Here is a 65928-nt window from a genome sequence, read left to right as displayed (position 1 = left end):
GCATGTTTGGTCCATCCTGTCTTTTCATTGTTTCAACAAGATAAAATCTTCATCATGTTGTCTTTAACGGCTAATGTCAAAAGAAGCGGTAGGTTTACCCTCCAAAGATTTCAAGACGATCCTTTAAAATGTCTGTTTTGAGTAGTTTTCCTTTCTCTGATTTCTTTTCTCAAGAATGCGATATCCTTTAATAAATTGAATATCCAGTGAATTTTTGATGATAGAAGATCTTTTCATTCTTCCGTGATGTCTAAACGCCAATATTTTAATTTTTCCACCTAAGTAATATGTTCGAAAATCTTCTGGGGTTTGGAATTAAGGCCGTTGTCTGTCAAAACTTGATTTTTCTCGCGTATCTCATCTAGCAATCTGATTTAGTCCTTTCTGAGAATTTTGTTGTCATGTTTGTACAATTCATAAATAAAAATGTGTAAAGTTTAGTTAAGCGAGTTTTTTTTTAATTCCAAACAAGTATGACACCCAATTGGTTTACCTCCCTTGGATACACTTGTGAGTTTGGTTATCATTGTTCTCTTCTCCCCTATTTCTGGCATAACACGCTTGTTTACTGCTAGTAATTCACATGCTAGACTAGTGAGATTTGATCCATGTACAATCCTTGTCGAATTGATTCATTCATATTTTATTCTTACTTTATGCGGACTTTTCTTGTGTAATGTTTGAATTACAAGTTTTTTACTTCATTTACTAAAAACGTGGAGTGAACTATATGGTTCTATTTTTCTTTAGCTTCCAAAACCTTGGAACGACATATTTCTTGTAGCATCCGAGGTCGCCAAAAGATTCTCATAGCAACATATTAGTTGTTCCCGAATGAAAACAGAGAGATTAGACTAATGTGGATTTTATTATATGTCATAATGCCGTCCCATGTCTTTTTTAGTTAGTCATTCATTAGGTGTCAACTTTCGAACATAGGTTAAGTTCTTTACTTCTGTCTTTGTATTCCAGATATGTGTTAATTTCCTCTTTTTTCTCTTTTGCATGTGAATTTATTCTTTGAGTCTGAATGGGCTCCTTCCTTCCACATTTTTGCAATGGGCCATTGAGGCCCGCCAGTTTAGAACACTTTGAACACCCATTAGTATGATCGCAAGGAGTCGAAAAAAAAAAAGAAGGATTAAACCCATTTGAAGCGTCTACAAGACCCAAATATTTCATCTGTTATTTCGTCGTCTTTGTTTATTTATTTATTTATTTTCTCATTTATTCATTCAGGCCTCGAAGTCAAAGTTGTATTTACTACAGGTGGAGGCAAGACTCGAGCTAAAGGTTCAAAAACATAGAATTAGGACAGGTGAAAGGAGAAATGGGTTGAAAACCCAACTAGATTAGGACAGGTTTAGCGATTCGGGCTTCAAAGCCTAAATCACTACTTCTCCTCCCTTCCCCTTTCTTTTTGATTATTTGTTTTGCATGCCTCTTTGCGAACCTAGTCAAATCCCCTAATGAATTCGCTAAAAATTAACTTTTGCAAACTTTCAAAGTATTTCTAAAAGTCCAACCATTTTTCAATAAATCAAACTTTAGAAAGTTAATCAAAGATGTTTTCGAACAGTTTGAATAACTGCAAGTTAGCGGACGTTTTAGGTGTCTAACACCTTCTTAAAACGTTAATAGGAACCGCTTATCTAGAATCTCTAACTTAAAACGATTTTCCTGTTTTGAATCGTTTGAAGTACTTTATAAAGGTTTCTTAATTTCTTTTCAAAATTAAATGGCGACTCTTCTCAAAAAGTCAAAATTTCTCTGCAGAACAGTAATAACTTTTGCAACATGGAAGGGGATTACAGTTGGTCTAAGGTTTGTACTATTGTAGAAACTTATACACCAAGAGTACATTGCATAAGTGTTAAATGGATAGACCTTTTGCTAATATTGAATGGGATTAGAGTTGAATACTAATGGTAGTTTCATTAAGGTCATTGGCAAAGCAGGAGCTGGTGGTATTGTGCGGAAAAGAAATGGATAGATTATTATGCTCTTTGTTGCTCCTGTCCAGTTCTGTACTAACATCAGGTTGCTCTGGTATTTCATGATGCTGCTTTCAGTTATTGCACAATATTCTTGAAATGGACTCCTTACTTTTGGTTACATGATCTTGGGAAGTGTAATAATCCCTGAATCCTTTAAAGAGATGTTATGTATGGTTCAGGAAAGGAGCATCCAAGTGCAACTCTGTTACGGAGAAGAGAATCAAATAGTAGACATCTTAGCTACCTCTCTGGATAACAAGGAATTTTACTACAATGAGGTTGAACTTCCATGTGATGCGAGAGGTAATATTATAATAGACAGACTTCATGTGCCTTCATTCCGAATATAAGCGATAAAGATTGACAATTGAACACCTTGAATAAAATTGTTCTATGTTATGAGATGGAGACTTCCTTCAGTCCCGTCTAGCAAAAGTATAATTACTCAAGGTGATGTTTATAGACATCTTAGAGACCACTGCTTCAAGGTGATCATTAAGCTTAGCAGAAGATATCATCATCATTTTCCCTATAGTTCAAAGTTTGTTGTTTGAAAATTGGAAGCTTATTTTTGGTGCTACTACAAGTACTTTCTAGAGGTTTGGTTTATGTCTTCCTCCTTGTAATTATTTTTAACTTTCATAAAATATGAGTCAAGTCAAAATAAGATAAACGAATTAAAATAGGTGGAGTGATTAGAATTGCAGTATCTCATAATGCAACGCTATCAAAAATGAAAAGAGGGAGTTTCTCGGATGGTAAGCACTCCTCATTTCCAACCCCGAGGTTGTGAGAAGAAGTCACGAAGGGAGCAAAAAGGGTGGAAACTCCTAGTTTAAGGGAAAAAACGGCTATCAAAAATATTATTTTGCAATAAGCTAGTTATCAGAATTCATAGACTAAAAGTTAATATTCCAACAACATATTGTTAGAGAAAACAAACCTTAAAAAAACATTCAATAAGGACCATGTACAAAGGATGCATATCACATAGTTAGCAGCCAATTTAACTTTAACAGTATGACGTGGATTTTCAAAATGCTTTTTGTTACTCTCGTATTTGTCTTAAATCATTTCCCTCTATATCTGACATCATTCCAGGGCCACTACACTTTCACCAAAAGTGTCTCTCTGGTAGATATTTCTACTTCGTTCTTTCTTCTTTCCCAAGCAAACCTTTTGTTGCGAATTGAATATTTAAACCATTTCAAGATGAACTTCCTATTTTATTCATGCAGTCCCATAAAACTCCATGATAAGATATTTTTCATCAGGAATCTTCCAACTCTGTTGACCCTATCAAATGTAACTAAATCAACATTAAGTGGTTGAGATAGCAAAACAAATCAGAACTTTTAGTGAATACGGAATACACAATTCGCACCTTTCATCCCGTGTCAATACACATTGCTTCTGTAAATGGTGTTGCGATTCAGATTATTCATAAAGAAGGGACAGTGATGAAGATAGTACCAATTACTGGTGCACCCTCCAAGTCCTTGTCACTATGAAGCATTTGTTGACTTGTTGACGTGCACAAGCATCACAAGCATTAGCCATATGATTTTCTGAGAAGGTTGGCTGGCCGGACAAGTGTCATTGTACATCTTGAACCAATGCTTGATTTCATTGAAGATGAATATATGGAAGGCAATCTTCTATAAGAAGAGTCGATAGACTTTAGCGGGGGAAGTTAAGGGAAGGGTCTATTCAAACAAGCGGCTTAGATGTATTTGTAGGGTTTTTTTTTTTAAAAAGAAAAAAAGAAACTAATAGGAGAAGGATAATTTAATAATTTCACTTTAAAAATTAGGAAGTTCATGCTTTTAAGGTAGTATGGATTGATTGTATTAAATTTATGACATATTGGATTCGGAAGATAATTGAAAACTTAATGAACTTTCGATTCTGAACTTGATGTGTAATTAATATTAACATATTTGATTATTTTAAGAACTATTACTTATATAAATTTAGGCTATAATAATGTACACAGTTGTTTCATGATTCTTTATACTTGCAAAGAATAGTAACGTCGAGCTTAACAAATGCAATAAGTTTGACAGTACTAAATATGAAATATGGAACATGAAATGCAATATATACTAGAATAGCAAGACTCTCAAATCTCTTAATGTATCTCTAACACTTTCTTAAAAGTTAAAATGATGATATCCCACAAGATGTGATAGATCATGAGATATATAAAGTTTGAGCAAAAAAACACATCTCTTACTCTCACAATGTTGTTGAACAACATGGTTAATGATATATTGAGAGAATTTCAAAAGTATTACAATACTAAGGACATATCACATTAAAAAGAAAAATATGGTCATGTTGAAACACAATTTTTGTTGTTTGTGCTTAAAATTAATGTCTTTAGGCTTCCTGGTCGTTAAAGGGCACAAAATACACTTTTCACATATTTTTAAAAATTGTTAATAAATTATTGATATTGATTTTATCAATTTACTTTTATATTTTTACTTTTTATAATTTATTGATAATTTGCTGTATATTGAGATTTTTTTATCAAACAACATTTTTTACAATCATCTGCACACGTGCATGACATGACATCACATTTTTATAATATTTTTAAATTAATTATATTTTTTAATATTTTCAACATTCTTTACATTTTTCATAATTACAAATCAATTTCTACATTTTACAGTCCGCAAACGCTGAGTTGAATCAATCATTTTTGTGCAGTATAGTAATTTAATGTTTTGTCACATCTGACAAGGATCGCACAATAATATCTTGCCACATCCGACAAGTTATTGATAATTGTCACTATTTGAGAATTTTATAAAAATTTATTGTCATATTTAATTTTACATAATTATCATTAATTTTGTAAATTTTAAATTTTTTATCAATTTATTATTATTTTAATATTTTTTGCAAAGTCATCTACATACGTACATAGCATAGTACTGCAAATTGTTTTACTGCATAGTATAATTTTAATTATTTATAGCGTAATATATATTTTTCAAGATAATTATATTTTTTATTTATTATTTATATTTTTCTGTAATTATACATCGACATTCATTATTACGTACGACCTGTAAAGATAAGTCGAATTAATTATTTTAATACACAGAACAATAAATTTGACAAATCGAAATCTCTTCACCTTTTTTTTTTTTACTTTTTTGCACTACTATCCCAAATTTAAGAAATATGTTGGGTAAAAGTAAAATTAATATTTTTTTTTATATTATTATTTTTTCCTTTTAAAAGAGTAAAGGCCCAAAATCATACATTATCTTTGCTTTAGAAATAAAATAATACATATTCTTTCAACTAGAGCACTAATAGTCCTTTTATTTAGCAAAGTTGTGCATTTTTAATCATAACCCTTGCACCGTTAATTTGTTTAACAGCAGCCAATCACCTTTCTTAAAAAAAAAAAAAAAAGAGACCTCACCTTCATATAAGATTGGTTTCTTTCCCTCCAAAAGTATATGCCTCCATACATGATTGGTTTCTTTCCCTCCAAAAATATATACTCTGTTTCTCTGTCTTCCTTTTCTCTGAAAAACATCATTCTCCGCCCAACTTGAAATTTAAAATTTGAAACAACAAATCATATGAAGCCCGAATTGAATCTATAGAAGCACCAATTATCAGGATGTAATAATGTTCCTAAGACGCAACAGTGATAGACGATCGTCTCCTTTCTACGATGAGATTCTTTTATTTTTTCAAATTGATAATAAATTGTTCAGCATAGAGCACATATTGTTTCTCACCTTGATTTTGAGCAAATATAGCAGAATATTTCATTTGCTCATTTTGGTTAAATAATGTCTCAAAATTTGTTGATTTTCTTGGAATCTAGTTAGGGCAATTTAGTTTGCTAGTTTTCAATAAGATTAGCTTAATCATGTTAGTTCATTTGCAAGAAACAATAATTTTGAATTTTTTTTATCTGTAACAACACTTTCTGAAGTTCACGTTTTGTAATTTCAGATTTGTCAACCGAGTTTTCACTTATGACGGTGAAAATATATCATGGGGGAATTATGAAGCGTACACCAGACAAGCATTATGTTGGAGGAAACATGGATTACATTGATTATGTAAATGCGGCAGAACTAAATCTTGTTGAATTCAAGAAGATGGCAGAGTTGTGTGGTTATGCAAATGATTCGATAACCTTTTAGCATCAGTGTGGAAAATCTGGTAATAAATGGAAGTTGATCTCTATAGATTTTGAAGCATACGTAGTTAGCAAAATCATCCAAAAGGACAATTTGCTTGAGATATGCTTTGAACACTTGGATTCTTACTTTCAGATGGACAAAATGGATTCAGTAAATCAATCAAACATGCGAGAAAATGATAAACAACAAATTTTGAATGAAAATTCGTCGGGTGAAAATTTTAGTGACTCAGAAGCTGATTTATCAGATGATGCTACAATTGATACACATGGGAAGAGGAACCAAAGCATTCTAGAAGAGGGGGAGCTCCTTAGTGTTGAAATAAAGAGAAAGATAGCTGATATAGATGGAGATTCTGATTGTTGTAATTCTGAAGACACAGAGAGCTTACATAGTGATTCTGAAACTGAAAGTGTCACGCACCGAGACGAGGCCGTAGACGTGGAACGCACCCGATACTATTGCTAGTACGAGCGAACATTTTGGCGTATCAATGAGCATACAGATAACATAATGAATAAAGAAGAAACAGAATAGAATAAGATTTCTTAAAGGATTAAGTCATTCATCAATGTTCATTAATATCACTTAACATCTGAACATACAATAGTCATGACAAATAATACTAAAAATTACAAGATCTGTCTGGCAACTAAATCAGTCAGTGAAACCTCTAATAAGTACCAATACTAAAAGAAAAGAAAATATAATGAAGTCATCATATCTAGTCCAACCTCCTGATAGGAAAGAGGCTCACCAATAGCAGAAGATAGAGATCCTAATGAGGCACCTGACCACGGACATGAGATCCAGAACCTACATCATGAAACGCTGTAGCGCCAAAGGCGGTCAATACGTGGAATGTATTTGTATGCAAAACCATTTCAAGAAGGTAGTACATCAAGAGATTAGAAATGACAATAAAATTCAAACGTAAAAGAGGACAACTGGAAAGGAACAGGAATATAAACTAAATTTATAATAGACCAAATAAGGTAGATTTAATTGCTTTGATTATTTGTGGGAGAAAGTAGTGAACCATCATAAACCACCATGTGAGCGCATGGAGTCTGATCTCGGCCTGATCAGCTAAGCCGTCCTATACCTTGCCGGGCATAGGACGTGACATGACATAATTTGCTAGCAAGTATCCATAGTTAGCCCCTTTTCGGGACACATAAAAAAAAGAGTCATCCACTTGCGAAATAAACTCTATCCTAAGTCTGCAAATATAGTTTCAGGCATGTTTTATTTAGACCTATGCCTTCACATTCAGCTAACCAACTCCCTTATACTTATAATGTTATCTTACTGAGTCATGTTCATAGATTAGCCATATTAGGCTCATATTCATAGTTTAGCCACTTTAAGGCTCATGCCTAAGAATTAACCAACTTGGGTTCATATTTGATATTAAGCCACCTTAAACTCATAATCAAGTATTATCATCATTAGGACTCATAGGAGGTAGAATCATAATTCATTAAGTCAAATTAATTCATCAGTGAATGATTTTCGTAACTTTATCAGGAGTGAGCCTTTGGAATGTACATGTTGTTTTTAGCATAGCTTATGAGTTTGGAGATCATATCTTAAGGTAATAAATACATTCATGAATTAATTCGTAGAGCTAGAAGTCATACGGATCGAAATAAATAATATGTTCTTCGAAAGGATAGCTAGAGACTGGAAGTTTTAATTAGACAAAGAAAATGCCTATACGTGCTGTGTGAGATCAAATTATAGGGTGTAAAACGAGTTACAGTGTGCTATGCTAGGTTAGATTATGAGGATTGATTCAAAGGCTAGTAGTATAGTTTAGCTGTCACGACCCGAACCGGGGCCCTGGCCGTGACGAGCATTCCGAACCATGAAGGCCCAAAATATCCCTATTTGTCTGATAATTATGCACATAACTCATATGATAAAAGAAATGCGGAAGATAAATAATATTACGAAAACATGGTCAAGAATCATATGAAATCATTTCCAGTAGACCCAAAACTAATAAATGATAAATGAAACTACCAGATATCATGCCTTCCGAAATATAGAAGGCTCACCAAGTGACTATGCAGATCTGTCTGAGGAATTTACTAATTTTCTGAACCCCTAGACTATGCCTCCGAACTGGGAGGGAAGGGGGTTAGTACAAACGTACTGGTACGCAGAGATATCAAAACAAAACATAATATTTTTACAAAATATAGTTGAGAGTCATTATAAAGCAGTTTCATATCAAATCATTTGAAAACACGTGGGCGTAGTGTAATTTTTTTCAACAACAATGTATTACAGCTGAGCTAGGTGGAATACCCTACATATCACATTTACTCCAACTGTCAAACATCGATTGCTGCCGAGATTAGAGTATAAGTGAAGGAAAGACACACAAGATCACACAGCAGGATGTCTCGACCCAATGGTAGTGCACAAAATCACAAAGCAGGGCTCCTAACCATAGTCCCAACTTAGGAATGACATAAAGTTAGTTATGCAAGATCACAAAGAAGGATACCAAATTCTCATGTCGACAAACACGATTTCCAGTGATGAGCCCTTACACTCAAACGCCTTCTTCGGGCATCCACCTATCTCATGTAAAATCAATGCATTCAAATTTCATGTGATTCAATCACATATCATATTCTGTAGGGTATCGTCATACCCGACTTGCAAGCCATCAATATCACATCATTCTTCTCATTCAACTATGGTATTCAACATGTTTCAACACAAATAGCCCTCTCATTTTCAAGTCAAAATCATATTCATTCTCAAAACATTTCATGTCATGCTTTTCAAGATGTTTTTAAAATATTTAAATCATATGAACATTTAAAACAAATTCACATCAAGAGAGGGATTCCATATAATTCATGCTCTCAAATTAACACCTTTTCGAAACACATGCATAGACATATATAATATGTCAAATCATTTCGGAAATAGGCTTAAAGACCAAATCAATACTATAGAAACGTTCAAAACATGATTATATTCGTAGTTTCAAAACCCCCATTGTAAAACATGAATTTAAAGGCTCATGAGATTTTAGGATAACCCCACGTACCTCTATATGCGAAGATGATAGGCGTTTCTTGAAGCCTACGTTCTGGGGATTCCAAATATGCAATTAGTTTCAAGAACCCACAGTTGAATCTTGAGTTGCTTGGGTTTTTATTTTGAAACCCTAGGGAGAGTTCTTGAGCAATTTTGATGAATGAAGGTATATTTTTGGTATTTGGGAACTGAATTTCGTTTTCATGGCTAAACAAGGGTGGAAAAAGGACCATTTTGCCCCAAAAATGGAGTGTTTAAGTCACTTGAGTAGTAATGTATGCGGTGCACACCTTATCGCATAATATAGGTTGTGCAGCGCACTCTTTATCGCACACATTAGGCTGTGCGTCGCACACCTATGGCATAAGTTAGGGTGCACGTCGCACACCTTATGCTGCACGACATACTCCACTTTGTAAAGCCATAACTTCTTCCTAGGGTGTCGGATTTTTATGAAATTGGTATCGTTAGAAAGATAATTCGAAGGCCTTTCATTTGATATATAGTATGAACTCTAATTCAATATATACAAATATTAATGACCAATTTAAGTTGACCCAAGTTTTGACGCTTACTAAAACTCAATCGATGGAAAAGCTTTCAACTCGTCCTTGAGTTCGGGGACCTCTATGATCTCAATTCATGCTCAACTAGATTTATACACCACATAGTTGATTAAAACACTATATTCACAATAGATTTATGGTTTTTGGAATGTGTACAAGTAGAAATGATAATTTACGTTCAAGTCTGAAAGTATGGGGTGTTACATTAGCTTTGCTTGATTCTGTTTCGAGATAGCCAGGTGTTAATTGGCTATGGATTTGTAACTCTTGCAGCAACTTGTACAATAAATATAATTCACATAATATCGAGTATCCATAGAAAAGATTAATGGACCAAGATGTTTTTTTTTTAAAAAAAAAAAAAAAAAAACTTTCCAGGTAACTTTGGACAGGGGACTCGATTAATGGACTAAGATTTTTAAAACTCCTTCCACCATCATTATTTTGAAAGTAATCATAATTTGAGGAGAAAAAAAAAAGAGAAAACATAAAAGAAATAATCTTATATACCTCAAAACGTTAGAGAAGTTAGTTACCGGAAGGGACGAAACTAAAATTGATCCTTGAGCCAATTCTCTCGGATTTCTTTTTTTTTTTATGATTGAATTTGAGAGGAAAGCTGGATTTCTGGATGATGAAATAGTTTGTATAACTGTTGGAGAAATTGCAGTTTTTTTTATTGTGTGTAATTAATTGAGGAAGGCAGAGAGATTGTAATTGATGGAGTTTTTAATGTGAGTAAGTGAGGAAAACAAAGAGATTGTAACAGATGGAAAAATAAAGAACTTCTATCTGCTGAAATAATATCTGCTAGAGGAAAAACAAAAATTTGAATACGGATGAACAAAAAGGAATTTAATCACTTGGGGTAAAGGTAAAAAGGAAAGAAAGAATTTTCCCTCGAAGGTACTTCACAAGTTACTGAGTGTGAGATGTTACAATATCTCCCCCTTGGAATCATTCGTCCTCAAATGAAGGTTATAGACATATGAAAAAAAAACTCTACGCGCAAAAACTAGGGAATAAGAGTTAACCAGACATGACATAGGACATGGGTTTGAAGGGACATGAACATACCAACTTAAGGTTTGAATTCATTGAAATCATAGGCATGAGCCATAGGGGTATTTTAGTTATCTGATTTGGTTTCACAGAGCATGAAGGACATAATGAAGACTTGGACATAAGTTCCCTTCGATAAGAAGTTATATGACATGAAACAGTGGTACATTACACATAGGAATAGGAGCATTTTCACCTCTAATATTTGTATCCTTAGATCTTAGCAACACCTTTCGAAGCTACCCCTTTTCCCTCTGAATACGACACTTCATTATTTCCAACTCACATGGACATATACATATACTAAAGTCTGATTCTAATTACACATTCTTAACATATTCAAGCCTAACTCAGAGGTACAAGATGTCACACCTAAAACAATCATGCTAGTCTAAATTTTAAAATCCTATAATGTATTTCCCCTTTTAGGAACATTCATCTTTATTGTTCACTTTATCTTAGGTTTGTTCTAAAACTCAGGAAGCTCTTGCTTGCATCTACAGTTATCTGTAAGAATACTACTTTTTCTCATTGCAAAAACTACCATCCTCGTGCTCTAATTAAGAACTCACAAATTTCATTATGCATTTACCCATATAGGTATCAACTTGATATCCAAGTCTATCACCATAACCACTTCATGATATCTTTAAAGTTAACATTATATAAAAAGAAAAATCTTCCTCGTCTTCCCTAGAACCCCTTGACCCACAATTTCATGAATTCCTACTAGGAGGCAAACCATATGACCTCATCTTACTATTACAAATATCTAATCGTCATCTCGCACTTCATCCATACTTATGATCTTAAATGGAACTAGTACACCGCAATCATCATAACAAGAAACATCTACTTGTTCCTATCCAACCATTACTCATGCATTGATATCATACCACTGCCATGACATAAGGAATACCACTGAAAGTCTAGAATAAGAGCACCAGGAATAGAATGGATACTGTTTATGTCTAATAGGAGCAAATACTTCATGTACCAAAACACATAAGGTGTGAATAAAGAGTCATTCGGGAATGGGGATAACATAGCACAAGCTAAGAACATATCATAAAGTTTGGTTTCTTAGAACTGAACCTATCGTAAGCATGTGTTTTTGGCTCAGGAACAACGTAGCACAGAACCTGGACTTCTAGAACCTTAGAGTAATATTAGGATCGTGGTGTGAAGTTATTGTTTCCTATTCTAGGGTTATAACATGGACATGACTTTGCACATAAAAATTTGGATCTTAGACATAGGCACGATATGAATGCATAACTCATGGGTAGAGTGTCATCTTGGATGAAGTCATGAAATACGCTAGAATAAGATTGAATGGTAGTGAAACTCGTCATCTCTCTTTTCTGAAAACCCTTACTATCTGCATCTCAAGACCCATTTTTTTCTTTACCCTATCATCTTCCCCTTAGGTCAAAGTCAATATTTAAAGTATGCAGACCTATTCTCAAATCTAAGCTATCATCACCTTACTCCTCTGAATACTATATCTTTAGGTATGCAACCCTTGCTAGGAATTCATCCTAAGATACTTATCTTAACATTCTCTAAACTTTGTAGACATCATTTTATAATTTGTGGTCTCATTGGTATACATAACCACTTCTTCTATACCTGATCTTCCCTTCTTAATCTACTAACATCACACCCCTAAATTTTTATCCACCCACTCCAATGGAAATTAAAATTGACGAAAAGGCTCAACATCATCCATTTATAATACTCTCAATTCAACTCTCAAGAGCTCCCCATACTACATAACTAGGCTTCTCCACACTTAGAGACTCAAGGGTACTAACTAGGATCACATAGCACTAAATAACTTAGAATCTTATATAGTAACATACTACCTCGGGTGCACCTTTATTTTCATATAACTTAAGGCCCTTCTTTATCTAAGGACTTAGCTACAGTTCACTGTTTCACTTCTATTCCACATATGTATTATTTTTTTGCAGATTCACACTATTGCTAAATTATCAAACTTAAGATCTTCAACACGAAAAAATTAAGCCCACTAGATCTATTTTCCAAAACTAGTGCTATCACCCTTATACCGCTATTCATTCATCATTGTGGTTGTCTAAAGCTCAAGCTTAGTGTCTACTAAACACGGATGGCAACACTATCTGATAATACTAATTCAAACTGTATGTTATAAAAAAATCAATAACCACTATTCTATTCAGGTATCATGACAACATAGCCAATCTAAATCACACCATTTGTCTCATAGCCTACAAACACATTCTCCTTCACAACATTACTATCATTCCTTACTAACATAAACTTAAGAAATAATAAACTTCTTTCTTAAACAAAGTATACTCTAAGTTGTCTTAACCAACCATTCTTCCTCTATTAACTATCATAAAATTTTTCAAGTCTTGATACACCCTAGCCAACACCAAAGGACATTCCATCCCATTTCTCGCTTAATAAATACAACTGTTGCTACATACTCCAATCAATTGCTATCCTCACTTTCATCTTCTACTCTGATGACTTCATCTTTTCGAACTTGAGATTATATTACTACCTATGGAATACCACAAAAAATCCCAAATAGCAATATCTCTCGGGTACAACACTATCTAAGAGTCTAGACACACTCTTCCCCCGTTAAGGGTGTCATCTGGAATAAGTCTTTGCAGATGGCCTGGGAGAACAATCTTACTATAGCTTAAAAGAACGTTTTATAAGAACGAGATTATTAGTTTTTTTTTTTGAATTTATAGACCTAAATAGACTAATGGGCTACTAAAAAGCCCTTGTGTGGTTAGTTGATAAGGATATGAGTTTCATAACTCCTACTACCTTAAAGATGAGGAGAAGATAGTGAAATGTGAGAAACACACGAATTTGAGTAAGTCATTTTTTTGGCACCATTTTATCGTACGGTCTAGAATATGAAAGAATGGAAAAGTTCTCCTTAATGGCCAGTAGCCTCCTCATTATAAGTGTGGTGCGCTACACACTCATAAAAAGGACTCTACTAGACATGGCTTCATAGATACCCTAGGACACTTGAAATCTGTGCTTTGATACTAAGTTTGTCACGCCCCGAGCCGAGGCCCTAGACGCGGCACACACCCGATACTATTGCTAGTACGAGCGAACGTTTTGGCATATCACATGAGCATACAGATAATGAATAAAGAAGAAATAGACTAGAATAAGATTTCTTAAAGGATTAAGTCTTTCATCAATGTTCATTAATATCACTTAACGTCTGAAGATACAATAGTCATGACAAATATAATAAAAATTACAAGATCTGTGAAGCCTCTAATAAGTACCAATACTAAAAGAAAAGAAAATATAATGAAGTCATCATATCTCGTCCAACTTCCTAATAGGAAAGACGCTCACCAATAGTAGAATATAGAGATCCTAATGAGGCGCCTGACCGCGGACATGAGAGCCAGAACCTACATCATGAAATGATGTAGATCCAAAGGCGGTCAATACGGGGAATGTATTGGCATGCAAAACCATTTTAGGAGGGTAGTACATCAAGAGATTAGAAATGACAATTAAAATCAAATGTAAAAGAGGACAACTGGAAAGGAACAAGAATATAAACTAAATTTATAATTGACCAATTAAGGTAGATTTAATTGCTTTGATTATTTGTGGGAGAAAGTAGTGAACCATCATAAACCACCATGTTAGCGCATGAATTCTGATCTCGGCCCAATCATCTTAGCCGTCCTATACCTTGCAGGGCATAGGACGTGACATGACATAATTTGCTAGCAAGTATCCATAGTTAGCCCCTTTTCGGGACACATCAAAAAAAGAGTCATCCGCTTGCGAAATGATCTTTATCCTATGTCGGCAAATATAGTTTCAGGCATTTGTCATTTAGACCTATGCCTTCACGGTCAATTGACCAACTCCCTTATGCTCATAATGTTATCTTACTGATTCATGTTCATAGATTAGCCATATTAGGCTCATATTCATGGTTTAGCCACTTTAAGGCTCATGCCTGAGAATTAACCAACTTGTGTTCATATTTGAGATTAAGCCACCTTAAACTCATAATCAAGTATTATCATCATTAGGACTCATGGGTGGTAGAATCATAATTCATTAAGTCAAATTAATTCATCAGTGAAGGATTTTCGTAACTTTATCAGGAGTGAGCCTTTGGAATGTACATGTTGTTTTTAGCATAGCTTATGAGTTTGGATATCATATCTTAAGGTAATAAAGACATTCATGAATTAATTCGTAGAGCTAGAAGTCATACGGCTATATTATGAGGACTGATTCAAAGGCTAGTAGTATGGTTTAGCTTTGCTTGATTCTATTTCGAGATAGCCAGGAGTGTTAATTGGCTATGGATTTGTAACTCTTGCAGCAACTTGTACAATAAATATAATTCACATAATATTGAGTATCCATAGAAAAGATTAATGGACCAAGATATTTTTTTTTTAAAAAATAACTTTCCAGGTAACTTGGGACAGGGGACTCGATTAATGGACTAAGATTTTTAAAACTCCTTCCATCATCATTATTTTGAAAGTAATCGTAATTTGAGGAGAAACAAAACCAAGAGATAACATAAAAGAAATAATCTTACATACCTCAAAACGTTAGAGAAGTTATTTACCGGAAGGGATGAAACTAAGATTGATCCTTCAGCCAATTCTCTCGGATTTCTTTTTTTTTTTTATGATTGATTTGATAGGAAAGCTGGATTTCTGGATGATGAAATAGTTTGTATAACTGTTGGAGAAATTACAGTTTTTTTTATTGTGTGTAACTGAGGAAGGCAGAGAGATTGTAATTGATGGATTTTTTAATGTGAGTAAGTGAGGCAAACAAAGAGATTGTAACTGATGGAAAAATAAAGAACTACATGTTGAAATAATGTCTGCCAGAGGAAAAACAAGCGTTTGAATACTGATGAATAAAAAGGAATTTAATCACTTGGGGTAAAGGTAAAAAGTAAAGGACAAATTTTCCCTCGAAGGTACTTCACAAGTTACAAAGTGTGAGATGTTACAGAAAGTTTCAATTTTCCTCAGCACAATCCAAAGACCGATGGAGATAACCCAGTATTAGGTCTCGAATATGTCTTTGATACAAAGATGGACTTTAAAAATTCTGTAGCAACTCATGAGATTAAGAATGGAAAGTCTATTCAATGGTGTAGGAATGATAATTTAAGAGTGGAAGCAATTTGCATACATCATCCAGAGTGCAAATGGAAAATCAAGGCTTCAAAAATGCAAAGAGACAAGGCTTTCCAGGTTTGAACTTATGATCCCGTACATACTTGTAAGGAGTGGCATTATGAAAATAGGATGATCACTTCATCTTTCATTGCAAGAAAGTACCTCAAAGAAGTTGCATCGAATAGAAATTGGAGTGTGGCAGAATTTCGGGATAAAGTATTGAACTAAGAGCTCATGTGACCTTATCTCAAGCTAAAAGAGCTAAGATGAAAGCGATTGCATTAATTGATGGTGATATTAAAGATCAATACAAAATGATGTGGGAGTATTGCAATGAGATTAATAGAACAAATTCAGGAAGCACAATATACATGAAGCTTAATGACAATGAGGTCCCCAATGAGCCACAGAGATTTCAAAGAATCTATATCTGTTTTGCTGCCTGTAAGCTTGGCTTTAGAGCGCGTTGTAGAAAAATAGTAGGCATGGATGGGTGTTGGTTGAAAGGTCCAATATATGGGACTCAACTATTATCCGCCGTTGGCCTTGATGGTAACAACAATATATTTCCTGTTGCATATGCGATTATAGTAAAGGAAAGTAAAGAGACATGGAATTGGTTTTTAAATTATTTGAATGCTGATTTGTGTATAGGTGAGAATGGTTGGACGTTTATGTCTGACAAGCAAAAAGGTCTTATTGAAGCATTTAATGATGTCTTACCTTATGTGAGTCACAGCAACTGTGTTAGACACCTTCATAACAATTTTAAAATTGCTGGCTTTGGCGGTGTCACATTAAAAAAAGAACTTTGGGCTGCTGCAAAGGCTAGTACTGTCAAAAGGTTTGATGACTGCATGAAGAATATTTCAAAGTTAGATCTTGATGCTGCTACTTGGTTAAATGAAAAAGAACTTAGTGAATGGTCAAGATCGCATTTCTCTTCAGATGTTAAGTGTGACATTTTGTTAAATAATTTGTGTGAAGCGTTTAATAGCATGATACTTGATGCTAGAGACAAGCCAATTGTGACACTTTTGGAGAAGTTGCGGTATCTTCTCATGGCTAGAATACAAGCTAATAGAGAAAAAGCACAAAAATGGAAATTGGGAGATGTTTGTCCTGGGATCAAGGATATATTACACAAGAATCAGATTGCAGCTGCTGAATATATCCCTAGAAGATCTAATCATTGGAGCTATGAAATCTTGGGAGCTACAATTATGGAAAATTGGATAGTTGACTTGAAGAACCAAACTTGTAGTTGTAGGAAATGGAGTCTCGCCGGAATTCCTTGCAAGCATGTTATTGCGGCAGTTTGGGCAAAAAAAAATAACATTCTTGACTAAGTTCACAATTGTTACAAGGTGGAAACATATAGGAGAATTTATGAAAAATCAGTTCTTCCAATGAATGGACGACAAATGTGGCCTAAGTCCAGTAAACTTCCTCCCCTTCCTCCAAAAATTACAAAAGTTAAGAAGAAAGGAAGAAAACCTAAGTTGCAAAAGAAGGAAGAAGATGAAGTTGGAGCTAGTTGAACATAGATGAAACGAAAGCAGGACTCTCTAAATTGCAGCACGTCACAAACCTAGCCATAATAAAGGAACTTGTGGTTACTACACTGTGACACCAGAAACTACCTCTTCATTTCATCAAAAATTACATGTAATGTCGGATTTTATGGTAGCTTTGATTTTTAATTTAATAAGTTGAATTTGGCATAACATTATACTTGTTATTGTTTTTCAGGTTAGAAGAGGATGGAATGAAGTGGAACAAGTACAAATGGGAGATAGCGAAATAGACATTGAAACATATTTTGCTTGGGAAAGTTCTCAATGTACACAAGAAAATGAATCTACATTCTGGGGTTAAAATGGCTCACTCTGTATGCTGTTTTTGCTAGTGCTGGATCTTGAAATTGTTTGGCTGCTGTAATTTTGATTTGACTGTCTCTTTTTGATAAAAATGACAGCAACTTGGATATTATTTTTTCTGAATTTGGGTGATCTTTTTGTTGGAATTTAGTTGTTATATTTTACTTAAAATGGCTGCGATTTCGATAGTGTATTTGCTGGAATTCAGCTATTGTTTTTGCTGAAAAGTGACTGTAATTTGGATGTTGTTTTTGTTGGATTTTGGCTGAAGTTTATGTTTTGTGATTTGATCGTTGTTCTGCCATTCAACAAATGTTCAATTCATGTCAGTATTCATTAACAGAAAAAAAATATCGGGATAGCATAAATGTATGTCGAACGCTTAAGCGGAGCTTGTGGTAATTCATTCCTCGCTTGTTCATAAGAGTTTCAGATTGAATTCAACACTACATATGATATTCCATTTCGACTCTCACTAGTTGTTTGCTTGCTTGAACAAAGAGCACGTCTGAGGAGGAAAATGGTATACTAAAATGCAAGTGGTTGCACATCTTGCTTAGTTTAAGTGTTTGAACCTGTGGGGTGAAATTCACTTTCGATATAAAGCATTGTAAAAAGACCGCATGAAGGAGTACAATGGTGAATTATGCATTCATGAAGTTTTTGAAGAGGGATACATTTTATAACTCCTATAGAAAGTTGTTTATCGTTATAAAGCTCATGAGCAAGGTTAGATGAATGGATTAAATGTGAGGAAAAAGTCAGTTTATTATTCAACGTCCAGTAATTTATTAATGATTTCTGTTAAAAAAATTGATGTTGAAGATTTGATTGAGAGCATTATTATGGAAACCCCTCTCTTTGATGATTTAGAGTTGATGAACTTGTCGGGAATGATTTGAGATGGTTGTTTAATGTTTTGAAGGGGATCTTTTCAACATTTAAGTATTTAACATGATTTTTATGATGATGAGAGGGAGTTTCTTGTTATGAGTTCGTCCTTTTCTTACAAAGAAAGAATTGCATATGATTGATGTCTTTGACATGACCACCTTATGTATTTGAAATGGTAAAAAAGAATTTCTTGCATATGTTTACATGAGCTTTAAGAAAGAGTTTCTTGAAATGATTTATTGATGTGGTGGTCCCAGATTTACGTTTTGAAATAGAGATTATTATATGCTAATAATGGATCAGAGATGTGACTTGCAAGTCAATGGTATAACGATACCATAAAAATTTATTCCATAACAGAGTTAGAGTTTTCAGAGTATGTTTTCAGAGAATGCATGTCTTAAAGAGTTAAAAAATGGGCATAAAGAGAGTTAGGTGGTTGCTTGAAGAGGGCTACAGCTCAAGTGACTCTTATCCTAAAATTGTGATTTGCTGATCCGGGTATATTATTTTTACACTGGCGACGGCCGTGTGGCATAGCAAAGTCAGAGACTCCAACCCTTGCGAAACACTTGGGTTGGAGGCTTCCCCGCCGAGTCAATGGCGGATTCCATATGGCCCGTGGAATTTTAGAGTTGTAGGGTATACCACCTAGCGTAGAAGTAAAACAAAGAATGTCTCAGAGTTCAGATGATTTTCTTTCAGACTTTTTCAGAAATGCCTATGAGATTTCTTACTATATGATATGTTTATGAACTGTTTTTAAATTGCTCTCATATATGTTGAATATAAATTATTATTTTGGATTTGCTCTGCATACTAGTACATATTTATTGACCCCCTACCTCCCAGGTTCGGAGGCTCAGTCTAAGGGTCCGGTTAATCAGTAGAGTATCCCAGAGAGAAGTGATCTGTGCAGTGGTGAGCCTTCGTTGTTCCAGAAGGCCTGTTATTTCAAATTATGTTATTCCGTTCTTTAGGTCTACTGGGGACCTTGTCCCAGCTTTCAAATAGTTATCAGATTTTCATGTATTAGACATTTCACAGACTATTCTAGATGTTGTTTAGTTGAGTTCGGATTTCATTCCTTATTGTTAAACTAAATCCAGAGTATGACCATTTTTCTATATCAGATTATATTTCCGCATCTTCTTTTATTATGTTAATATTGTGCATGATTACTAGATAGAGTAGGACGCCTAGGCCTTCATGGTTCGAGATGCCCGTCACGGCCAGACCCTAGTTCGAGTCGTGACAAACTTGGTATCAGAGCATGGTTCATGGTCCTAGGGTGTCTGCAAAATTGCGTCAGGTAGAATCTTATTTATTGGTGTGTAGAGTGCCACACTTATAAGCAGGAGGCTACTAGGCATTTAGGAATGTTTCCCCTCTTTGTAATTTAGTTCGTGCTTTGGAGTCTAATCCGTGATCTCTTGTATTTCAGAAAAACAATCATACCTACCCGTCGTACTAACGATCAGAATACTCAGACAGATGAGGTACGTCCTACTCATGGGATGAGGACCCAAAATAGAGCTCAAACTTCAGAGATTGATACTAGTCTAAGAGTCCTACTTACTCAGACCAGCCCACCTAGGGCACCTAGAGCTCCCCGAATGGGGACTAACTGTACTCAGCCTCGTGAGAGAGAAGTATATAATGCAGAATTCAGACAGTCCATTTACATGCTTGCATAGTTGGTAGCCACACAGACTCAATGGTCGGAAGATATTGGGTCTGCATCTTTTACATCTGAGGCTATAAGAGTGGGCCATTTCATGAGGATGCACCCACCCAAGTTTACTGGTACCAAGGTAGAAGAGTTTGTGGACGACATGGAGAAGATCCTTAAGGTGATACATGTAGATGAGGTAGAGGAGGTTGAGTTAGTAGCTTACCAGCTTAAGGATGTAGCGAACCAATGGTATAATGAGTGGAAAGATTCAAAGAGTGAGCATACCAAGACCACAGTTTGGGCTGAGTTCGTGGAAGTCTTCCTCAATTGGTTCTTTCCTCTCGAGTTGAGGGAGTCCAAAGCTGCAGAGTTGATGAATCTACAATAGGGAAAGATGAGTGTCCAGGAGTACACTTTAAAGTTCAACCAACTAGTCTGTTATGCTCCAGAGATAACTAGTAACATGAGAGCCCGAATGAGGAAATTTGCATCCGGCCTTTCAGATGACTTAGTGCTTGAATGTCAGGGAGCAATGTTGAACTGGGACATAGATTTTGCCAGACTGTCAGTCCACATGTAGTAAGTTGAGGAAAATAAAAAGAAGATCGCAGAATCTAGAGAGAAGGATAAATAGGGAAAGAGATCTAAAACTATATACCAGAGCTACAGTCAACAGCAGAGTGGGAATTGGGGTAATAAATGGCAAAAGAAGAAGAATTAGGGTAATACGCAGTCTATAGCTAGTGCGTTGGTGACCAGGACCCCAGCCGAACAGCGCACTCAATATTTTTAGTATAGGCAGAGGCCGAGGAAGCAGGGTTCGCAGTCTCAAGGAAGTGTAGATCAGACCTCTCGAACATACATGCGTAGTGAGAAATGTGGGAGGAATCATCCAGGGAGATGTCAGTTTGGCTCTATGATTTGTTATTCATGCGGCCAACCAAGCCATATCCAGAGAGAATGTCCGGTAGCAAAGGGTAATGTTGGTAGAGCCAAGTCACATGCTAATTCTTCTGCACCACCACCGCTTCAGAAGGGTGCCACTTTAGCCGCCGAAAACTGCCACAACCAGTTGTACGACTTAACCAACCGCCAAGAGGCAGAGGCCTTACCGAATGTAGTTACTGGTTTATTGTAAATCTTTTTTGTGATGTTTATGTGTTACTTGATCCCGGGTTTACCCTGTCATATGTGACCCCTTATGTGGCTGTTGGTTCTATCTATATTTAAATTATGTATTCTGAATGTTTCAAAGTTACTATTGCTTTGGCATTGTGGTCTTTTCCCTTAAATTGATTTACATGTATATGTATATGAATGAAAATTGAGATTTGAGATTGTTTGAGAGAACAAATTATGAATTTCTTCTCGTGTATTGAATTAAAGTTTATGGTTTTGTCAGAAAAGAGTTGAAATGTTTGTTTTACGATGTGAAAGTAGTCTTCTAAATGTCATAGAATTTGAACATGATTTAGAGATGACGAGTGGGTGTTTCTTGAGATATCTATGTTTTGTGTTAAAGATAAAGAATTGCATGAAATTAAGAATTTTGACATGACCACCTTTGTTTATTGAATCGTTGATAAAGAGAATTGCTTGCTTGGTTTCACATGAGTTTTAAAGAATGAGTTTCTTGAAAAGAATTGTTGATATGGTGGTCTTGAATTCCATGATTTGAGAATAGAGACATAATTTTCTATAAATGGCTCAGAGAATGTGACTTGGAAGTCAATGGTATGACGATACCATGTAAATATATGCCATAACAGAACTAGAGTCTTCAGAGTTTGATTTTCAAAGATTGCATGTTGTAAAGAATTAAAAATGGGCTTAAAGAGGGTTAGGTGGTTACTCGAAGAGGGCACGAGTCAATTGACTCATAGCCAAAAACCGTATTTTGCCGATATGGGTATGTTACTTTTGTACGCTGGCGACGACCCTATGGCATAGTAGAGATTCAGAGACTCCGACCCTTGCAGCAAACTTGGGTTGGAGGCTTGTCTGCCGTGTTAAGGACAGATTCCATATTTCTCATGGAATTACAGAATTGTAGGGTATACCACCTAGTGCAGAAGTAAAACAAAGAGTATGTCACAGAGTTCAGATAGTTTTATAGAGTCTTCTAACCACGCCCATGTGACTTTTACTATGTGACATATTTATGAACCGTTTTTAAATTTCTCTCATATATGTTGATATCAAATATTATTTTGGGTTTGCTCTGCATACCAGTACAACTGTATTGACCCCTACCTCTCAGGGTTTGAGGCTCAGTCTAGCGGTCCGGCTGAGCAGTAGATCTTTCCAGACAGAAGTGTAGAGTTCAGTTGGTGAGCCTTCTATGTTTCAGAAGACCTATTTAAATTTCAGACATTTATTTATGGCTTTGGTCTACTGGGGCCTTGTCCCAGTTTTCAGACATCTTTGTTTCATATGTAGTAGAGGTTTCACAGATGGAGTCAAATATTACTTTAGATATTGTTGAATTACAGTCTTTAACATTTTGTTGATTTCAGAGCATCACCATGATCCCATACTCAATTATATTTCCGCATTTCTTTTCTGTATATGAATGGTGTATGTGATTACAAGTTAGATGGGCGTCTGGGCCTTCATGGTTTGGATTGTTCGTCATGGCCAGGGCCTCGGTTCGTGTCGTGACACATTTCTTTCATCTGTTTCAATTGCTTTGTCGTCCCAAAAGTTCTTTTTTCACATTATTATTTTGTCTTGAAAGTACAATGTAGAATTAATCATGTGAAGTTCTTCTTTCAGCCAAAGCCTCCATCAATCGAAAATAAACAAATTGCAAGGTGGATATACGAAGAGTAAAATGGGGGATTGAGGGAAGGTTTTGGGGGGTGGGGGTAGGGAGGAGGAGGGAGAAGATGATTATAGTGCTCGGTTGAAGTGCATGAGTGGAACAGAGTCTAAAACTATGCATGAAACAAAGAAGCTAAATAACAGTCAATACTCAATTACTTATCAGTCGATATTCCTAACTCAAAAACCTCATATTATAATGATACGTAAATCGGGCTAATTACAAAATTCAACATGCTAGCAGGCCAAAGGATGAGGTAATAGAGAAATGGAAAAAATTAAAAATATCAATTTAGGAGATCCATAACCTTTTTTAAATGTTGAATTGATTAGAACACTACTAATGTAACTTGTTGATATTGCGAAGTTCTTAATTAGAATAGGAAACAAAGTTAAGAGTATTAGTCTAAAATGTAACATAAATTCATAAAATTGTCGGTGTGATAAATTTGTAAAGGGAGAATCTTGACATCACAAAAATCAATGATCAATCGGTTGATAATCTTTTAATTTTCTCACAGATTTCACCTTCATTTTCAACAAATCGTATGATCATGCCTATATTTTAAAATTTTAAATTAGATAAATTACCTGTATTTTAAAACTTTACTTGGTGCAACTGATAAATTTTTTGTTGTAATGTAATTGGGAAGTTAGAATTTACTTGGTGCAACTGATTAAGTTTTTATTGTAATGTAATTGGGAAGTTAGAATTTCAACTTGTAGAAAAAGAATCTTGCAAAAATTCCAAGATCCCATGGATAGTAGAGTTTAGTGCACCTGGCTTGTCACGACCTGACTCGAGGCCGTGGCCGCGACGAGCATCCCGAACCACACAGGCCCAAGATACCCCTTCCACTCCCCAACCCACTAGTGAGATTGTCCGCTCTAGGCCCAGGCCCGCACGTCTTTAAAACGCATCACTGGGGAGTAAGACTTTCTCACTTATACACCCAGCATCTCTCCTGTGTTTTGCTCCTTTCTAAGTTGGGGTGTTACATACACCCCCCTTATGGACTCAGCGTCCTCCTGTGTTTTGCCGAAGTGGGACTCCTTTCTAAGTTGGGGTGTTACATACACTCCCCTTATGGACTCAGCGTTCTCGCTGAGGTTTGCCCCACCGAATGGGATTTGCCTAAAACTCAGGACTGAGGTTTACACCACCTTACCAAGATTTGCCTACACTCAGTTTGAACTCTGGCCCACATCAACAAGGATGATACAGGAGAAGCTTTGATGTCATGACCTGACCCAAGGCCCTGGCCGCGACGGGTATCCCGAACCACACAGGCTCGAGATACCCCTGCCACTCCCAATCCCACTAGTGATATTGTCCGCTCTAGGCCTAGGCCCACACGGCTTTAAAACACATCACTAGGAAGTAAGGCTTTCTCACTTATTTAGCCAACATCTCTCCTGTGTTTTACCGATGTGGGACTCCTTTCTAAGTTGGGGTGTTACACGGCTGACTTTCATCAATTATTTTTAAGGAGAACTATTGTGCAATATATAATCAGAGGAAAATGTTGAACAATACACGATTGAAGGGGTTACATATATAAAAGGTGGGTTAAACATATCATCAAAGGAAAATGTTGAACAATATACGATTGAAGGGGTTAAATACGTAAAAGATGGGTTAAATGTTTTTCAAGATACCCAAGAGAGTAACTTTTTCATGACTATGCCATCTAATATCTTTTCACATCTCCCATTAGCATCTCCTTCTAGTTATTTATTTTAAATAATTTGGTCCTTTAACATGTGCTTTCCATTTTCTTCGTTTAAAGAGAATTTGGACACTTTATAAACCCTTTAGTTTTTTAACCCTGAGACAACATACAAGAATAATGATCTTAGATTAAAAATTGACATTCGTTCAAGAGTTTAAAGTACGACGTGGTCAATGACACAAATGAAGTTAAATGATACAAAATGTAAAGATACTATGTGTGACCGTGTGAGAGATGGTAAATAAAGCTTAAACTACCGAGCATAAAGGAAAAACTTTACATATAAAATGGCAAATGATTATGAAGACCGTTAAGTCAATTTTCTCTGTTTTTTCGAAACATATTTTAAGTACTATATGGTTTGTGGCCAAGGAAACAAAATTTTAAAATACCCTTTATTTGGCTAACTGAAAGTGAAAAATTAGAGCATGATGATTCATTAATTTATCAAATGGGACCAACTTTCCCAACACTTCTGCAAGGACCACAACCATAACGACTTAAAAGTGATATCCCACAAGTTGGTCTGGGGAGGGTAAGATGTACGCACTAGCTTATCTCTATCTTTACATAGTATAGAGGTTGTTTCGACGGACCCTCAGCTCAAAAGAAATCTATTTGCAGCAGGGTAGCAAAAATGGGGCAAATTATTTCATTAAAAAAAAGTCTAACTTTCGAGATCTGCTAGTAAATGCAGAAGATCTAACTAAAACCATGTAAATATACAATCAGAGCAAATATATCTTTCATGTAAAGGGAGGACTAATAAGCTACAATCATAGATGCTCTCAACACTTATAATCCAGTCTACAGAACCAACTTAGGAATACAAATGAAATTACCAGCTACAGGAGACTAAGAGAATTTTTCAGTTATATAAGTCTCCTCATTATAATTCTCAAAATCCAAGTTAAACGTGTAGCGCTTCGATCAGTGGTTCCACTTTGTAAACTGCCATCATATTGTGAATAAAGAATACTTCTGTAAGGCCTATTCAAATTAAGACCTCATTACTAACTCATCTAGTAAATGAATACTTTATGGTTCAAAGGTCTATTCAACCAAAAAACAAAGGTAAAAATAATTATGATCAAGACACAATGTAGAGTTTACAACACTGTAATACATGGAGATTGTCACCACGACAACAATTAATACTAACATTTTCAAGGAATTTTAGTTGTTCAGTTAGTACAATTCACACCAACCTCATTATAGTTTCTGCATAACTTTGTAATTATAAGTTTTACCTCAATTGTAGGTTGAACGAATATTCACGAGTAGGAAGATTGACGATGATTGCCCAAAAAATGAAGACCACTATGCTCCGATAACGTGGGTATGTTAGAAATTAGGTAAGCATGATGCTTTAATACTCTTAATACCATTTAAACTAAATTTGCTTGCTCAGTTTATATACTTCAAAACTAAAATATAACTAGTTACTGTTGGACAGAGAACAGAGGAAAAAAAACCAAAGACAGAGAAATAAGGCAAGCTACAGAGAAGAAGAAAAAACTGCGTCTCTTTTATGTTTTTTTTTTAACTTAACTCACTGCTAATAATAAAACACTAGATGCCCAAATATATAGGCTAACAGATAAAAAGACTATCCCTAAAATATAAGTCCTATAACCAACTAAGACTATTTCAGCAACACTCATTAAACTTGAGTTAATATAGGAAACTACTTAACAGAAGCCAAAAGACTAGTTCTACGAAACTAACCATGTCCTACGTTACCTGTTCTACTTTGTTTTGAATCATTATTCAACATTCCCTCTTGATTCAAAACCACATACACCAATCATTCCTCTGAAATAGACAAATTTCTCCTTTGATGAAACCTTGGTCAGTACATCAGCCAGCTGGTCTTGTGTCTTGCAATATTCCAACAATATTTCCTCCTTTGCTACCAAGTCAAGGATAAAATGATAACAAATATCAATATGCTTTGTCTTGGTATGGAATGTTGGGTTCTTTATGTAATTTCGTTTGTACTTCGGGTACACAGAATCTGTATATTACAACACCAACTTCAACTTGAGTTCAAGTATAAACAATAACGCAATTAAGTATATCAAATATCCTCAAAACAAGATCAAAATGACCTTTCCAAGAGGTGTATTTTATTTTGCAGAAATTAAGATGAAATAGAAAATAGCCAAGTCGTCTGAATTCATGAATTTTCCTTAAGGAAATAATCCCCTCACTGTACCCGAGGTTGTGGAATTTTTTCTCCCAGGATAAAATGGTTAACAGACCAACAGTCGCGGTACCTCAAATGGTTGGAATATCTTCAAACTCACAGAACGTTTTGAATGATCACACAGAATATTTTTGAGACAAGAAGAGAGTTTTTTAATTGAAAATTTCGTACTAAACCTGTGGAAGAAACCAAGTTTATATAGACACAACATACCTCTTCTGAAAAGAGGCAATGGTTCACTCCAAAGGTTATACCTTTGCTGTAAGTTCATGTCTGTTCATCAAAGATTGCATCTTTTCCTGAACAGTCATCTCATTTCATGAATCAGTATGTCACTTCATTGAAGGATTACATCCTTCTGAAGCATCATTTCGAACCATTGTAACCTTTTGTAGCCTCAGTTCAGGACAATGTATTATTTCTGAAGCACTAGTTCGAAAACAATGCATCAGTTCACTTAAAACAGTGCAACTGTTACTGCATGTATATATAAATGGAGATCCGAAACTGCAGAAAAAATTTTACTGCATTTTTCCTTGGCATTCTTTGAAATTCAAATAAAGTTTTTCCAAAAAGATAGATCTCATCGATCGATCATTTGCCAAATCCAAATTTGAAGCCGAAGCCAAAGCCGAGCGAGCGACGATGACGACGGCACGAGGCATATATTATTTCTTGCCTCACTTACCATGTGGAGTAAGTGTTCTTTATTATAAATACTTTCAAGTTCTCTTCTTCCACCAATGTGGGAGAAAGAGTAAACTTTCTAATTTGGGAGTACACTTTTCATTTTAGTGTCTCCTTCCCCTTCACCATTTTTTCATTCACACTTCTTTCATATACTATGAACCCAACAATTCCCCACATTAGTGGTGAATGGCTATTTTTTGTAAAAATTTTATGGACAAGTATGTGATCATCAAGCAAAGACAGATTGCATCTGGATAAGTAAATTTCCCTTTGAACTTTCCGTAGTGAACATGCATCGGATGCACTCGGTCAATCGGTAGATTTGATATCTTTGAACCATCGAGCTTTAATGTACACCTAGAAAATACATGTCACACAACCAGCCTTTTAACGTTTATGGTTCTCATGGTTTTGTTCTTTTTATCCATGAACACGTCCCGATTTTATGAGAGCTTAGAGAATGGGCCTTTACTAACATTCTCTTTGAAGTGGCTTCCACTTCACCCTCGCATAGGTGATTTCTAAACGTTCAATCTTGTAGATTAAACTATTTGGTCAAATCTGCCAAATTTAGATAATCATTTAAAGATTTTTCACCTTAAGTCTTATCCTAGTTTACTATAATTGTCTACATCATGAGAATGGGTTGGATAATTGACAATGTTGAACCTGTCAGACACAACTTTGTTTGATCTTCTTGAACCTAGCTCTTGGAATCTCCAGTCTACTAGGTAGAGCTACCGCCATGCTGACTCGTCCTAGGCCTTACACCCATTCCCTTGGATGTTCTTTCCACTCCTTCTCTAGATAGGCCTTTTATAAGGGGATCCGACACATTATCCTTTGACTTTACATAGTCAATAGTGATAATTCCACTAAAGAGAAGTTCCCTAATGGTATTATGTCTCCGTCGTATGTGATGAGATTTACCGTTGTACATCTTGCTCCCTGCCCTACCGATTGCCGCTTGGCTATCATAGAGTATACATACTGGTGCCACTGACTTGGGCCAATATGGAATATCTTCCAAGAAATTCTAGAGCCATTCTGCTTCTTCACCGGCTTTATCTAATGCGATAAATTCAGATTCCATTGTAGAGCGAGCGATACAAGTCTGTTTGGATGATTTCGAAGAAACTGCTCCTCCACCGATAGTAAATACATATCCACTTATGAATTTTACTTCATTTGATCGAGTGATCCAATTTGCATCACTATATCCTTCAAGTACCGCAGGATATTTATTATGATGCAAAGCATAGTTTTGAGTATATTTAAGATACCCCAAAACTCTTTTCATTGTCATCCGATGAGTTTTATTGGGATTACTCATGTACTGACTCAATTTACTAATTGCATATGCTATTTCTGGTCGTGTACAGTTCATTATATACATTAAACATCCCAATACTCTTGAGTACTCCAATTATGAGTCACTTTCACCTTCATTCTTTTGAAGGGCAAAGTTCACATCCAATTGAGTCTTGGCAATATGGAATTCCATATCCTTGAACTTGTTAATTACTTTTTTGATATAATGAGACTGTGAAAATGTTAAACCTTGTGGAGTTTGATGGATTCTTATACCTAAGATCACATCTGCAACTCCAAGGTCTTTCATATCAAACTTGCTCTTGAACATTCATTTAGTTGTATTTATGTCACAAATATCTCTGCTGATAATCAACATATCATCCACATATAAACAACTAACGACTTGGTGATTTGGTGTGTCTTTAATATATACACATTTGTCACATTTATTTATCTATAATCTGTTTGCCAACATGGTTTGGTCAAACTTTGCATGCCATTGCTTAGGTGCTTGTTTTAGTCCATAAAGTGACTTAACAAGTTTACACACCTTATTTTTTTTTCCTGGAACCACAAAACTCTCAGGTTATTCCATGTATATTTCTTCCTCCAAATCTCCATTTAGGAATGCAGTCTTTATATCTATTTGATAGATTTGAAGATCATATACCGCCGCCAAGGAAATTAACATTAGAATCGAGGTTATCCTTGTTACTGGAGAGTATGTATCAAAGTAATCAAGGTCTTCCTTCTGTTTGAAGCCTTTTACTACAAGTCTTGCCTTATATTTGTCAATAGTACCATCCTCCTTTATTTTCCTTTTGAAGATCCATTTAGAACCTAACAGTTTATTTTCGGGAGGAAGTTTAACCAATTCTCATGTATGGTTGCTTAAGATTAAATCTATCTCACTATTGACTGCCTCTTTCCAAAAGGATGAGTCTGATGATGACATCGCTTCTTTAAATGTTTGAGGCTCATTTTCTAAGAGAAATGTTACAAAATCCGATCCAAACGAAGTTGACGTTCTTTGACATGTACTACATCTTAGATTTTCTTTATTATGTACATTCTCACTTGGTTCATCTCGGGGTCATTTAGATCCTCCACTAGACTATTCATGTCTAATTTTATACGGGTAAATGTTTTCATAGAATTCACCATTTTCTGATTCAATTATCGTAGTTTCATTAATATCTGGATGTTTGGATTTATAAATCAAAAATTGACATGGTTTACTACTTTTAGCATATCCTATGAACACACAATCCACCATTTTAGGTCCTATCTTAACCCTTTTAGGTATAGGAACTTGAACCTTCGCTAGACACCCCCATACTTTGAAATATTTCAAGTTGGGTTTCCTTCCTTTCCATTTTTCGTAAGGAATTGATTATGTCTTACTATGGGAAACTCTGTTGAGTATACGATTAGCTGTAAGGATAGCCTCCCCCATAAGTTTTGTGGTAAACCAGAACCTATAAGTAAGGTATTTATCATTTCCTTCAAAGTTTGGTTTTTCCTTTCCGCAATTCCATTAGATTGAGGTGAATATGGGGTCATTGTTTGATGGATTATTCCATTCTTTACACATATTTGCGCAAAGGAAGATTCATATTCTCTGCCCCTATCACTTTTTATCATTTTAATATTTTTGTCTAACTGATTTTCAACTTCAGTTTTATATTGCCTAAACACATCTATTGCTTCATCCTTACTATTTATCAAGTAGACATAACAATATCTAGTGCAATCGTCAATAAAAGTTATGAAATACTTTTTCCCACCACATGATGGTGTTGACTTCATATCACAAATGTCAGTGTGTATTAAGTCTAAGGGATTGGAATTCCTTTCAACGAACTTATAAGGATGCTTTGCATACTTCGATTCTACACATGTTTGACACTTTGATTTATTGCACTCAAAGTTTGGTAAAACTTCTAAGTTAATCAGTTTTCATAACGTTTTGTAATTAACATGGCCTAAATGTTCATACCATAAATCATAAGACTCAAGCAAATAAGAAGAATTCAAACTTTTATTTATTTCAATAGTCATTACATTCATCTTATAAAGGCCTTCGGTAAATAGCCTTTTCCTACATATATTTCTCGATTGCTAATTACAATTTTTCCAGAAACGGTTACACATTTGAATCCATTCTTATCTAGGAGTGAAAAAGAAATTAAGTTCCTACGTAACTCCGGAATATATAACACATTGTTCAGTGTCAAGACCTTGCCAAAATTCATCGTTAAGCAAATTTTTCCTGTTCCCTCCACCTTAGCAGTAGCGGAGTTAGCCATGTAGATCATTTCTTCTGCTTGAGCCGTAGAAAATGATGAAAACAACTCCTTGTTGGCACATACATGGCGGGTGGCACCAAAATTCATCCACCATTCGTGAGGATTCCCCGTCAAGTTGCATTCTGAGAACATAGCACACAGATCATCACATTCTTTGTTGGATTCAATCATATTTACTTGATCCTTCTTCTTGCCTTTCTTTGGGGCATGACAATCTGTGGACTTATGGCCAATCTTTCCCCCATTTGAAGCATTTTCCCTTGAACTTTTTCTTGGGTTGATTGCTTCCTTGCTCAGCTTTCTTTCTTTTCTTGAAATTGTTTTGGTCATCTTTTACAATATGTGCTCCATTAATTGTAGAATTCCCCTTTGACCTTCTTTCGGCAGCTTTATTATCCTCTTCAATACGAAGTCAGACAATAAGATCTTCAACACTCATCTCCTTGCGTTTATGCTTTCTGTAGTTTTTGAAGTCTCTCCACAAAGATGGTAGCTTCTCAACTATCGCTTCTACTTAGAAAGCATCATTCACAATTAAACCTACAAAATAGTTTATGTGAGTATAAAAAAAAATTTTAATTTGTTCAACTAAGGTATTTTTCAAAGATATACCTTCTGCCAAGAGATCATGTATGATGACTTGCAACTCCTGTACTTAAGAAACAACAGATTTGCTATCTATCATTTTGAAGTCTAGAAACCGTGCAACAAGGAATTTCATAATTCCCGCATCCTCCGTCTTATATTTTCATTCAAGTTCCCCCCACAGTTCCTTTGATGTCTTGGTTCCACTATAAATATTGTAGAGGTCATCTTGGAGATCACTCAGAATATAATTCCTGTAAAGAAAGTTCGAATGTTTCCAAGCTTCTACAATAATAAAGCGGTCTTTGTTTGAGGTTCCCTTGGGTACCTCAAGAGCGTCTTCGCTAGTGAACCATTGCATACATAAAGTGGTGAGTTAAAAGAACATCTTTTGCCACCACCGCTTGAAGTCAATGCCCGAAAAAATTTTGGGCTTCTTCGCTGGTGCCATTGTTGGCGGAGCATTTGTGCGACTTGATGTGGCAATATATGTTGCCCCCACAGACGTTGTCATATCCATCATTTGACTTTCAGTTGTCATTTTTTCTATCACCACAAGACAAAAAATACTTAGTATTTTCAGAATACTACTTATAAAAATTAAGCAACCTTAAATTTTTTTTCTTCTTCTTGTTTCCAGTTAACAATGAAGTTTTTATTACTTTCAATTGTCAACCGAATGATCTTTAACTCGTGACAAATTTTTTATGACTTCAAATCACTAGTTAAGTTCAGGCGGAATAGAAAGTTAAAACTTTAATCTCCAAAAACAAGCAATACAGATTCTGTAATAGTAATTATTTCCTAAAGATTGTTATTTCGTTTGAACTTCAGTTACATTGTATATTCCAACACCAACTTCAACTTGAGTTCAAGTATAAAAAATAACGCAATGAAGTATATCAAATACCCTCAACACAAGATCAAAATGACCTTTCCAAGAGGTGTATTTTATTTTGCAGAAATTAAGATGAAATAGAAAATAGCCAAGTCGTCCGAATTCACGGCTTTTCCTTAAGGAAATAATCCCCCTCACTGTACCCGAGGTTGTGAAATTTTTCCTCCCAGGATAAAATGGCTAACAGACCAACAGTAGCAGTACCTTAAACGATTGGAATAACTTCAAACTCACAAAACATTTTGAGTGATCACACATAATATTTTTGAGACAAGAAGAGAGTTTTTTAATTTGAAAATTTTGTACTAAACCTGCAGAAGAAACTAGGTTTATATAGCCACAACATGCCTCTTCTGAAAAGAGGCAATGGTTCACTCCAAAGGTTACACCTTTGCTGTAAGTTCATGTCTGTTTATCAAAGATTGCATCTTTTCCTGAACAATCATCTCATTTCATGAATCAGTGTGTCACTTTATTGAAGGATTACATCCTTATGAAACATCATTTTGAACCATTGAAACCTTTTGTAGACTCAGTTCAGAACAATGTATTATTTCTGAAGCACTAGTTCAAAAACAATGCATCAGTTCACTTGAAACAGTGCAACTGTTACTGCATGTATATATAAATGAAGGTCCGAAACTACAGAAAATTTTTTACTGCAGTTTTCCTTGGCATTCTTTGAAATTCAAATAAATTTTGTCCAAAAAGATAGATCTCATCAATCGATCATTATCCAAATCCAAATCAAAATCCGAAGCCTAGTGAGAGACAACGACGACGGCGCGAGGCATCTATTATTTCTTACCTCACTTTCCATGTGGAGTAAGTGTTATTGATTATAAACACTTTCAAATTCTCTTCTTCCACCAATATGGGAGAAAGAGTAAACTTTCTAATTTGGGAGTACACTTTCCATTTTAGTGTCTCCTTCCCCTCCACCATTTTATTCTCCATTTTTCCATTCACACTTATTTCATATACTATGAAGCCAACACTTTAGCATGGAGATTGTTGTTTTATTGTCACAAAATATCTTCGTTGTTATCTTCTGCCTACATTAAAGATCTCCTAACACTCTTCTTAGCCAGATTGCTTGACAAGCTGCTGAAGTTGCTGCAATATACTCATCTTCTGAGGTTGATAATGTTATTGTAGCTTGCTTCTTTGAACTCCAAGTCACTACGACTGAGTCTAGAGTGAAAACATTTGCTAAAACACTTTGTTTATCATCCAATGAAATTTCGTAGTCGCTATCCGTGTACCCGCACAATATGAAATTATTGGTACTTGAGTACCAAATATCAAAGTTCAAAGTTCCAGCAATGTACCACAAGATTCTCTTTGCTTCTCCATAATGTACCTTTGAAGGTTGCTGCATAAACTTGGAAGCAACACCAACAGAGAATGCAATATTGGGTCTAGTGTGCGTCAAATATATTAGACCTCCAACCAAGCTTCTGAACCTCCTTGTTGCTTCTATCAACTCTTCTTCTTTATTCACCTGCTGCAATTTTTTATTTATATTCATTGGTGTATCCACAGGCTTGCAATTAAGCATGCCAAATTTATTGAGGTCTCTACCTTATTTCCTTTGTGAAAGAAATATTCAATCATCATCTTGGTGGACTTCAAGGCCAATAAAATAATGTAATAACCCCATATCCAACATCTCAAACTCATTCATCATTTGAGACTTGAAATTGTCCACAAGAAAATTAGAAGAACTAGTGCAAATGATATCATCAACATAAAGACATACAATGATGAAATTATTACCTTCCTTATTCACATAAAATGTGGGTTTGTTCTCACTTCTCATGTACCCATTTTTATAAAAGTAGACATCGATCTTGCTATACCATGCTCGAGGGCTGCTTCAAGCCATACAATGCCTTTTTTATCCTAAACACCTTTTTTTGTTGTGTTTGTTTGTGTAATCTCCAAGTTGCGTTACATAAACTTCTTCTAGTAAGTCTCCATTGAGAAATGCAGACTTGACATCAAATTAGTAAACTGGCCATTACAACTGTGCAGCCACTTCCAGGACTAGTCTTACTGTCTCAAATCGAGCTACCGGAGAAAATGTTTCTTCAAAATTAACATCATACTGCTATGCATAGCCTTTTTCCATAAGATGAGCTTTGTGCTTTTGTAGGCTACTATCTGCAGGAAATTTTGTCTTTAACACCCACTTCAAACCAATTGCATTTTTCCCTTTTGGTAACTCCATCATTTCCCATGTTTCATTCTTTTTGATGGACTGCATTTCATCCACCGTTGCTTTCCTCCACTCTTCTTTTTCGGCAGCTTCTTCATAATTTAAGGGATCTGTAACAAAGAGAGAAAATTGACAAGTAGCCGAAAGGTTATTAGCATACTTAAGATTTGGCTTTTTTGGTCTTGTTGATCTTCTTAATGGAATTATCTCATCTGTAGACTCTTCATGAGTTGCTGAAATTGGTGAACTTGATAACTCCATGGAAGAACTTGAAAGTGGACTTGCAAGGGTTGAATTTTTTCCTTCATCTTCAGTGATTCCAAGAGGCATAGGAATCACTTGTCGGACCAACTTTTTACTCCACTCCAAGCTTGCATTTTCATCAAATATTACATCCCTTCTGACTGAAATCTTTCCATTAAGAGGGTTATACAATCTATATGCTTTAGATTGAGTACAATAGCCAACAAAAATGCATTTTTTAGATTTTTCATCAAGCTTTTGACGAGTTTGTGAGTTTAATAAAGCATAAGAAACACTACTAAAAATTTGTAAATGACATACATTTGGTCTTTTGCAATGCCAAGATTCATAAGGTGTTTTATTCATAACAACTTTCATTGTTGAAAGATTCAGTAAGTAAGCAGATGCTGCCACAGTGAAAGATTCAGTAAGTAAGCAGATGCTGCCACAGCTTCTGCCCAGAACTAATTTAAGAGTTCCTTTGCTCTCAACATACTTCTTGCCATCTCCACAATGGTACAGTTCTTCCGTTTAGTGACCCCCTTCTGCTCCGGAGTATAAGGAGTTGTTAACTCCCTATAGATGCCATTTTTTTCACAAAACGAATTGAATTCATTAGACACGAACTCTCCTCCTCTATCTGTGCGAAGAACTTTGATACTGCAACTACTTTGGTTTTCCACCAAGGCTTTAAATTTCTGAAATTTTTCAAATGTTTCTGACTTGTTCTCCAGAAAATAAACCCAACTCATGCAACTATAATCGTGAAGAAACAACAAAAAGTTAGGACTCCCACCTAAGGACTTAGTTCGCATAGGGCCACATAAGTCAGCTTGTATTGATTCTAAACAATTAGAAGCTCTCCATGCTTTTCCAACGGAAAAAGGTTTCCTAGTTTGTTTCCCATAAATGCACCCTTCACATAAATTAAGAGAACTAATTTTTGGTAGTCCAAGAACCATACTTTTATCACCTAGCAATTTTAGGCCATTTATATTGAGATGACCGTACCTTAAATGCCATAACTTTGAGTCATCCTTTGCAGTTGCAGCGAGAGAAAAAATTTTCATATTGGAAACGTCCAGCGGAAACATATTATTTGGCGTCATGGTGATGCGATCCTTTTTGCCTGACTTCTTATTTGTAATGACACACGCATCATCATCAAACCAAAGAGAATATCCATCAGTCATCAGTTTTCCAACACTTAACAAATTGTATCCTAGATCAGGTACAAACTGAACATTATCTAACACTTTTACTTTGTCCTAGCTAGTGTCGACAATCACCTTGCCTTTTCCTTCAACCTGCATTTCTTTTGTGTTTACAAGCTGCACCTTCTTCCTTTGCTTCTCATCAAGCTCACAGAACATAGATATGGCGCCTGTCATATGATTTGAACAACCACTATCTACAAACCATAAATCACTTGGCTTATGGTCTGTATCAATGCAATCCATAAAAAGATAATTCTCTTCCGCATTTTATTCTGCTGCAAAATTCATTTTCTGGTCTTTATACGAACAAACAGCCTTTATATGACCATACCGATGGCAATGGTGACATTGAATGCCATTCTTTGTGTTGCCTTACTCATTGGATTGCTTGTGCCCATTATTCCTTCCTCTTCCTCTTTTGTAACCACGACCTTGACCACCACGGAATCCTCCTCTTCCTTGACCTCTACTTGCAGGGCCATTATTATCTCCAGATTTAGCGGTTGCATCTTTTACTTAGAATGCTTTCTCTTTATTCTTCTCTATAGATCGATTGATTCTCGTCTCATGAACTTGAAGAGATCCCATCAGTTCATCAAAGGAAAATACTAATAAATCCTTAGATTTTTCTATGGCAGCAACTACGTGATAAAATTTTGAATTCAGGCTTCTCAATACCTTTTCCACAATGGTCTGATCAGTAACCTTATCTCCATAGAATCTCATTTGATTGACAATTTTCATTGCTCTTGACAGAAATTCAGCAATTGTTTCTCCATTTTTCATCATCAAGGTTTCAAAGTCACGCCAAAATGATTGCAGTTTCACTACGATGACTTTTGAATAACCTTGAAATTCTTTCTGCAAAATGGACCATGCTTTCTTTGATGTGGTTGCAGTTGCTATTCGTGAAAAACATTGTCATGGACAGCCTGCTGGATAAACACCAGTGCTTTAGCATCCTTTTTTTTTACTGTCTCACAATTTATTTTCTTCATCAGGATTTGCATATCCATGTTCTACAAAATCCCGAAGATCTTGAAATTTGAGTATAGTTTTCATATGTATACTCCAAATTCGTACCTTTCTCCCTTGAATACAGGAATGAGTGGTTGTGCCACACTCAATGAACTGTCATTACTCACCATGGGCTCTGATACCAAAGATTGTTGGATAGAGAACAAAGGAAAAAAATCAAAAGACAGAGAAACAAGGTAAGCTACAAAGAAGAAAAAACTACGTCTTTTTTCTATTTTTTTAACTTAATGTACTGCTAATAATAAAAGGGAAAAAGCTCAAATATGCCACTGAACTATCAGAAATAGCTCATTTATGTCATCCGTTAAAAGTTAGGCTTATTCATGTCATCGGTGTTACAAAATCGGCTCATCCACGCCATTAATTTTTAACGATGGTTTTTAAAAAACACTTTGCCATGTGGCCTCTTATTAGAGGTCCATCTCATTAAGTAAAATAAATTAATATTAATTAAAATAAAAAACATGAAACCCATTTAATACCTGATCCTTTAAATATCCGACCCACACCCATTTAATATCACATTATCTTCCTTCCCACACTATCATCAAATAACCTAAAATTCCAAAAACCCTTAGTCCAACATCAGGTATGGTTTTATCTCCTCCAATTTCTATAGTACTTGTGGAGCTTCTGGCCGAGCAGTTGGTGTGGGATCGACACAATGCAAAGCCATTCCAATGTATTAAGCAACTCATCACCAATATTAGGTACATTCCTCATAAGTTCAACATCAAACACTTCATTAGTCCAATCCTCTTTCATAATGGAAGCTAGCCACTGTGGCAAATCAAGACCATTTGTAGACTCGCTAGGTGATTTCTAGTTAAGATCTCCAAAATGATCACCCCTAAGACTATAGACATCAGTCTTGGTACTTACATTCTTGATTTTGGAGAGGTCTAGTGCATGATAAGCTAGCGTGCCTGCAGTGGCAACCACGTTGGTGTTTTCAGCATTTATCATAAGCCTGGAGAGTCCCACATCTACAATCTTTGGGTTGTTTTGTTCATCAAGCAGTATGTTCCTTGATGTAAGATTCCCATGTATTACGTTTTATTTGGTATGCAGAAAGCAGATTCCTTTTGTTATACCGATAGCAATCCTTATTCTTGTAGGCCAGTCTATCATTGTCTCAGGATTTCTAGCTGCGTATAGAGAACATAACCGATAGCAATCCTTATCGTTGTTAGATTGAGTGTAAAATGTTATATTCCATTTTAGGTTATTCGGTCTACATGTTATCTTGAAAAAAATGTGGATCCTTTCAATTTTGCTCTTATGTATTGATATTATTTGTCATTATCCTGGTAACCATAAGTTTGAGGACATGGCGGAGCTCCTTGTCTCTTCCCTTACCTACTTGGACCACTACACTTTGAGGTTCTCCTTTGTGTGGATTCAATATTCAGAGGACTCAATCACTATTAGACAATTATTGAATCCTCTAACACTAAATTCAACTCAGACGTTAACCTTAGAGTCTTAGCAATGTACACTTTAAATCTCCGTACCAATAATGACTTCGGTTTACTTCATACAGAATCGACAAACTGGTTGTTGCATTACTTCTTATAGAATCAACAAACTAGTTGATGCGTTATTATTGAGGATATTCGTAATTGTGCAGGAACGTTATTCATGGAAGTGATTTTTTTTAGAGGCGAAGAAGGAAATGGGCTTTGGTTTCCAGAAGGTGTTGTAGAGTGTTACTGTGTTTTAGTATCTGTTAGGAATGGGTCAAAAGACCTCAGCAAATTTTTAGGATAGCAGTTTATTTTTAGTCATTATCCTAGTTTAGTTGTTTCTATTTTCTAGGCATTATGCAGTCTTTTAGAAGTCCAGTTTTCTATTTTAGTTGTACTGCTCTTCTATTTATACTATTAGTTTGAAGTTCAATAAAATAGCTCTTTCAATTACAATCATCGAACTGCTTCAATTCATAACATTGGTATTAGAGCCTTACTTCTTAAGGGACTTGTGAGAGACTTGTGAGTGTTTTTTTTCTGAGTGTTTATCCAAATTTGTCGCTGCAAAACACCATTCAAACAATGGAGAATGCAGGTTCTTTTTATACTATGGCTTCGCCAGTTTTCGACGGAGAAAATTATCAAGCACGGGCAGTGAAAATGCAGGCTTATTTGGAGGCCTGCGATTTGTGGGTATCTGCCGAGGAAGACTATGAAGTTCCTTTGCCAGAGAATCCAACCATGGCTCAGATTAGAGCTCACAAGGAGAGGAAAACAACAAAGTCCAAAGCTAAATCCTGTCTCTTTGCTGAAGTTTCTACCACCATTTTCAGTAAAGTAATGACATGTAAATCAGCCAAAGAAATTTAGGATTTCCTCAAGAAAGAGTATGAGGGAGATAAAAGAATCAGAGGAATGAAAGTACTGAACTTGGTCAGAGAATTCGAGATGCAGAGAATGAAGGAATCTGAAACCGTTAAGGATAATTCTGATAGGTTGCTTCTGATTGCAAATAAGGTAAGGATACTTGGAACTGAACTTAATGATAATAGAATAGTTCAAAAGATACTTGTAACCTTACTTAGATGGAGAAATAAGTAAGCAAGACTTTCTACCCTGCTTTTCTTTGCGAGATATGAGGCAACTATTGCTTCATTAGAAAACACTAAAGATCTGTCAAACCTTAGCTTGGTAGAGTTATTGAGTGCTCTGAAGGCACAAGAACAACAAAGGATGATGAGGCAAGAAGGATCCATCGAGGGAGCCCTGCAAACAAAGTTGCAGCTTGATTCAGGTGCTGCCAGGGGGAATAAAGGAAAGGAAAGAAGGGAAATTATGGCAAATCTGAAGCTACATCTGAGAAAAATGCTACTGCCACCGCTAACAACAAAGAAGGAAAATATCCTCCTTGTCACTATTGTGGGAGGATGAATCATCCATACTTCAAGTGTTGGAGAAAGCCTGATACGAAATGTCGAAAGTATTAAAAACATGATCATGCCAAGATTATCTGCAAAGAGAAGCATTTATAATAACAAAATGAAGCACAAATTGCAGACCAAGAGCGAGAAGAGCAATTATTTGTGGCTACCTGTTATGCAAGCAAAAGTTCAAGTGAAAGTTGGATTATTGATAGTGGTTGTACAAACCACATGACCAGTGATGAAAAACTTTTTAGAGAGCTTGAAAATCAGTTAAATTAAGAGTCAGGATCGGAAATAGAGAATACCTCCCAACGGCAGGAAAGGGGACTGTAGCAATTGAGAGTTATAAGGGTACAAAACTTATTTATAAAGTTTTATTTGTTCCTGAACTTGATCAAAATTTATTAAGTGTTGGACAACTGCTGGAAAATGGATTCAAATTATTATTTGAAAACAAGGCATGTCTAATCAGTGATCCTAGCGGTCAGGAAATGTTTAGAATCAAAATGCAGGGAAAAGGTTTTTCCTTGAATCCATTGGTGGACGAACAAATAGCTTTTACAGGTCAGTCTTCCATTGCGGAAATGTGGAACAAAAGGTTGGGGCATTTTCATCACAAAGCTTTGTTGTTTATGCAAAGAAGCAAAATGGTAAGTGGTTTACCAAACTTGGAGGAGCATCTCTCAAGTTGTAAAGCTTGTTTGCTTGGCAAGCAAATTACGCTTCCATTTAAAAGTTCAACATAGAGAGCTACATAGAAGTTGTAGCTCATTCATACCAATCTCTGTGGTCCATAAAGAACTCCATCGCTCAATGGCAGCAGATATTATATTATCTTCATTGATGATCTAACAAGAATGTATTGGATTTATTTTATGAAGTTTAAGTCCAAAGTTGCTGGAATTTTCATGAAGTTCAAATCTTGGATAAAAAATTAGAGCGGCTGCAAGATTTAGGTCATTAGATCAGATAATGGAACTGAATATACATCAGATAGGTTCAATTCTTTTTGTTAAGAAGTTGGAATAGAGCACCAGCTCACTGTCCCATATTCTCCACAGCAAAATAGAGTGAGTGAGAGAAAGAATAGAATAATAATGGAGATGACCAAGTGATTATTGCATGAGAAGAATCTTCCAAAGAAATTCTGGCCAGAAGCAGCAAACACAATTGTTTTCTTGCTGAATAGACTGCCGACAAGGGTAGTGGAAAAGAAAACTCCTTTTGAGTCTTGGTATGGTGTTAAACCTACTGTAAAAAATCTCAAAATATTTGGATGTATGTGTTTTTCTTATGTTCCGCAGGTCAAAAGAGGAAATCTTGATGAGAAGACTGAACCGGGGGTTTTCATTGGCTACAATTCGATGTCTAAAGCTTATAAGATCTTTCAACCTCAATCAGGCAAGATTGTGGTAAGTAGAGATGTTTAATTCCTTGAAGATGAGCAATGGGGATGGAATGAGGAGTCTCGAGTTAAACATGATGATTCAAAGCTTGATTATGATGAATCGGTGGATGATTAACCCATTAGGGGAACAAGGTCACTCTCTGATATTTATCAAAGATGCAATGTTGCTGTTTTTGAACCTACAGGATTCGAGGAAGCAAAAATTGATCAAAAATGGATAGATACAATGAATGAGGAGTTGGCCATGATAGAAAAGAACCAAACCTAGAAGATAGTGGAAAGACCGCAAGATACAAAAGTGATTTGAGTTAAATGGATTTTTCGAACCAAGTTCAATCCTAACAACTCGATAAACAAGAACAAAGCTAGATTGGTGGTGAAAGGATACGCACAAGTTTGGGGACTAGAGTTTTCTGATACTTTTTCTCCAGTAGCTAGATTGGATACAATTCGAATGCTTTTGGCTATAGTAGCGCAAAAAAGTTGGAAGATTTTTCAAATAGACGTAAAGTTTGCCTTCTTGAATGGTGTACTATAGGAAGAAATTTATGTTGAGCAGCCAGAAAGGTTTAGTGTACCAAGACATGAAGATATGGTTTATCTATTAAATAAAGCTTTATACGGGCTAAAGAAAGCTCCTAGATCTTGGTATAGCCGAATGGATAACCATTTGCTAGACTTAGGCTTTGAAAAAAGCTTAAGTGAATCAACTCTTTATGTCAAGAAAGTTGGATCTAACATTATTATTATTTCTCCGTATGTCGATGATTTACTTATGACAGAAAATAATATAACTTTGATTGAAGAATTCAAGGAGGAGATGATGAGATTCTTTGAGATGACTGATCTTGGTGAGATGACTTATTTTCTGGGAATGGAGATCAAGCAAACTCAAAATAAAGTTTTTATTTGTCAAAAGAAATACATGAAGGAGATTCTTAAAAGATTTAGGATGGAAGAATGCAAGAGTGTGAATACTCTGATGAATAAAAAAGAAAAACTGAAAAAGGATGATGGAGCTAAGCTAGTTGATGAAGGAGCATATCGAAGCTTAATTGGATGCTTGATGTATTTCACGACAACAAGGCCTGACATTTTATTTCCTGTGAGTGTTTTATCCAGATTTTTAATTATGCAAGTGAGTTGCACATGATAGCTGCCAAAAGAGTGGTTAGGTATCTTAAAGGAACTCTAGCCTATGGCATCAAATTTGGAAAAAGTCAAAACTTCAAACTCTGTGGATATTCTGATAGTGATTGGGTCTGCTCAATTGGTGATATGACAAGTACTTCCGGTTATTGTTTCACTTTTGGATCAGGGTGTTTCTCATGGTGCTCAAACAAACAGGAAATAGTAGCACAGTCAACAGCTGAAGCAAAATTCATAGCAGCAGCAGCTACTGTTAATCAAGCAATATGGCTCAGGAAAATTTTGATTGATCTGCAGCTGGAGCAAGAAGAAAGCACTGTGATCTTTGTGGATAATCAAGCTTCCATAGCCATATCCAAAGATCCCATGTTTCATGGAAGGACCAAGCACTTCAACATCAAGTTTTATTTTTTGAGGGAAGTGCAGAAGAACGGTGAACTGGTTTTACTCTATTGCAAATTAGATAATCAAGTAGGGGACATTTTTACCAAGTCATTTCATGTTAGCAGGTTTGAGTTTCTTAGAGAAAAGTTGGGAATTTGAAGCTCCTGATCCAGGAGGAGATGTTACTATGTTTTAGTAGCTGTTAGGAATGGATCAAAAGACCTCAGCAGATTTTTAGGATAGCAGTTTATTTTTAGTCATTATCCTTGTTTAGTTGTTCCTATTTTCTAGGCATTATGCAGTCTTTTAGCAGTCCAGTTTTCTATTTCAGCTGTAAGCTCTTCTATTTATACTGATAGTTTCAATTACAATAATCTGACTGCTTCAATTCATAACACAGAGTGGCAAAGTAGCCTTCACTCTTGGATCTATGAGTAAAAAAGTTTTATGAGTGTTGTTTGGTACCCTTGGGCTTCAACTTGTGAAGTTTTGAGTGTCGTTTGGTACCCACTCACGCAAACGCTATTTATGTGTATATATGAATGTTTTTCCAGAAATATGTGGACTTAGATCCATTGGAAGAGTAATATTCAAGTGGGTTAAGGTGATAAGTTGGGTGTGGGTGGATTCTTTTCAATGGATCAAAAATTTTTAGTAGGTCCAATTTAATGATGTGGACTTCTAATAAGAGGCCACGTGGCAAAGTTATTTTTTAAAAACCACAGTTAAAAAGTAATGGCTTGGATGAACCGGTTTTATAACGGCGATTGCATAAATGAGTCATTTCTGATAGTTCAGTAACATATTTAAGCCTTTTCCCATAATAAAACACTAGATGCCCAAATATAAAGGCTAACAGATAAAACAACTATCCCTAAAATATAGGTCCTATAACCAACTAAGACTCCATTTCAGCGGCACTCAATAAACTTGAGTAAATATAGGAACCTATTTAACAGAATCCAAAAGACTAGTTCTACCAAACTACCCATGTCCTACGTTATTTGTTCCTACTTTGTTTTGAATCATTATTCAACACTTACAGTGTTTTGAAGATTTAAAAAACGAACTTTTTCTACTATGTACACAAAAGTAAACTTATAGGGTGAACTTACAAATTAGTTTTGCCGCTGATGGATATTGTTGAAGATGTAGCAAAAGAAATACATGGACAGCATGTCGCAGCACCAACACCATGAAGATCAAGCACAAAAAGGTTAAGAAGTGTGAAAAGGAGATGTTTAAGAAAGGAAGATAGAAATTTTGCAATCAATATTACAATGAAAAGACAAACAAATGCTAAGATACCAATGTAAAAGGATAAAAGCTGCGCTTTATAAGCAATTTGTTCATATATATGCACATATATTGGATACAATCCTGCATATGTAATCATAGAATGATATGCAACAAAAAAAAAAAAAAAGAAAAAAAAGATAAGGCATATAAGGAATGTTAACCTGTTTCAAGAAAAAATGGGAGAATGGAAAAATATATGCAAGGAAAACTTTATATATACAATTACAATTAAAATCAGAATGATTTAATGTGTTGTTGTCCATGTAAAGTTATTATGGATTTTAAGACTCCAGGATATAGGATGACAAAACCTGAAAGTGGTCAGTCGGGTCATTTGTTTGGAACGAACGGTGGCAACTCTTGGCATGTTTGAAACCAGTCTATTAGGCTAAACTTTGAAGGATATTTAGGGAAATAATAGGGGTAATCTTTGACTACTACTTACAATTTGGTTATGCCGGAGAGAGATGTATGACAGCTTGGAAATTAGAACAGATGGGCAGAATGTTTGAAGTAGAAAAGATGATAAATTAACTTCAACTTACAATTAGTTTTTGCCAGAGGAAATTGTTGGATAGTTTAATTTTCGTGACTTACTCCCTTAACAGTATGTGGCCTGGGTGCCTTCATAACCCAGTTCCGCATTTATCCCACGGCTGGAAATAGTTGTAAGTTATTCAAAATCACAGAGGCAGCAAAGTAAGACATATCTGGATGGGGAGAAGTTCATAGAGCAACAGTAATTGGGTTCTAGGAGTATGGCCTGTGGGATTGATTTCTACTTATGATTCAATTATTCCATAGGTTGATGTCACTAGAAATGTTGAAAGTAGAATAGATGGGCAAAATGCTCGATGAAGAAAAAGATGAATGGGAATTAACTCTCAACGTACAATTTGTTACAGGAAGATGGTGTGGCATCAAGAACTTGTTTGAAAAAGCAAAGTGGATAAGAAGGACAAAGCTGCTTTGGAACTGACTGGAACTCTGAAATTAGAGGATGATAGTACGGATTCTTAAGAATTAAATCACAAGTTTCCAGAGAAGGTGGATCTTGTTGAGGAAGTGCTGTTGAAAAATTTTTTTTGTTAGAGGCCGCAAGTACTTTTAGCTTTCACAAGAGGTCACAATTAACAGGGGAGCAGCGAAGAAATATATCCAAATAGATGAAACTAAGAAATTTGACAACAAAAATTCAAAACAAAGCATGACTGAATAGACTCAATTAAGATAGTAAGACAAGAGTAATTACAATCAGAGAAGTTCTAAGTTCGGAGAAATTGGAAGAGAAGGGAAAAAATACCTATTAATAGTCTCACTGTGAATCAGCATAATTACCTGTTAATAGTCAGAGTAGGTGACACATCTCTTCGCATCGAACCATCTCTGTTGGTAAACGATGCGTTTCTGTTGGTAAACGATGTGTTTTGTCATTGGAGCATAGTGCTAAGCGTTTATTACTTGGAGGTTTTTTTTTTTTTTTTTGTCATTTTCTTAAACGAAAAAAATTAAATAATGGTTTGGTGGATTTTTTAGGTTGGAGATATTTTAATAATTTCACTTTAAATTTTTTGAGTTGATGCTTTTAAGATAGTATAGATGACATGGACCTCTAATAAAAGACCACGTGGCAAAGTTGTTTTTGAAAATCAACAGTTAAAAAAGTAATGGCATGGATGAGCTGATTTTGTAATGGCGATAGCATGAATGAGTCAAACTTTTAACTGATGGCATAAATAAGTCATTTTTAATAGTTCAATGGCATAATTGAGCCTTTTCCCGAAAATCAAATATATTACAATCATCATAGGGTTTATAACATATTTTTAACAAATCTTGTTGGCTTCAAAGTTACTTGATGATCTTGCTCTTTGCCTTTGCACATAAGTTAAATATACATGGAAATTATGACAGCCTGCAGGATCTTGTGGAAGTTGTAACCTTCTTATTCCTCTTAGATGATTTAAGAAGATGCCCGAGCGATATATTCCTCGGGGGCTAGTGCATCAACTACGGGGCACGATAACAGTTGAAGCAGGAGTAGCAGCCTGTGCAGCAATATCAGGGAATTTATCATACTGAGCTGCTTTTTCTTTCATGCACTAGTAGCCACGCCACTCGGTAGATATAGAGGCTGGAGGATTTGAATTTTCTGCATTAAAAGTGAAGTTGCACCAGAAATTACCTTACGTTGATTCTTCATCAAAGATCCGTTATGTTACAAGGTAACTTCACATTGTCAAAATTGTACTTCCGAAGCACTAAAAGATTAACCATAACAGTTCTATATATGTTTTCAACATAAAGACTCCAACATGACTAGTCCACATTATGAAACTGAAGATAAATTTAGCAAAGGGAAAAGGAGACAGAAACTGGCGAAAACAAAAGTTTAAGACAATCATTTATTGATCAAAGTCACTGAGCAATAACATACTTACGTATGATACTTATTGACAAACCAGAGCCAACACTTGTAAAACAACACAGATAAAAAACTTTGAAAAAACACAACGAAGGGAAGATAACAGTTATTGGAACACTAACCATTTGCATCAGGGTCTTAAAGGAGACCGGCTTCCACTACTTTCTACAATGAGCTTAAAATCGCCCTTCGCATAGTATGTGCTTTCCACCTTAGAGTTGGAAACGCCATCTGGTAACTCCTCAAACTTCACCTCATTAATTTAATTTTTGAGTTTGTCTTCCAAAGCTCATCAATTCTCTACTTAACTGACCTAAAGGTGCCACCTGCAGAGATGACACCACGGTTAGAAGAAATTAGTGATGAAAAGAGAGTATCCAAAATTGGAATAGAGTTAACCTGGATTTTCCCTGGACTCATTCAATTCCCATCAATCGATGCATTAATAGGCACAAGAGGATTTTAATAGCACTTACTGATGCACCTAAACTCCAAATGCCTATCGATGGCTGATTCCATCAGCCTGCATGACAATTATAACTCCTTGCACACAAAGATCCCACTTCCTGTTGCATTGAAATTTCTCAATGACTTCAGTACCTGAAGAGTTTTCACATGTTTGTGCGATGTATTTTATTGAAAGATTTACAAAAGCTTGAGCAAGACTGAGATATAGGATAACTTTCATCCATGGAAGTTTTCAAAGTGAAACTTACAGTTAAAGTCCCCAGTGCTCAGTGGCATAAAAGTCACAGTGCAAGGCATAGCAGCGGCACGCCCAATAGGAGTTGAACTGAGCATGGAGGAGGAGCTGAAGGCAGCAAGGAAGGGTTCTGCTTTTAAAAGTTCTTTAGACATATGTATGGTATTCTCCATCTTAATGTTAGTGTTAATATGGATGACTATTGTATGACGTATCGATGAGTTGGAAGAAGTAAGAATAGAAGAAATTGAATAAAGAAACATAAAAAGTCATAAAAGGAAACAATTTTGCAGTAGTCAGACATATAAAAAGTCATTTTCAAGATATTGGGAAAGTTCAAACATCAATGGTGTTTACAAAACATTATTCCGCAATGCTAATGCACACACATACAAAAAAAAGAGAGTAGTTTATACAATAAAGAAGAAAAGAGAAGACCATTCACAAACAGTTCAGTTGAGACTCAAACTACGCATTCAGTGTAGATATCTTCTTACACTGCGGCAATTGCCATTACAAAATATTTCAACCTTAAGCGTGTCCCCTCCCGTCATATCTTCAACATATTGTTCAATCTCCAGAGCTGAATCTTCAAGTTGAGGGCTATTTACAAGTTCGATAATTTTTAATGAACCAATATCCCCAAAATTAGCCGGAATCTCCTCAAGCATATGGCACTCCCACAGTTGTAACTTCTCAAGCACGGGAAAGGATTCCTCTCCAAACTCCCACTTAGCAAAAGTCACTTCATCCATAGTCAAAAGTTTGAGATTCTCAAATGTGTCTTCCTCCCCCATGTTCCATTCTTCCTCCTGGATGATTGTTCTAAGAAGGAACAACTCTTCAAGGTTGGGCAGTCTCACTATTGATAATAGTGAATCAGATGTCAAAAGAAAGTCACTCAACACCAATTTTTTCAAATTGGAAGGCAAGTGAAAATCCCACGACCAATTTGTCTCTATAGAGGGCCCACTGTCATTTGTGTTTGAACTTTCAAAATCTACTCTGAGGAAATCTAGTTCAGTTAAGAAATCCAATTTTGGGAACCAATATCGCTCTGTCAAATAATCCCATGATTCCTTGAGAACAAATAAAAGCTCTCGAAGATTGGGAAACCTTTTGAAAATATCCTCTATTTCTTTTGAATAGGAAAGCACGAGTTTCCCTAATTCTCTCAAATTCTCTAACTTTGAGTCCTCTGCTATCAGTATCGATTAATCTATATCCAAATCAAAGAAAGAACAAGCAGTCACATTGAGCACTTGCAACTTTACAAGATCCCAAATACTCGGTAATAGTACCAAGGTTGATTCTTCGTTTTCAACCCATAGGGTTTCTAGATTCCACAGGTTTGAGAAAGATGAAGGCAGATATTCAACTTCTGTCCCAATATTTAAGAACCTCAAATGATTCAACATGCCTATTTCATTCAGCAAAGAATCTTTCACCATCATAAAAGAGGGATCCAGGTCCAACACTCTAAGAAGCCTCAAGTCTCTTAGGTGACGTGCATCAGAAAGACGATCTTCAATCTTGTCTCCATTTATCAACAAAGAATAGAGGTGTTTACCAGAATTCCTTTTCGTTTTTGAACTGAACAGGACGAAACTGTTATGCTCAAAGTGCTCCTTATCAGAAACAATGGTCACAATATGCGGCATCAAATCTGAAGAAGAAGATGGATCACCTGAACTTATCTGCTCAAACAATTTTTCCTCTCTTGCTTTTATCAAACAAAAGTCATGGACAAGATCATGTAGTTGGCACATCGGGACCTCACCTAACTCATTGAAAGCAGTTACCAAGCTACTGGAAATTAAATTATCCAAATAAATTTCCATCACTCCTTCCAAACTCTTCAGCTCTGTCTGTTCAACAAGCCCTTCAGCACGCCAATATATTTTCAACACATCTCTGTTGATTTCTGTGCCCTTCGAATAACTTGCAAGGTCAAGTAAGCATGGCTTCACGTGATGTGGTAAATGGTCATAACTTAATTCTATAATCTTCATCACGTCCACTTCACTGTTCAAAATAAAGGAATTCAAATTATTTCGAACTTCAAGCCACACAGACTTTGTCTTTTCCCTCCCTGCAATGACTCCAGCAATCAGATCAGCCACCAAAGGAAGTCCCTTACAATTTTGGACTATTTCTTTTCCAACATCCAATAATTCATCTGGGCAACTCTCTTTTCCAAATGCCCTTTTCTCTATTAACTCCCAACTTTCTTCTGGTCTTAGCAATCGAAGGTTAAGAGGATCAGTGTTGTCCCTTCCATGAAAAGCCACTTCCTTTTGCCGAGTCGTCAAAAGAATTCTACTTCCTTTCTCAACTTCAGGAAAAGGTCTTGTTAAATCATCCCATGTAGTAGTATCCCACACGTCATCTAACACAATTAGGTACCTTTTTCCATATAATTGTTTCCGCAGCTTATCGGCAACATCAATTTCCTCACCGAACTTCAAATCTGAGCCAGTAACTTGATTAAAAAGTTTCACGAACAACTTCTTCTCGTTATATTCTCGGTAAACTGTGCACCATGCACGAAGGTCAAAATGGCTACAAACTGATTCATCATTGTATACTTTGTATGCCAAAGTAGTTTTGCCCGAACCTGGCATACCAATGATTGAAATGACATCTAGATCTTTCTGTCCACTAGTGAGCTTACTAATTAACCAGTTTGTCTCCTACTCAAAACCTACAATTATTTTACCAGCTGTCAATGAATTGCTTTCAACTGGCTTCTTGGGAGAGTTTACAACAATGAGGCTCTTGTTCTTGGGAACCTTCTCCGGTAAATTGGAGACTTCTTCTTTGATAAGCTTGATCTTTCTTACGGTAATGGGAAGTGAGAAAATAAGATATAAGAGACCATTATCTTGAACAATAATTGAATCAATGACATCTTTTGCCTCATATGACACATCTAAAACACGTGCCCATAGATCTTTATACAATCTTTGCTCAGCAATCATGAAGAATGATCTTATGAATTCTAGGTCTTCTTTCACCAACTCAATTTCTTCCTTTATCAAAGAAATTGAATAAGAATCGGAATCTAGCAAATCATTTAAGTGTATGTGTAGAAGATACATAAAGAGGGGTCCATCACTCATGGGGAAGCACCATTGACATGGGTCCGGGGCTTTCAGATAAACATGCTTGAGATCTTCCTTGACGAGTTCAATTTTTTCTTCCAGCAAGTCTAGAGTTGCACGACTTGTTTCATCGATACTCTCTTCATTCCTTGATTTTTCTTCTAAGTCGTGAATAAGAGTTGATAACTCCCTGATAAATGCTCCAACACGTGCCAAAAGATCAAATAATTTTCCATGATGAATAAAGTCCTTGGGCATATCAGTAACAATAATTAATAGGAACTCTATCGTGACATGAATGTTTCGAACCCCTGAAGTGCTTGCGGTAATACAAGTTACCACGTGCCCTTGTAGATGAATCAGATATTCTCTCAGAACTTCCAGAGAGGTTTCAAGGAGTTGTTCATTAAAGTGTCCAACTTCCACTGATGGTGAAGCTTTCAAATTTGTATAACATATGTGCATGACCTCAAGTTCAATTGGAATAATCTTCATGAGTATATGTGCTAGCTTGAAGAGTCAAGAGTCATCATCTATCTGAACATTCCAAAGGAAGAGTCCAACTCTCTCAGCCAAGAGTTGAAACTGAGGCAAGACATATTGAACAGTCTCGTGCTCAATGCAACCATTCACTATCAACCCATGGAAATATTTCATGTTGCCAGACACATTCTGAAGAATCTCATACTGAGTCTCTAATGGAAATGTCTGTTCAGCACGATACTTGCATCGATGATGGAGATTCTGGAGAAAGAAGTTCAACTGTTCTCAGTCATCATGGCACTTGATGTAGAACGATGACTCAAGCTCATACATTCATCGATATTATCCATGAGGCTAGGAAGGACATGATCCATGTTGTACTTACACCTGACGTTGTTGTCAACATCATCCAAAATTGGTTGAAGCTAATTCTCCACCTCTTGTCTTGCCTCACTCATTATATCTTCAAACTCATCCAAATCACAATGAGAAAGCGGAACATATGTACAAATAAATGTCAGCACCAATTTCAGCTCTTCAATTTTATTGGCTTTGTCGACAGCATTTTGACCTTCTTCATTCTTTAACCTCTCCATGAAACGCAGAACGTTGACAACGTCCTTGCAAAGAGCGGAATATGACATCTGCCAAATGAATAGTTAGTAAAAACACGTTTGTCAGCTAGAAATGAATAGTTTCTTAAGGGTGTACCCAAAATGACTTACCACAAAGTTGTTTTTTCTTTCTTCTTCATTTTCCATGACTGAAGGCGTCTTTCAAGTTCTCTTTCCTTTCAAATTCTGAGGGTCTGATACATAAAAAGTTTATCAGGAGAAAAGCAATCCCTGGTAGAAGATAGAGAAAACTAGAAATCCTCTCGGCAATCTTATCTCTCCTCTACATTCTGGTAAGACACTAGATCCAACTCCAAGAATATATTTATTTTTTTATCTCAAATTGAACCCAACAACATCAAAGAAGCTCTGAAGAACTCTAATAGGTTTAATGCGATGCAAGAAGAACTTCACTAATTTGATGCAAGAAGAACATCAAAAATGGAAAAAAAAAAAACAAAAAAAACAAGAGACTTTCAACGTCATCTTACCTTTTCACCGTTTGAAGAGATGTTCAAGCTCCTGTTTAAGAAAGAATGTTGAACAGTTGCAAAGAGTTTGTCAGAGTTATTGTTGAAGTAGTTTGCTAATTCAAGTGTAGTTGAAAGAAGAATCAAGTAGGTAGATCTAGATTTACATCTCCAACATTATTATTTTTAATACCCATTATCTTCTTTAATAATTTTTAATTCTGCTGCTTGTTGGTGTTATTGGAATACGTAATCACATGTGCAGATTATTGCAAGTCTAAAAGGTTAATAATCTATTACATTATTTTATTAACCTACTTTGCCAGTAATCTATTATTATTTCGTTAGCCAATTAGAAGCACAGTTGGTAGGGCAGCCATTTATTATACAATTAAAGTAATACGGATCATATTTTAACATTGCCAACAGTTAGTGCTGCCATTGATTTCCTCGAGGAGAGGGTTCGAGTAACTGTTACAGTAGTTAGGAGGTCATATAAAAAAAAAATGCTTATAATACACCTTTGTAGCTCGATCCTTCCTAGAATCCCGTTCTTTAATTTTTTGGTTAAGTTTCTGTCAAGTCAAATTATAATAAACAAAATGAAATAGCGAGAGTACTTTACACAGTTGATCATGTTTAGTTACGTGAGGGTGAGATTACAACAACGAGAAACCGTTCAAGAGAAAGGATCAGATATGATTTATGTCTTTATTCCGTGTTGCAAAACAAAAAAAAACATAAGAGGCAAACATTCTAAGACAAGACAAGGAGAAACAAGGAAATATACATGATTTATTTGGTACTAAGGAAAATGTATTCGTATAAAATAAGTGAAATGTATTCATATAAAATAAGTGAAATGTATTCGTATGTTCAAAGTGGTCCCTTGTGATTATTAAATTTAGCATGAGAAAAGTCGTAGAAGTAACAATTATAACATACATAAGAAGTCATTGAACTTTTCAAACATAGTGAGTTTCTCGGGGCCTGTAGGTGACAAAAAAGTTTGAAAATAAGGTGTAGGTGACACAAGTCTTAATAATTGAGTGTAGATGACAATTACTTTATTATAGATTAAGAAAGTTGGGAAAGTTTGAAAATAACCCACAAGTTTTTTAATTTACACTTTGATCCAAATATTTACCTAATATAAAAAAAAGGGGGGGGGGGGGGGGGAAGGTGTGTTTCTCTCTCTTCTCATCTATTGTTGTTTTCTCTCTCTTAGTGATTTTTGTTGTTCATTGTTGTTGCTGATTTATTCATCATCTTCTACTTCATTATCATCATCTTCTACTTCATTATCATCTTCATCTTCTTATTGTTGACTATTGTTGTTGTTGTTACCGCTACTGCTACTATTTGACCAATTTCTTAGGTCAATTTTTTTTTCGTACATCACTTTTCTCTTTGGCATTACTTCATAGGAAACTTTGGTAAGTCAAATTATGATTTTTAGTTGAACTTGTTATTTGGGTAACTGTTATTATGTTGTTTTTTCAACAATAGATAGCACGCGAACATGAATGCAACATAGAGCCATCTGTTTAAACAGATCAATCATCTGTTGCGACAGATGAGACATTTATTTTAACGAAAGACTCATATCATGAACAAGCAAATGGGTCATCTGTTGCAACAGATTAGTTATCTGGTGCAACATGATAAATATCTGTTGCAACAGATTAGTAACCTATTGCAATAGAACATGAACTCGATTCCAACAAACATGTCGTCTATTGAGATAGGGTAAATATCTGTTGCAACAAATTAGTAACCTGTTGCAATAGAACCATAACTCAATTCCAACAGACGCATCGTCTGTTGTAATAGATAAGTCATCTGTCGCAATAGGTTGATTATTTATTGTAATATGTCACTCATCTGTTAGAATTAGTTTTAAAGGTGCCTTAGTACTATAACATCTATCCCAACAGGCGCTTCGGCTATTGCAATAGATATATAGTCTATTGCTACATATGATTCACCTGTTACAACAGATGACTCGACTATTGAAATCAATTTCAGGAGCGTAACATGAATCCCAACAGGTAAGTAATCTGTTGCGACTGATCACTTCCCTGTTGCAACTTATTTTTCACCTGTTGCAACAGATTACACATCTGTTGGGATTTATGTACGGCACTATGAAATCACTATTAACTTTTTATAACAAATAACTTTATTTAGGTACCACTAATGGAGGGATCAATAATAATAAGGGTGGATTGTCATAGTCAATAGATCGAGAAGAGCAATCGATATGTTTGGCATTAGAAGAAGGGTGAAATGCTAGAGACGATGGTTATGATAGTCCAAAGTGATATTTTGTATGATGATTTTGTGAACTTAATCATCAACTATTGTGGACTGTATTGTCAACTAAAAGAACTCTTCATCAGCTACATGCACAGTTCATTTTAAAATTAGAGGGTACTACCTGTCAAGATATCGAGCAGGTTTGGTTGCATGCTCAACTTAGTGATTCATCCAGTCTGGTGTTAAGGGTATACGTGGTTGAAAAGACAAGAGAGAATGAGAACCAGAACACAGAAAAAGAACAACAACAAGACATATTTGATAATAGGTTGGATGATCTAGACATGAATATTTCAGATGATGATCAAACGCCTACGCCCGTTCATGCGACCAATACAGTGGGTATTTCTTCTCGATCGATACAGTCTGGCAATCTTCAAGATGACGGGACTGGATTTTTCAATAGATTATTCAAGGACAAGAAAGAACTATCTACCACTTTGTTTATTTCTTGCTTGAAAAAAGATTTCAGAATAAAGAAAGTGGTTAATTCGAGCAGTGTTTTTTTCTACAAATGTGATAATCTGAATTGCAAGTGGTGGTTGAGAGCGGTGAAGTACATAAATTCTGACATATTTTTCATTCATAAATATGAAAGTATCACACATTTAGTTTAGAGCGCATCTTGGGCCAAAATCCTCACGCCATGTCAAAAGTCCTCGGTGAATATTTCAAGAATAGTTTTCCCAATGGCAAAGGCCCTTCTACAAGGGTTATGGCCAATCAAATCCTTACGGGATTTGGTGTCCTGGTCAGTTATTAGAAGATATATACGACCATGGAAATTTTTAAGAAATTGGTTAGAAGGACACACAAGCATGGGTATACAGTCCTGGATGCCTACTATTACATGATTGAGTCCATAAATCCTGGAAGTAAGACCACATTGCATGTTGATGAAAATGGAAGGTTCAAGTAATTTTTATATCATATGAGGTTTGGATTCAAGGTTTTCGACATTTGATAAAAGGCATAGCCATCGATGGTACCTTCTTGAAGAGCAGGTATAATGGAGTTCTGCTAGCGGAGGTGGCGTAGGATGCAGAGAATCATATCTTTCCTGTCACTTTTTATGTAGCGGACAAGGAGTGTGATGCCTCTTATGGATTTTTTTAACAACTGCGAAGCTGAGTCGAAGATACCGAAGAATTGTGTTTTGTTTCAGATAGGCATCCAAGTATTCCAAAAATGGGTTAACTTTTCTTCACTTCAGCTTACTTTGGTTGTTGCATCAGGAATCTTGGAGAGAACATTCGGACCAACTTTCACAATGAAAAGGTTGTGACCCTTTTTTATAAAGTAGCTAAAGCATATAGTAGAGAGATTTTTTAGACCATTTCAATAAAATAGCATATATACATCCCTAAGGCAGCAGAACATCTCGTACGTGTCGGTTTCGAGAGATGGAGCCAGGAATTATGTCTAGGAAATAGGTACATTCTTATGAATTTAATGTCTTGTTTGAGTTATAAGTCTAATATGATGTCATACTAAATAATTCTTTTGTTTAGGTACAATATTATGACATCAAACATAGCTCAATCGGTTAATTCATTGTTTGGCGATAAAAGAGAATTTCCCATCAAGGCTCTATTTGAAATAATAAGTAAGAAGTATGGCCAATTTTTTAACGAAAGGTGTGTGCAGTTCAAGGACGCAGGAGCCCCATTTGTTCTAGAAATGGAAAAATTAATATCAGCGAACGTCAGTCTGGGGAATAGGGTATTATCTCATCAAATAGCAGATTACAAATTCAATATCACCGGTCATGGTGATGTTGCGATGGTCGATCTTCAAACAAGATCTTGTATGTCCAGAGTTTTTGACTCGAACAAAATACCCTATCCACATGCTATGGTAGTGCTTCAAGCTCAATACAGTGCAAAATATGGACCTAAAATTTACGAGCACTCCTTTTAATATTATTTCGTGGAAAAATATATAATGGCATATAGTGGGCATATTACTCCGGTGCCTCTCAAAGAATCCTGGGTTGTTCCTGCAGAGCTTTTGGGGATATTAATACCTCTTTCATATATTGACCCAAGAACTATTGAATCGGAAATAAAAACATATAAGGGGAGGCGTGGAGTCGGAGAATCATTTCCATCAAGGAAAAACAAGTGCACTGTATGTAAGCGCGCTGGGCACAAAAGAACTACATGCCCGGATCGTAATCCACCATGTTCGTTGTAATTGAAAAAACTTGTGTTGTTATTTGTTGTGGACTTTTTTATATTTTAATCATTATTGTGAACGTAATGTTATCATTTATTATATATAAAATATTTTTTTAATAACTTTTGCATCAATAAAAAGAGGCAAAACATGAACTAAATACTGCAGACCATAATTATTTTCAACAGATTACCAATCTGTTGCAACAGATGGACATAAGCTAGAAGAACACAATACAATTCATCAAACTAGAATATTTTCTTCCAACAGATGACAAATCTTTCGCAACACATGGATAATCTGTTGATAGAAATCCAACCGATGACTAATTTGTTCCAACATATGGTCCATCTGTAGAAAGGACTCAAAAGCCAAATTTGTTATTGCTACTAGATCCAAAATTTCTCCTTACCTCTAACCGTCGATTTGTTAACATGTATGTTTATAAGAAGAAATAGACAGGATGAAAATTGAATAAGAATTGAAAAGCCAGAGTCGACTAAAAATAATTTTTTCTTTAAATAAAAAATAAAATACATTAGATATAGATCTGATAGAAAAATTAAAATACATATGCTAAATGAAAAAACACATTCTAATTATTATTATCATCATCAACATTATTATTTCCCATCGGCCAATCTCCAACCGCCAGTAGTAGGGCTCTTTTCAGCCTGCGAATCTCTCAGAGCATTCTTGCTCTCATGGTGCCCAACTCTCACTATAGGGCATTAACCTGCGTCTGAAGTTCCCGCACTGTGTCATGCAGAATAGCAATTTTCCAAATAGGATCAATCATATCTATATATAGAACAGGCAGGAATTGACAAAAAATGTAGACACAAAAGTAAAAAAAAGAGTTCGAATGTAATACAACGTATACTACCAACTGGTAGATTTACACAGGAAACAAACTTACCTCAACGAGAAAGGAATATGCTCTTTGAAGAGAAGTGATTGAAGATGTCATACGAAAATAAAAAATGCAAGAAATAAATAAAGTAGAGTAGAATAAAGATAAAGGAGGGACCTATTTATAGAGGATTGAATTTGAATGTGTCAGGCCAAAAGGAACGACTGTTCAGATCCATTGTATTAATTACATTCAAACTGTTGTCATTTTGTTTTTTGTGAAAAGTCACGACTTTTTCTTTTACATTCAAACTTCTCACCTTTTTAAAATACTTTGAGACTTAATAATAGTCATTATTATTGAGTTGTTGCAATAGATCTACTATCGCAATAGATTTACCATTTATTGCAATAGATGGTCTATATATGCAATATATGAGACATCTGTTGAAATATATGGATTATATGTTGCGACAGATGGACCATCTGTTGGAGGAGATATTTTGATTTCTTCTAACAATTGATTCATCAGTTACAATAGATGGAGAATTCGATTCATCAGCTGTTTTGATTGTTTTAGATAAAAAGTCATGACTGTTTACCCTTTTTTTAATAGTCATCACATCCGTGCATATGAAATCACATCCGTGCAGATGAATAAACATTGTCTGACATTGATGGGGTGGAAGAATAAGGTGTGTGAATATGAATGGATCTACTTTGATGCATGAGAGTTATGTATTATTGATCAGGCTACCATGACAGACACACATAAAGTACAATAATTTTGTAAACGTAGTTTTTTACTGATTAGACATTGATACTTCAAATAAGATCCTACATTTTACAATCTAGTTTGATATCACAACTAATAAGGCCGAAGGGTTAAAAGACGGTGGTGTCGATACCCTGTTATAATTTAATGATGATTTATGCTCATGTTTTTGTGTCAAGTTTGAAGAAGGGTTCAAGTTTTTTACGGGAGTGTAAATATCCAATAATGATTGGACTAATTTTAATGGTACAATGGACTTTTGAAAGGCCTTCGAAGCCTCGCACTGCAGCAAATAATGATGGAAAATCAATAGAAATTCCCCTGGTCCAAATTTATATAAATGGGTTGCTCGAAGAGACTATTATACAACAGAAGGTGCTTGGGAAAATATCTGTGTGGGAAGGGGGAGATGGATAAGACCATATATCATCTCAGACCTTACTTAAGAGGAAACACAGGAAAACAAGTAAGGAACTTCTAGCAAATCTGGTCAGTGAAATTGACATGAAAAATGAAAAAATTTAATGAGCTTCAAATGTGGAAATGTATCCCAAAATAAAAATCTGTCAATCATTCTTGAAAAAGATAAATGCTCAAGAGGACTAGAGCTGGTCACTTTGCTAGAGAATGCAACTAGCGAGTATGGCCTCAATGAAGACTCACAAAGTGCAGGACCAGAACTCTAAGAAAGCAGCTTTGCAAGCACAGGAATTGGTATGATTTTCAGCCAATAATGAAACCTGAACCAACAACTCCAGAAGTAAAAATAAGGGAAGCCAAGGCATCAATTTCTGAAGTCTAACTTGCATCCCATGCCTTCTATTTGTGGCTATGATCTGGTCAATGGCAGTAGAAACAGAAATGTTTGAAGTTGGGCAAAAATCTCATAGCTTGTTATTTCCAATGTCTTTGACCTGACCAGAGCCATAAACAGGTGGCATGGGCTTGAAGTTTAACTTAAAAAATTGCTATCTTCACTTGATCCTTTATTTTTAATTCAATAGTAGTTGGTTAAGGTTTCAATCCTGATCGATAATCTTACCACCCTCCGTGCTCATGAAGCTGAAACTTTAGATGTCTGGTCCTGCATTTTGTGGGTCTTCATTTAGGCCACGCTAGTTAGTTTCAATCTCTAGCAAAGTTACCAGCTCCAGTCCTCTTGAGTATTTTTCTTTTTTAAGAATGACTGATGGATTTTCATTTTTGGATACACTTTCACCTTCTCAGCTCATTCAGTTTTTTCATTTTTCATGTCAATTTCATCAGCCAGTTTTGCTACACTTTCCTTCCTACCCTGTGCTTCTTCTTTAATAAGGCCTGAGTTGATATTTGGTCTTCTTCACCTTCCTATTCCCACACAAGTATTCTTACAATAACCTTCTATTGTATAATAGTCTCCTCGAGCAACACATCTATATAAATTTGGACCAGAGCAATAATTATATTTATTTTCATTCTTGTTTGTAATAGTGCGAGGCTTCGAAGGTCTTTCAAAAGTCCATTGAACCCTTAAAGTCAGTGCAATCGGTATTTAAATGATTACACTGCTACCCAAAAATTTAACCCTTCTCCAAACTTGACACATAGATGTTAACAAAATCTTCATTAAACCGTAATAGGGTATTGACACCACCTACTTGGTCCCTCAGCCTTACCAGTTCAAACCTAACAATCTTAAATATAAAATGTAATATCTTATTTGAAGGATTAACGCCTAATAGGTAAAGAATCAATATTCACAAAACCATTGTACTGGATGTGTGTTTTCACGATAGGTTGATTGGTCATACATACCTCCCACATATGAAGTAGTTCTATCTGCAAAAAGCTTATTCCTTGAACCCTTCTTTACTCTAGCCTTTAGTGCTGGTCGGGCAAAAGTTGATCCAGTTTCACGTCCTTCTATCTACAAACAAGAGAAATACATTTGATGTCAAACAAGAGAAGAAAAAAAGAACATTACAAAAGGGTAACACAAAATTGAATGAATCAACAGATGACCCATCTTATGCAACAAATTCCTCATCTGTTCAACCAATGAGTCATTTGTTGCAATAGATGGATGACATGTTGCAACAGATGGGTCAGCTATTGGAATAAATCAAACCAGCCATGATACTAGTTTGATTTCTTCCAATAGTTTCTCTGTCTGTTCCAACAGCTAATTCATCAGTTGCAATAGTTGAGGAAACTATTGCAACACCACCAACAACAGCATCAACAATAAAGAAATAACACCATATGTTACCATCAACAACACAAACACTACATGTTTCAACACCACCACCACCTCCAACAATAGCACCACCAAAGTAACAAACAAAAGACATAAAAAACTATACTGGCAACAAGGCTTTTTAAGTTCTCCCAACAGATGAATTTTTTTTGTATATTTTAATAAAAACAACAGTCCATTTATTCAAGACTTAAAAGTCACCTTTCCTTCAATTTTCTCAATAAATAGAAAACTGGTAATGTGTAAATCATTAATAAAAACAGATGTAAATATCTAATTTAAATAACATACAAAGAAAAAGACGAGGAGAAAAGAGCAATAGTGAACCATACCTGCAACGTCAAAAAAGGAAAGCGATCAGAACATTCAGTTCAGTTGAGAAAAGATATTGATCGTTAAGATCCGAAAGGATCCTCATCCAAAAGAAGAGAGAAAAGAGAGGAAAAAAGGAGAGAAAGAGAATTGTGAATAAAGAAGAGAGATGAGTTGAGTTAATTTATGGCTGGAGGAGAGAGTATTATAGATATAGATTTTAAATATTCATTAATAACTTTTGAGGGCATGAGGAGACGGTGACAATGAAAAGACCAGATAAGACTACTCAATGAGTAGATTTTTGAGTTATCCAAGTAATATTTTTTACCACTTTAGTATTTTATCTTTTTTTATATCGGACGGGAAATACCTATATTGCTTTTAAAAAAATCTTAAAACATCTAAGTCATACTTTGCAACAGATAATAATTTCCAAAGCTCCATCATCTGTCGCAACTGATGGCAGTGCCTATTTGATAATTTATAATAGATGGGTAATCTATTGCAACAAATGGCTTAACATGTTTGATAAATTCTAACAGATAAGTCATCTGTTGCAACAGGTTGAATATTTGGTTTTATACAATTTCAATTGAGTTTATATGTTTAACTAATACCTAAATTGATTAATAAAGGACTAGGGGTGAGTTCTCATAGGGTCAACTACAACTTCAATTTAGTTTTTTGGAAATTGCATAATGAAACATTATTGTATTCCTCCTGACCATAGTCATCGATCAATCACTCTGAGCTGAATCTATTCTTATTACCTTATATGTTCAAATAATACCTAAATTTGACTAATATAGGACTAGGGGTGAGTTCTCATAAGGTCAACTACAACTTCAATTGAGTTTATTGGCAATTGTTTGATGAGATAGAATTGCGTTCCTCCCAACCAGAGTTGTTGATCGATTACTCCAAGCTGAATCGATTCTTATTACCTTATATGTTCAACTAATACCTAAATTGATTAATCTAGGACTAGGGGTGAGTTCTTATAGGGTCAACTACAATAGATGGTAGTGCCTATTTGATAATTTACATCAGATGGGTAATCTGCTATAACAGATGACTTAATCTATTTGATAAATTCCAACAGGTAAGTCATTTGTTGTAAAAGGTTGAATATTTAATTTTATACAATTTCAATTGAGCTTATACGTTTAACTAATACCCTAGTTGATTTGTCTAGGACTAAAGGTGAGTTCTCATAGGGTTAACTACAACTTTAATTGAGTTTTTTGGTAATTCCACGATGAGACGATATTACGTTTCTCCTGAATAGAGTCACCAATCGATCACTTTGAAATGAATCGATTCTTATTCCCTTATATTTTCAACTAATACCTTGATTGATTAATCTAGGAATAGGGGTGAGTTCTCATAGGTTCAACTGAAACTTTAATTGAGTCTTTTGGCAATTGCATGATGAGATGATATTTTGTTCCTCTCGACCAGAGTCATTGATCGATCACTCTGAGCTAAATCGATTCTTGTTATCTTATATGTTCAACTAATAGCTAAATTGTAGTGCCCCACAATTCAGGCTACAATATAGACCATGATTTTGATGCGTTGTTAATCCCGAAGCCATAAAATCCTATGCCAACATGGCATGTTAATTATCATGTAGCATGTGAAATCCACTCAAGCTTGAATTTATACCATAGAGGTCCCTCAACTCAAGGATGAGTTGAAACTATTTTGATCGACTAAGTTTTAGTGGATGTTGTAAAGTGTGTTAGTTTCCTTTGTCCATAACTCTCTATATATGTCGTATTAGGGAATCTACTATGTGTCAAATGATAGGTATTTGAGTTAGCTTTCCAATAATACCAAGTTGGCTAAAATAAGTCACCCGAACAAAAAGTTATGGCCTTTCAAAGTGATAAGCGACACCTAACCAATCGCCCCTGGCCACTGGAAAGCATAGGCAATAGCCTAGGCAGCGCCTATGTTAATATAGGAGATAGCCTAGCTGGCGCCTATGTGAACATAGGCGATAGCCTAGGCGGCACCTATGTGAACATAGGCGATAGCCTAAGCGGCGCCTATGTGAACATACGCGATGGGATGGGCGGCGCCTATGTAAGGAATTCTAGAGATTTAAACACTCCGTGTTGAGGACAAAGTGGTCCTTTTCCACCCTTACTTAGACCTAAACCATGAGATTTAGTTCCAAGGACCCCAAAATACATATTCTTTCATCAAAAGTGCTCAATATTCTCCTTAGGGTTTCAAAATAAAAACCCAAGCTACTCAAGATTCAACCGTGGGTTTTAGAAACAAATTGCATATTTGGAATCCTCTCAACGTAGGCTTCAAGAAGCACCTAATATTCATATTAATCAAGGTACGTGGGGTTATCCAAAAATCTCATGGGTGTAATTTTATGATCATGCATACTTTTAAATGGGGGTTTTCAATCAAATGCTAATATCTTACTTTCAATATGATTTCTAAGTCATTTTCTTTATGTCATGGGAATTGTTTGCCTATATTCTTCAATGGTTGAAACCATGCATATGTGATTTGAGATTTTCCATAGAAGTTTGATAAATATGAATGATGAATTGTTTTCAAATTCCCATGATAATGTTTCGATACTCCATATTGTATTGTGATCAACAAAAGAGAGCATGAATTTGAAATAAATATTGTTCACCACTTGTAAATAATAAAGCACCTTGGTTTTTACATGATTACGCATATGTGGATGTGATATTGATACTTGCAAGTCGGGTATGATGATATCCTTCAAAATATGATCTGTGATTGAATAATATGAAATTTGAATGCATTAATTTTACATGAGAAAGGTGGATGCCCAAAGAAGGCGTTTGAGACACAAGCGGCTCATCGCTAGAAGAACATGTTTGCCGACACAGAATATCGGTACCATGCTTTATGGTCTTGTGTACCTGATATTATATTATCCCAAATTAGGATTATGGTTAGGACCCATGCTTTGTGGTCTTGTGTACTACCATATTTGATTGGGTCGAGACATCATGCTTTGTGGTCTTATGTGTCTCTCCCTCACTTATACTCTAATTTTGGAGCAATTGAGGTTTGACAGTTGGTGTAAATTATGTAGGGTATTCTACCTAGCTAAGTTGCATTTCATTATTATTGAGAAAACTATTGCATTACACCCATGTTCTTTCAAATGATTTGATACAAAATTTCTTTGTAATGCCTCTCAACTATACTTTGTAAAATTATTATGTTTTGTTTTGATATCTCTGCGTGCCAGTAATTTTGTGCTGACCACCTACCCTTTCCAATCTCTCAAGTTCAGAGGCCCAATCTAGGGGTCAAGAGAATCAGTAGAACTTCTAGACAGAGTTGTAGACATAAGTGGTGAGCCTTCTATATTTCGGAAGGTCTTAAGTCCTGCAGTCCTTTCATCTTATTTTTAATTTTTGGGTCTACTGGGGGCCTTGTCCCAGTTTTCAGATAGACATTGTTTCAGTTATGTAGTAGAGATTTTGCAGACGATTTTCGAGATGTTGATTGAGATAGTGGGACATTATTCCCCATTATTGTTTTTATATGATTCTTGACCATGTTTCCGTTATATTGTGTTTCTTCCGCATTACTTTGATCATATGAATTAGGTGCATGATTACCAGACAGATAGGGGTGTTTCGGGCCTCAAAGGATTGAAATGCTCGTCATGGCCAGGCCTTGGTTCGGGTCGTGACAAACTTGGTATCAGAGCACGATTCATAGTCCCAAGGTGTCTACGAAATAGCATCGGGTAGAGCCTTGTTTATGGGTGTATAGCACGCCACACTTATAAGCAGAAGACTACTAGGAGTTTAGGAAATGTTTCCCTTCTTTGTGATTTAGTTCGTGCTTCAGATTCTAAACTGTCCCTTAATCAATAATCACTTGGGTTTCAGAAAAACATAGTTATGCCTCCACGTCATATCATCGATCAGAATGCACAGGCAGATAAGGTCTATCCCACCCATGGGATGCGGACTCGTAATAAGGCTCACACTCCAAAATTTGTCCCTACCCCGGGAGTCCCTCCAGTATCAACCAGTCCACCTCGGGCTCTGCAGACTAATGTCAACCGTCCCTCAACTGCTCAGGGAGATATTTCAAAGGCAAAATTCAGACGGTCTATTCATATGCTGACGTAGTTGGTAGCCAACTAAGCTCAATGATCAGAAAATATTGGGTCTGCATCTGTTACATCTGAGGCTACTAGAGTCAGACATTTCATGAAGATAAACCCACCTAAGTTCACTGGCACCAAGGTGGAGGAAGATCCACAGGAGTTCGTGGATGAGATGGAAAAGATCTTTAAGGTGATGCATGTGGATGAGTTTGAAGGGGTGGAGTTAGTAACCTATCAGCTCAAGGACATTGCGAGTCTGTATAATGTCGATTGGGAAGATGAAAAAGGTGAAATGTTGAGCCCACAGTTTGGGGTAAATTGTTGGAATCCTTCCTTGATCGATTCTTTCCTCTGGAGTTGAAGGAGGCTAAAGTG

The 65928-nt window shown here is 35.6% G+C and overlaps 1 protein-coding gene and 1 pseudogene across 1 annotated transcript; one reads left to right on the top strand and one right to left on the bottom strand.

Moving 5' to 3' along the window:
- The first annotated feature begins 40771 nt into the window (after positions 1 to 40771).
- Positions 40772 to 43804, top strand: LOC124899439. The gene is made up of 5 exons (XM_047414327.1): positions 40772 to 40894; positions 41217 to 41354; positions 42009 to 42116; positions 42651 to 43217; positions 43460 to 43804. The coding sequence occupies exons 1-5, from the start codon at positions 40772 to 40774 to the stop codon at positions 43802 to 43804; spliced, it is 1281 nt and encodes a 426-aa protein (XP_047270283.1).
- A 2848-nt stretch (positions 43805 to 46652) lies between these two features.
- On the bottom strand, positions 46653 to 53028 carry LOC107873583 (annotated as a pseudogene).
- Positions 53029 to 65928: the final 12900 nt, after the last annotated feature.

Source organism: Capsicum annuum, chromosome 6 (genome assembly GCF_002878395.1).
Source record: "Capsicum annuum cultivar UCD-10X-F1 chromosome 6, UCD10Xv1.1, whole genome shotgun sequence".
Classification (NCBI taxonomy): Eukaryota; Viridiplantae; Streptophyta; class Magnoliopsida; order Solanales; family Solanaceae; genus Capsicum; species Capsicum annuum.
Note: the sequence above shows the minus strand (reverse complement) of the source record. Positions and strands in the feature narration are given on the sequence as shown.

Excerpts from the sequence above, each read along its gene's own strand:
- LOC124899439 (XM_047414327.1), top strand. The coding sequence starts at position 40,772 with ATGATCATGCCAAGATTATCTGCAAAGAGAAGCATTTATAATAACAAA. Across the intron at positions 40,895-41,216 it reads TTATGCAAGCAAAAGTTCAA|GGAAAAGGTTTTTCCTTGAA; the intron begins GTGAAAGTTGGA and ends ATCAAAATGCAG. Across the intron at positions 43,218-43,459 it reads GGCCTGACATTTTATTTCCT|GAAATAGTAGCACAGTCAAC; the intron begins GTGAGTGTTTTA and ends TCAAACAAACAG.